This window comes from Nannobrachium achirus, assembly GCF_963921795.1.
Source record: "Nannobrachium achirus genome assembly, chromosome: 5".
NCBI classification, from domain to species: domain Eukaryota; kingdom Metazoa; phylum Chordata; class Actinopteri; order Myctophiformes; family Myctophidae; genus Nannobrachium; species Nannobrachium achirus.
The window spans coordinates 20,665,534-20,737,622 of record NC_137814.1 but is presented as its reverse complement, the minus strand read 5'-3'; the positions used below and the strand labels follow the sequence as shown (position 1 = coordinate 20,737,622).

General features: G+C 41.1%; 3 protein-coding genes across 4 annotated transcripts in view; 1 reads left to right on the top strand and 2 right to left on the bottom strand.

The window, feature by feature from the left end:
* Positions 1-9,504, bottom strand: part of hhatla (hedgehog acyltransferase like, a) — a gene marked incomplete at both ends in the record, with an annotated part of 9,812 nt that extends 308 nt beyond the window's left edge. The window contains 11 exons of the mRNA XM_080727184.1: positions 957-1,098; positions 1,637-1,838; positions 1,984-2,019; positions 2,649-2,793; positions 3,780-3,951; positions 4,734-4,943; positions 5,630-5,824; positions 6,084-6,104; positions 7,201-7,314; positions 7,430-7,500; positions 9,402-9,504. Of these exons, the coding sequence (XP_080583310.1) occupies positions 957-1,098; positions 1,637-1,838; positions 1,984-2,019; positions 2,649-2,793; positions 3,780-3,951; positions 4,734-4,943; positions 5,630-5,824; positions 6,084-6,104; positions 7,201-7,314; positions 7,430-7,500; positions 9,402-9,504 (1,411 nt within the window). The remainder of the gene's footprint in view (positions 1-956; positions 1,099-1,636; positions 1,839-1,983; positions 2,020-2,648; positions 2,794-3,779; positions 3,952-4,733; positions 4,944-5,629; positions 5,825-6,083; positions 6,105-7,200; positions 7,315-7,429; positions 7,501-9,401) is intronic.
* An 8,846-nt stretch (positions 9,505-18,350) lies between these two features.
* Positions 18,351-48,102, top strand: LOC308286225 (CTD small phosphatase-like protein). 2 transcript variants are annotated; one of them, XM_080727191.1, is made up of 8 exons: positions 18,351-18,814; positions 35,958-36,115; positions 36,499-36,531; positions 37,803-37,904; positions 40,540-40,596; positions 42,272-42,364; positions 42,940-43,125; positions 44,291-48,102. In XM_080727191.1, the coding sequence occupies exons 1-8, from the start codon at positions 18,739-18,741 to the stop codon at positions 44,414-44,416; spliced, it is 831 nt and encodes a 276-aa protein (XP_080583317.1). In that variant the 5' UTR covers positions 18,351-18,738; the 3' UTR covers positions 44,417-48,102. The 2 variants fall into 2 exon arrangements, with proteins under 2 accessions (XP_080583317.1, XP_080583318.1); XM_080727192.1 differs by lacking the exon at positions 36,499-36,531.
* Positions 48,103-52,555: 4,453 nt separating this feature from the next.
* LOC308286211 (1-phosphatidylinositol 4,5-bisphosphate phosphodiesterase delta-1-like) lies at positions 52,556-69,862 on the bottom strand (the record flags this gene model as incomplete). The annotated part of the gene is made up of 15 exons (XM_080727173.1): positions 69,742-69,862; positions 66,653-66,811; positions 65,661-65,889; positions 64,914-65,043; positions 64,087-64,315; positions 63,160-63,361; positions 61,767-61,911; positions 60,205-60,357; positions 58,896-59,051; positions 58,289-58,448; positions 57,267-57,383; positions 56,605-56,783; positions 55,619-55,751; positions 52,916-53,065; positions 52,556-52,647 (listed from the first exon to the last, which is right to left on the bottom strand). The coding sequence occupies exons 1-15, from the start codon at positions 69,839-69,841 to the stop codon at positions 52,556-52,558; spliced, it is 2,334 nt and encodes a 777-aa protein (XP_080583299.1). The 5' UTR covers positions 69,842-69,862.
* Positions 69,863-72,089: the final 2,227 nt, after the last annotated feature.

Genomic DNA, 72,089 nt, shown 5'->3' with positions numbered 1-72,089 from the left:
TGCACTGGGATCCAATTCACCTTTTATTTGCCGAGCTGCATATCTGGTACAATTTAAACCCTCTATAATTGGTCAAACGGACCTTGAAATTACTTGATAGTCTTTTGTTTACTCTCCACCAAATCTCTTTGCCAAAAGATTGCGACGCGTTGTGAGCTTGTAGATCGGCTATGTGTTGGCATATGTTCCGCCCCAGGATAATGGATGTTGGGGATATTTTGATTATCACAATAATGGCGTACATTTTTTGGTCACAATAATCGTGATGAGAAATGTTCATATCGTCCCATCACTAAATGCAGAGGTGTCATTTCAGGACTTTCACTACTTGGGCTTTTGTGCGCACCGCAGACTAATTGAGAACACACGCCCCTGGCTCTGGCGACTGATACTGTCCTTCTAATGCAAGAGGAGACCGTCATCTCTTGATTAGTTATTTCATTATGTTAATATTTTCTGTCATGTAATGTTGCATGTAGTCAAAAATCAAACCATCAGTTCAAAGTGGAGCGGTGCATTTGAGCAGCTATACCGTGTGTGTGTGTGTGTGTGCGTGCGTGCGTGCGTGCGTGCGTGCGTGCGTGCGTGCGTGCGTGCGTGCGTGCGTACGTGCGTGCCTGCGTAGGCTGTGCAACAGTGCCACTTCTGGTCACCCAGCGGCATTGTTCCAAAAATTATGGAATTGTCCTCATGTATTACAAGGACAATATCAATCAATCAATCAATCAATCAATCAATCAATCAATCAATCACCAGAACTAGGAAGGTATGTGTCTAATGAGTCTAACATGGTTAATGTGGAATTTGAAGTTGTATGAGATTATATAGGAGGGGCTGTGTCTGATCAAATCAATCAAGCAACTTAAATACCCAGGTTTAAACTTTCATTGACTGGACCCAAAGGAGAACTCTAAATAGAAATTGTGTCCCTGTTCACTAACCAACCAGTTTCTCACCTTGGAAAATAATCCTCCTTGCCACTAATTTTGCAAACTCCAGACTGTTGAGAGACAGAACGTTGAACAGGATAATTAGCCAGAAATTTCCAGCATTGAACAGACCCCTGATTCTGCGTGACATGGATTCACCCATCAGACCCTGAAGAAAGATGAGACAGGAGGAGGTTGTTGTGATTTGAATACATTGTATTGAACACACTGATTTGTTACATGACAAGGGTTATGTATCTTGATGACAGACATCTATGACATATTGTTGACGTATTGATATTGCCCCAAATCTAAGCAAGGTTACAGCCTGATCAGAGCCCCACTGACGTCCACTCTCCATTATAAATGTAATTTTACATATTTCAAAAAGCATTTGTACAAAAGTATGAGAAGAACTTTGGACTGATCAGTCCAGCAGATTGTAAGATTAGCTCCAGACTCACACAGACACAGACACACACACACACACACACGCACGCACGCACGCACGCACGCACGCACGCACACGCACACACACACACACGCACGCACGCACGCACGCACGCACGCACGCACGCACACGCACACACACACACACACACACACACTCACACACACACACACACACACACACACACACACACACCAATGAAAAATACTTCTGAAAATCATTCACGTGTGTTAGAATGTTTTGTCACATTGCTCACCTCAATAGTGGAGAATGGAGGAAAGGAGAAAAGCTTGGCCACCCACAGCTCAAAGTTGAGACCAAAGCAGTTGAAGAAGGACCAAAGGTACACCACATCACATGGTCCAAGCCACAAGGTGGTGACAAAAAATGTTGAGATAGTTGCCAGCAGCTCCTTGAAGATCTGGTCATGATTACAGCCGATGTAATCGTAGACATATCTGTTGAGCAAAACAACAAGGGAACATACTCAACCAAACTGCGAGGAATCAATTTAATGAAGAACCATGTGTAGACACATCTATTCGGTTTCAATGTCAGTTTGAGAATGTAATATCTGATCAGTTCAATCAAACAAACACTCACTTGCACAGCCAGTCGTTGATGCCCCTGTCAAAGTGCCTATAAGAGGAATACATAATGTTGTAAATTTCAGTGTTCTGGATTGACAACAAATCACGCATTACATCACATACCATTACCATGTAATCACTTTTTGTGGAATCTTTGAAGATCTTTTAAACCTTTTTAACATTATTGCCTATAATGACATAACGGAACGGAACGGGTACACTATATTGTGTATCATTATTTTATGCTTAAACTATTGAAAAATAGCAGATATACAAGCTCACAGCGCGGCACCGAGTGCCGCGCTGCGAGCTTGTAGATCTGCTATTTTTGAAAAATCGTGAAAATTTGAATTTTGACCCGATTCTATAAGTGTCTTTTGAATCCTTCTAAGGTTGTTTGAAAAACCTATGTTTCTATGTCAGCAATCTGGCCAGCCATCGTAGTTCCAGGGACCACCCAGAAGCAGAATTTGAGTTACAAACGTTCACTTTAAAAATACATATATTCAAAGATTTGCACACATTTTCACGACTTTTTCAAAAATAGCAGATCTACAAGCTTGCAGCGCGGCACCAAGCTTGTATATCTGCTATTTTTCACTGGTTAAAGCATTAAATAATTCTAGGCCTAAATGGGTACGTACTAATCTCTTTGGTTCTCTCGTCCTGGACACTTACGTTTCAGCGAAGACATAGAGCATGGTGATACACTTGGGAGGCTGAGGAGGGTCCAGGTGGTCCAGTCTAGACACAGTGTTAATGATGCCAAACATGACCGCTGCCTTCACCCAGTCATACACCAGGTTGGAGTAGGCCAGACCAGCTGCGATAATAAGGCAAAGACAAAATTATATTGTTGGTTTTTAACTGGTTCATAACTTCTTTTGTACTTTTATTTTTTATTTTTTTTTACGAATCTAAATAATTTATTCATGTAATTTTCTCTGTGGCACCTAGATAGGAGTTAATGAAGGAAGGTACAGTGGCACTCTTTATACTACCATTCACCTTTTGCGACCGTCAGATCGCAAGTTACTATGAAAATCTCAGTCAGTCCCTCCCTCCATCTGTCACGTCACACTTTTGGCCCTACTCTTATCTTCGGCACTGTTGCCCCTATCCATGCCAAACTTTGCACACACACTCCTTGGCTGGCAAACCACAACCTCCGCCCCTGATTTCTCACATGCCCATCTTCTAGCGCCAATTTGTGTATACATGCGACCTGACGGTCGTTTATCTCCCGATTAGGGACACTATCATGGCTGTAAAATTCTGTGCTTGATAAAGCTTTGCCAGATAATGCGCTTGACTTACAGTAATATCATATCATGATTTTGATGTGCAGTGATCCAACACTTTCATCTCTTTTTCTGCCTTTCTCTGTGTTCCTACAAGTCTCATGATTCATTTGGTAGGCAAGCAACGGCCCGGGAATGGCTCAGTCAAGAAAATCAAGCCTAATGAGTACTTTTAATACTTTAAGTAGATTTTGATACCAATACTTTTGTACTTTTACTCAAGTACATATTGAATTCCAGACTTTTACTTGTACCAGAGTATTTCAACATTGCATTGCAGTATTGATACTTTTACTTAAGAAAAACATTTGAGTTTTTTTCCCACCACTGCTTAAAAGAGTTTATATGAGATACTTTAATGGTTTCCTGTGGAAATAAGCTTAGTCTTTTCATGGATCTCCTTTTAGTAGACCTTGTACCAGTGAACTGTACCATCATGAAACTGTACCTTTTCCTATGCAAACTTCTAATAAAGTCTTCAATCAATCAATCAATCAAAGACACTGACCCAGGGACCAATCAGACAGTTGTTTGACCAGCTTCATGTCACTGGGGATGGTGAGGATGTAGAGGTAGTGGAAGAAGACGGCCACCACCAGAATGACTCCCAGATGCAACACGGCCGAGGAGGTGATGTTCCACAGCTCCTTGTCCTTACGAGCCAGCTTGGGGATGTTAGTCTGCGGGAAAATAGACATTGATCTAATTATTATGTTATTTGTATGGTTATTTGTGTTCTGATATACATAATACAAGACTTGCATGAAACAATCAATAGAAATCTACTCAACGTAAACATAATGTAGAGAATTAGAGAGAGAGAGAGAGAGAGTGAGAGTGAGAGTGAGAGAGAGAGAGAGAGAGAGAGAGAGAGAGGGTGCCAGTGGCTCAGCGATAGAAAAAACGGCATTAGAACACAGAGGGTTCCCGAAAGGTTCCCAGTTCGATCCCGAGCTCCCCCAGAGTTAGTGTCAAAGAGTCCTTGAGCAACTCTGAACCCCTAGTTACTCTCGGTGAGCAGGTTGGTGCCTTGCATGGTTTCCTCTACCATCGGTGTATGAATGTGTGGGTGAATGTAATGCTCAATCTATGTATTACGTTTAAGTAAAGTGCCTTGAATAAAGGCGCTATAAAAATGCATCATACAGAGAGAGAGAGAGAGAGAACATGGAAGCCAACCAGGACTATTGCATTAAACCAAGATAAATTTGACTTTTAACTTTTAAGGATCGGTCCTCTGACTCCATTTGCACTTTATAGGAGCAGAGAATGTGACAGAATCTTAAGTGTGTCAGCCTTCACCACGTTATAAATACTGCATTGGCCAGCTGCTTTCAAATGACCACGCATGCAGCTAAAACACAAGGCCACCTAAGCAAGGATTACACAGTGTGGAGTGTTATGGTGTGAGGAAAAGTGACAGCAGTTCCAATTTCATGCAGCATAATCCTTGAAAACTCACCTGAGCATGGAACCGGTCGAAGGTCATGATAGGTCCAAAGAAGAAGAAAGGGAGGTAGAAGTTATACTTGAGCAGGTCACCCAGTGTGTAGTTGCCATCCTTCTTCTCGCAGTTCTCTAAAGCGAAGCTCATTCCGCGAAAGATGGAGAAACCAAGACCTCCGTAGAACAGGACATCTTGCAGGTCAAATGAACCGGTCACCAAGGCTTCCTAGAGATGGACCCAGACATCAAGCATGTTCAACGTCTATATACAGACACTAGTCTAGAATTCAGCATCATTCACTGCCACCCAGGTGTGGATCCTTGACTACCTCCCTTAAAACATGTAGCTCGCTGGCATCCTTCAAAACTGCCCTGAAAACTCACCTTTCAGGAGGCCAGAGAAGGAGGTAGTTATCACTATAGACAGGTGAGAAGTGAGCACCCACCCCCCTTACCTTAGCCCCACCCCCTTGTTTCCCCTATCCTGTGCAGATAGTGTTTTTATAACTGTGATATTATTGAACGTTTTCTTTGCTTGCTATTTATTATGTCCATGAATTAAATACAGAGGGCTTCCAACGTAAAAAAAAAATACCATAAAAGGTCTTATTTGGGATGTTCCTTTTAGGCAGGGTGTTTACTGTACTTGTAAGGTTCCCCATTTTTGTCTAATAAAATAAACAATCAATCAATCAATCAATAAATCAATCAATCAATCAACCAATCAATCAATCAATCAATCAATCAACCAATCAATCAATCCACATCAAGCTGACAGATGCTATTATAAGGCTACAGCTAGCAGCTTAATTTGCTGCTTCGGTCTTCCACTCTTGAATTTCGATATGCAATGATAGCAATAGTATAGTGTATGCTTACTGGTTTGGGTTTCCATCACAAGGAACAACCTACCTGCCAGGCGTTATAGGGTTCTAGCTTGATAGAAGCCAACGTGGCCAGGCCTGCAGCGAAGCACATCCACTTCATCTTCAGCAGGGCAACGCTGTAGAGTATGATGCAGTGAGACAGTACCATGGCGAGATACGTCCAGCCCATTGTGACCAGGACAGCCAGAGTGCCGTACAAACCAAAGATCAAGGGTCTGTGCTGTGGGTGAGAAGGAGCCAACATCAATGTAGTGTTTGAACATCATCGTTGTACCATCCGATATCCATACTGTACGCAAGTACAAACAGTGAGTGATGTTAGTACTACAACTACTGTGTTGACACGGTCCAGGATGAACAGCAGATTAGAGTGTGTGAACGAGCAATGTTACAAATTAATATACCTTCCACGTATCAATGCTTTAGATGACATGTATGACATGGGTTACAGAAATGCATATTACGTTTATTAATGTTACCTTACATCCATCAATACCAATCTTCATTGCAATCATGAAACAAGACAGAAAACATGTTTAAAACATTTTGAACTGTTTTAAATATGTACAAGTATTTATTGAAAAATCACTGGCACATTCAGCAATATATCATCCAAATCATTAACTTGTTATTTAACTCATGCGTGTTATAGAAACATTATATTTTCTACATACGTTTTCTACTAATTTCTTGAAGAAGACAAGTACTTTTTCTGTAATAGTTTCTCTCTGTAGCCCTCCTAAGAACTCCCTTTCTACCATCTCCCACATGCCTTTTTCTACCTCCCCAAACAAGTATGTCCATAGATACACTCTGCCTCAGGGTTATCTTAACTTCTAATCACTAATCAGCAGTTCAGATCTGGTCATCTCTATATACGCTTTGAGAGCGCAGAGTGGAAGACCGGTCAGAACAGGGAGTGAAATCAGTGAATATTCTCCACCCTAGAGAGAAGTAATCTAAATAATAACAGCCAATAAACACAGTAGCGCCTGCTTTGTAGCCGGACTAGATGGCAAAACATACCAATTTACACATTTTGCATATACATTTCTATGACATGCGTCAAGTCAAAAGGTGTTAGGGCAAGGATGGCACAATAATTCTTTTTTATTATTATTCAACCAAACATTGTTAATACAAAATAATTGTGGATATGGATACTGCTTATTTATTATAATTATGTTGTTTGCATAATTTGTATCTCTTATAAGGCCAGCAATATGCAGTAACTGATTACCCTGTTGAGTTTTTTTAAATACTCAACAAAAAATATGTCCTGAATGAACGACTGCAGTATACAAAATACTCTTTTCATGATTTATTGTGCACTCCTTGGCCTAATGTTGACTAAAGTGCTTATAAACTATTAATTTCCTACTACTTCACAATGTATGCAACATGCTACACATCAAACAGAACCTGTGTTATAACTTTCATTGGAGAAATGTACAAACATAAAGATAGATAGATACATATCATATATTATTGTGTATATTTATTTATACACATAAACACTGAGCATTACAATACAGTCATATGCTTGTATAATACATGCAGAATATCACACACTCATACACAGTTACACACACATACCTTGGTAGAAAGCAGGCTGAAAATCTTGGCAAAGATCACATGACCAGCGAGAGCGAAAAGGATATGATTGCGGAATGTAGAGAACCACATCGCCCATTCGAAGTCTGACACATCCTGCATGTGGAAGGTATACATTGCATAATATATGTGACAATAGAAGCAAAAGATACTTAGAAATTAATTGCAATATACAATGAGAAACACAAACACGGTAAAAAAAACGACTTGCCATTTTTCTGCCAAAATAATGCCATCCTGGTTTCACGTGCTCTTTGAAGACCTTCTTGTTTATAAGGGCATCTGTAAGGAGAAAGATTTTAAAGAATATCCAACAAATTACACACGCACGCACGCACACACGCACGCACGCACGCACGCACGCACGCACGCACACACACACACACACACACACACACACACACACACACACACACACACACACACACACACACATATATATATATATATATCAAGCATACAGTCAATAAACTTGTATCATGTGTTAACTTATAGAAGTATGATCTATTGGTGATGGTAAGGCTTCTCTGAGTTGGTAGTTTCCTTGCCCATGTTTGGCAGCTCTCTTGTGTGGTACAAGTTGCACAGTAAAACAAAATTATGATAATGTTTCCATTTGTAACTCAGAGACTGTAATGGGGCCATTTGGTTACATTTGTACTCTCAGTGTTAGATTAATGCTGAAGGATTATCTATCACAAACAGGTTTAATGTAATTATTAGAAAGTGCATTTAATATGCGAAAATTGCAGAGCTAAATATTGTGTAATATGCTTAGCACATATTTTCACAATCACCATCTTTCCTACAATCACAAACAATTTAGGAGATTATGTTACATCATAGACTCAGTGAAATGATTGAACTGTAAGCTACTGGAGGCAGCAATTAGAGAGACCATATAAAAATAAACATCTAGACAGTTTTATGACTGTACAACCCTCCCACAGACAAGTGGGAGAGCTGAATTACACTATAATAGCCATATAAAAGGATATCAAAATGTAAGAGTTGGAAAGAGAAAGCCTCTATTTCAGAGGGAAACCTGACTGTATACAGACTTGTGTACAGTAAATGTATTCAGCAACCACAAATTACTATTCAGACTGCTGCCTGATTCCATAATATAAATGCACCAATTCGCAGAGCTTCTATGTCTGACTTTGTGTGATTTCTTTTTTTATAGTATGGCATGAACAGCTGCAACTGATTGCAACACAAAGCTGCAACTAATTACACTAATTTAAGTGAGACAACACCAGCATGTCTGATCTTTAATAAGCCGTACTTGCAACACATGGGCTTACTTCACTCTGGGTGTTAACATTTGTATTTACCTAACCCAGTCACTGGGAACCAAAATAATACATCTACAAAACCACTTTTGCGGAATTGTAAAGTTCCTGGTGTGATGTGATCCCTGGCTGTGTTAGTGTCGGATTGTGGTTGAGCAAGGCACACTTATAGCCTAAGTGCAAAGAGCAGGTTGAGCAGGTTGATGCAGGTTGAGCAGGTTGATTGCCCTGGTGAATAGGTGTGTGAATAGGTGAATATAATGCACACTTTAAGTGCTTGGGATAAAGGCGCTATATAAATGCACAATTTACAGTTATATTTATTTACATTTTTTTACACACAAGGTTTCCACCTGACAGCAATGACATAATAGTAAAATGCAATTTGATCCTCCCTGCAGTGCTGTAACCGTCCCTGTCAGCACTCTGTCTGTGGCAACCAGATCCACCTACTGGATTACATAATTCATCTTTTGGTCTATGTAAATCAGTGCTTGAAGAGGCTGGAGGATCTTTAACTGTCAGAATATGCAAAATATGGGCAAAATCCACAACTGCTGGGTGGAGTATACAATAATATGATTAATTGCCTGCATGGTAAAGTGTTTGCGATCTGCAGCCCAGGAACACATTCTCTTAAACTATTCTCAAGCTATATTTTTATTCTCATTATAGCACAATAATAAGCCACTAATTGGACCAGTTATTATCATTAGCTTTCATAATAATGCTTTTAGGCTTTGGTTTGAGTGGGGTATTCGTTTCAATCTAGATGGTGAAAGTTCTAAGTTGTACTATAGACCCTAACAGGTCTTTGATTACAATATTACATATATACACATGGGATTCTGTTGTACAGTATGTCATCATGGGTCATCCACTCACCACTTGAGGCTTCAAATATCCAACTCCCTGCCCATATCAAGGCCCCGGAGAGCACAGCCATGTAGAGATACAGCTCATATTTGGGGAGAGCAGCCTTGATCCCCATTTTGACTCTGGAGCTCTATTCAGGATCCCTATAGAGATGGAGGGCAAATATTAGGTCTGGCTGAATACACATACAGTAGGCCTATGGCACACAGGATACACTAGATAGACACAGGAACCTGTTGTACAATGTTATGAGATGACTAGTAAAGTAGGCCTATGTTTAACATTACTGCATTAAATGTAATTAGATATAATATCATTGTTTAAGCAGAAGCCTTTTGATGACTTTCTATGGGTAGTTTCAGACATTCTGTGTCCATTCTCAACAATACTGGTTTGAATATATTGTTTGGATCAAGGCATTATACTTTCTAACCTGCATCCCTTTGATTAATGACACTGGCAAGCAATATCAACAATAATATTAGCCTATTTGACATTGTGTTTCCCTGCCTTAATTGCTTTGCTTTAGTTACAATGATGCACCATGGGGCTGCTTGGGGAAACATAGGTCTATATTTTAATAAATGTAATTTAAAAAATAATAAACTCCCCAAAACAATACTTTAGTCCACGTGACATGTTTCTTATCTTCGTAGGCCTACTTGATTTCAATGTCTCCAGTCCATTTGATGAACAATGTTGGTCTTGCAGTTAGACCAACTGGCCCAAAACGCTTTAATTGAGTGACATTTCTAAGCGACAGAGCGGCCATGCATGTGACTTAAATAGGATTGCAACGCTCCGTCTCTTCGGAATCGGCACCGTCAGCTGCGCAACCCAACCTCCTCTTCCTATTATAGCCCTTGCAGTTGGTTGGTCTTACAGCAGGGCAGCTGCAGTGCTATGTGATCTACTAGAAACACTAGGGACCCACTTCAGGGCATAATTAGCACTGCCTAGAACGACCAAGAATGGTGCATCATCGGTATATATTAAAAAAAAAACAGGTTGACTTTTATTCTTATGTTTTATCATAGGCTATGGCAGTTTACTTTAGTCTACTCTGGATGCAGATATAACTTCAGATTCATTCATTCCGTGTGGAAATGTTTGCCGTAGGTTTGTCGCAGTATAGGCTATAAATTGAAGTTATGGGAGTTGGAAAAACAAGCCTGGTGCATGGTCGCCCATGCCAAGAAGTTCAAGCCCAAAGCAGGAGACCAACAACACCAGAAGTGTCTTGCATACAAATTAAGTTCTAGATGTTGGGCCATTGTTCATGCGAAGAATACTTACTAAAACAAATAAAATAAGATAAAACAGAAAAAACGAGCCTTTGATGTGTGTTTGCTTACTCAAACCATTCAAATTGTTTAAATAAGAAAGCACTTGCTTTTACTAACCTTGAATCCGTTTCACTCTGTCAAGATGAGGGACATAAGAGTTTTCAGCCTCCTCACTCCTCAAAATGCAAAATGAAAAGAGAAGGATTTGTAAGGTAAGCAGGTTTCTAATTCATCCGTGTTGCCTGTTACAGTGACAGTACAGTGGGACTTGCCGCCGCTGCTGCAGCCAGTGGGAACCCAGGAGGAGGAGGGGGGAAGCCCACGAGATATATTTATCTGTAAAGACCTCATCCGCATTGAGGGGTGGTCCCGGTCCAGTGTGTGTCCATCAAACAGTGACGAACGTTCTGTTCCGCACAAAAAAATAATAATACACTTTGTATAGGCACGGACACAGACTACTTAATTGTATATGGCATGTAAACGGTTAAAATGGATATATGGAGCCAAGCTCTTATATAAATCAATAGGCCTACCTATAGCTTCTACCCTCTGCAGTGCACCAATATACAAGTGCTACTGTTCATCTCACATTTCAGGCAGACTCGCCATTCTCGTTCGCAATCCATCCATACTGATCATACTGTTCAGACTGGTTAGGTAAGGTTGGTGACAGGTGTTAATTAGGATATGAAACCTGTTTTAATAAAGTGTGCTACATTTGTTTAATGGAAGGCTATACGACGTGCTTACTAAATATAAAGATTGATGTCTGTAGAAAAATGGTAATGTCAATGTGTAATAAACCTGTCATTAGTGTATAACTTCACATTCCCGCGCGCGTGCGCGCGCGCGCACACACACACACACACACACACACACACACACACACACACACACACACACACACACACACACACAGGCTCCTTATCCTTATGTAATAAAAACACATGAATATATATAAAACACAATGGAAAAAAATAGGCCTATATCAAATTAAGGTGATAGGAAGGATACTGTGTGTTACATCACAGTCTCAGAGAACCCCCAATTACAGTAGGCTACGCCTTTTTTATTCCCCCCATTTGGCTGTCAAAAAAAGTTAACTGAGTCATTTGATTTATGGAATTAAATGTATTCGATTAAAAATGTGAACACAATTAACACATGCATGCACAGAAAGATCCGCCCCTTACAATTCTCTGTTGGCTGCTAGATCCAAACAAGATTGAAAGAGAACTTGGGGAAGTTTTTTCTATTGATTAGCCTACTCATGCCATGGAGACAACATATTTTTGTATTTGCCGCATTCCTAAGACAAAAAAAAGAATAATACATAAATCGATTATAGTAAATTTACCCCCATTGATTCCGGATGGGGACCCCGCCCGGAATCAATGGGGGTACATTTATTGTAATCAAATTATTGGCTTATAGGAATGCGATAAATACAAAAAAACATATAACTTATTGGTAACACTTTACTATAAGGTACAAAGTAATACACTTAGTTAATGCTTAACTAACACTTTATTCCTGATTAACTAATACATCAGTTAATCATGAATTCATCATGACAAATCATCAAGTAATGTTGGAATAGCTATTACTTAACTAACTTAATCTATCAGTAGTTAAGACTATGTTACTTAATAGTTAGTTAACATCAACCATATTATGGATGGTTTGTAGATCTGTTTTTTCTGGTCAATTATATGCCCAGTATGAGTGCTTCATAAGCGGGTAGGATTAGTGCGTTGACCCGGTGATACTGGTTGGTCTAAAACTTCCAGGGGTCTCCAATATTGGACTGGATCCAGTCCAATATAAGATCTACAAACCATCCATAATATGGTTGATGTTAACTAACTATTAACTAACATAGTCTTAACTACTGATAGATTAAGTTAGTTAAGTAATAGCTATTCCAACATTACTTGATGATTTGTCATGATGAATTCATGATTAACTGATGTATTAGTTAATCAGAAATAAAGTGTTAGTTAAGCATTAACTAAGTGTATTACTTTGTACCTTATAGTAAAGTGTTACCAAATTATTGAACTCAAGATCAACAGAAAAATATGTTACGTTAATACGTTATTTTGGGGTGAACTACTCCTTTTACCTTCCATCTCGGGCTTACCGCTAATCACTTTTTAAGTGTGGGGTGGCTCACGGTATAGCTGAGTAGCCTACAGCATCTTTCAATGGGCCTGCATCCAACTACCCCATAGATAGTAGATACCATACCAATTACCCATGTACCTGAGTGACAAAATACTTCAAAAAAGGATGTTCACAATTACAACACATATCATGTCCAAGTTCCAACCCAGATTTGGCTCAAACAATGGGCTAAAATCAATCTATGCTGCAAAAATGTGGAACTCCCTACCGAAGGCCTTAAAGGAGTGTAAATCCCTATCCTCCTTTAAAACCGCCCTGAAACAAGCCTGGAGGCTTTCTTGCGGTTTTTCCTTTTAGTTGACCTTGGCTTGTACCAGTGAACTTCACTGTCATGAAACTGTACCTTTTCCTATGAAAACATTCTAATAAAGTCCTCAATCAATCAATCAATCAATCAATCAATCAATCAATCAATCAATCAATCAATGCTTACTTAATATTTGAATTCTTACTCTCAGTCCCTGCCCCTTGGACACATGAGGCACGAAGGCATGACATCCACACTTCTACCACTAGATGGCGTCCACAATCTTTCCCTCAAAGTGTTTGTAATTATTATTCCCATTTGCCATTTACCACAAATGTCGTGCATGTTTTAATTAAAACATGTTGATTTTTAATAGAATAAAGCACAATAGGGAATGTACCCAAAATGTAAATATGAGTGAGAGTAACCAAGAGAAATGGCTGGCAAAATAAATAATAATAATAATAATAATAATAATGATGATAAAACTGGGTTGTAAGCTTGTAGATCAGTCATTTTGGCCAGCGACACCTCCCACTTGTGTGTGTGTGTGTGTCTGTGTGTGTGTGTGTGTGTGTGTGTGTGTGCGCGGTGCGTGCGTGCGCGCGTGCGTGCGTGCGTGCCCCCGCTTCTTTTCATGCGTGTCCAAATACATAAAGCCTCCATGTTGCACAGCAGGGCATCGGCGGGGACCCCCAGGATAATAAGCCATGATTGTGAACAATTATTTGGCTGTCTGCATGGGAATCATAATAATATTATAAATACATAATAATAACATAATAATCAAGACGTCTCGTGCAGGCTTGTATACAAAAAAAAAACTGCCATTTAATCATTTTCGTTTTATTTTAGTTTTTTCGGGGTTGGGGACTGTAGGGAACCTCCGTTGCTGTTTCTTCATGCGCGGCGGCGCGGCGGGCTCAGTGGCGTCAGTTCAGAAAAAGCTACGGTATGGCAACATGACTGGTGTCTTGCACGCGCGCGAATGTTGCCATACCTTATAGTCCAGTTCTATTTGTCCAAAAATGAAGGTTCGTTCAAATTTTCTGGAGATTAGGAAAACTATACATTTTTGGAAACTTCAGAGTGTAACAAATCAGAAAATCCATGATTCCATTTGCGCTGAAGCCAATATGGTGGTCATCTTGGACTTTGAAAAATGGCAACCTTTGAATATTCGTTTTTCAATATCTCGACTTCTAGATTATGTAGGATCATGATTCTAGTGGCTAAATCAACATTTTTAGGGTCAGGAAATCCAATGGTGCTAATTAGAAATATTCACAAATGATCAATGGCATAGATGTGGGTCCTCATCCTTAATTTTGGGGGCAAAAGGTAACATTTTAATATTAGTTTTTCCACTGTTTTGAACTACAGTATAGGATCATGATTCCAGTGGTTAATCTAACATTTTTAGGAAATCAACAATATATTATCTGAAGAGGCAGAGACAGATGATTTCTCTCAATGACACAAAATTGTGTAATTTATTTACACCCAACAGTAAATTGAATTGATTAAGTAAACTATCAAGTAAAAACTGGTAGGCTATATTGTTGCTGTCGGGTGGAAACCTTGAATGAACAAAGCAGTTACTTCTCAGAAAATGGAAACAATGGACCCAATGAAGATATTTTTATGCTCTTGTCTATACTTTTTGTTCTTTCATTATTCATAAACCCCACATACAGACAATTTCAGTGATAAGTTCTTCCGCAAATAGCAAAAACTGTCACCAAACAGATATAGGACCCAATAGCAGGCAAAGAGGCAGGTACAAAGTTCAATGGATTTAATTAAACAAAAGCTGGAGGGGAGAAGGCAAAGGGACCAGGTGGAGAGAGTCAAAGGGGCAGCATAGTTCATAGTTCTTAGTGGGCAATCTGAGTGGCGCCTGGTCCAAGAGGGATAAGGCTAATCGTAGTCTGTGGGTCCGGTCCTGGTCCAAACACTGGGGATCTGTCCAAACATGCTGGAATACAAGGGCGTTAGGCAAGGGTCAAATCCAGATACAGGCAGGTGTCAAAAACGGGCATAAATACAGGTTATAGCAAGCAAGAATAGGTCAGCGGGCAGAGAATAGTGGCATAAGTGAGGCAATAAATACACTAAGTGGAAACAGTCATGCTTACCTGTAGCAATATAGCAAGAACACGGTTGTCTATACATCATCTTCAATGCTATAATTGCTGTCACTAGCCTATTTATGTTGACAGCCTTCATCGTTTTGGAAGTCAGTACTACACTGACATAATTCCATAGAGGGTAGCTCACTGATCTGCAAGAACATCTATGTGACAGTTTGCTTTTTGCAGTGACATCTGAGCATCTCAATGATTGCTGGGAGAGACTCATTTGTTTCAGCTGGCCATCCTCGTCCTTGTAATATCCATTGTTGAGTGGGTTAAGGAACTCCTGCTGAGCTATGTGTGCCTGACTCCTCACTCTGGCCTCGATATGGACTTTTAGGACATGCTGCTTAAGAGCACCAAGTGTGAGTGGAAGCTTGACCCCTTCTGCCAAGTGTTTGCAGAATAGATGCCTTCTCAGCTTACCTTCGGTAAGTGCAGTGCATACAAACTTAGCTACTGTAGTTAATAGATCCTCTGTTACATCATGTTTACATGGTTTGAGAAAGCATCTTCAGTGCCTTGAAGACTTCATCACCAGCTTTGAGGTAGCTGTTCCACCATGTAGATTTGCCTATCGAAAATCTCAGTGTTCCCAGTGTTGTCTGCTCCTGTAAAGGCATGAAGTCCTGGCAACGCTTTCTCACGACCAAACAAATGCTGATCTGATCTGACATCAAAGACCATTGAATACAGCAAAGACTCCCCCATGCTTGTCATTGGGTCCGCTATTAGGACACACAAAGATTAACAGTGAACTGCACTTTAAAGCCAACAACTATGAAGAAGCAGACACCTTGTTGATCCACCTTACAGTTCTGGCTTCATATAGCAAACTCTTTGATGCACAGCTAATGTTCTTCTCCCCAGACACAGATGTGTTGTCCTCAAGGCTCTGAAGATGCTTTCTTAAACCATGTAACAGGATCTTCAAACTAAAATCTCCACTGTAGGGCCGACCCAGAACTAGAACCAGAACTTATGCTTTTGTTTCCATAAAACTAGAACTAACCGGGGTCCGAGCAGCAGCGCTGCTGGCCCCGCCCATAGGTTCCCAGAACTCAAGTTTAGTTCTACTTCAGGAGCAGAACCAAAAAAAGGTTCCAGTAACCTTGTCTGGAACCAGGCTGTGTGCAATGGAAACAACACCAGAACCAAAAAAATAGGTTCAGGTTCTGGAAAGTTCTGGTTCCACCTTGCAGTGGAAAGGGGGCTAAAGTTTGTATGCACTGCATACTTACCAAAGGGGAAACACCCCTGAACTGAGATGGCATCTATTCTGCAAACACATGGCAGAAGGGGACAAGCTTCCACCCACACTTGGTGCTCTTACGCAGCATAGAGTCCATATCGAGGCCAGAGTGTGGAGTCAGGCACACGTAGCTCAGTAGGAGTTCCTTGACCCACTCAACAATGGCTATTTCAAGGATGAGGATGGCCAGCTGAAATCAGTTACAACTGAGTCCCTCCCAGTACTAGAGGCAATCATTGAGATGGTCAATGTCACTGTCTTAGCATTTATTGATGTCACAATGAAGACTGTCAAGATACATTGACAGTGACAGCAATGATTGATAATGAGGATGATGTATAGATTACTGTGTTCTTGCTATTTCTACAGTTAAGCTTGCCTGTTTCCACTGAGTAGCCAGAGCATTTATTGCCTCACTTATTCCACTATTTTCTGCCTGCTGATTTATTCTAGCTTACTATAACCTGTATTTGTGCCAGTTTTTGACCCCTGGGTTAGCCTGTTTAGACAGGACAGGACCCACAGACTATGACTAGCCTTACCCTCTAGAACCAGGCGCCACGCAGATTGCCCACTCAGAACTCTGACCCATGCTGCCCCTTTGACTCCGTCAATCTCCACCTGGTCCCTTTGCTTCCCCCTCACTGAAAGTGTTTTTCTGTGGGTTTATGAATATTGAAAGAACAAAAAGTATTAACAAAAGCATATGACTAAATAATATCTTCAATGGATCCATTGGAACAGGTTATTGTTTCCATTTTCTGAGAAGTAACTGCTTTGTTCATACAAGGTTTCCACCCCGACAGCAGAAATATACCAGTTTGTACTTGATAGTTTGAAACCTAATCGATTCAGTTTTATGTTGGGTGTAAATAAATGACACGATTTTGTGTCAATGAGAGAACTTATCTGTCTCTGTCTCCTCAGATAATATATTGATTTCCTTAACATTTTAGATTAACCACTGGAATCATGATCCTATGTACTGTAGTTCAAAATAGTGGAAAAACGAATATTAAAATGTTACCTTTTGCCCCCAAAATTAAGGATGATGACCCAAATCTGTGCCATTGATCATTTGTGAATATTTCTAATTAGCACCATTGGATTTCCTAACCCTAAAAATGTTGATTTAGCCACTAGAATCATGATCCTACATAATCTAGAAGTCGAGATATTGAAAAACGAATATTCAAAGGTCGCCATTTTTCAAAGTCCAAGATGACCACCATATTGACTTCAGCGCAAATGGAATCATGGATTTTCTGATTTGTTACACTCTGAAGTTTCCAAAAATATATAGTTTTCCTAATCTCCAGAAAATTTTAACGAAAATACAAATAGAACTGGACTATTAGCAACAGGCACGATACATTCATTTTAAGAAGTACCTTGTTAAAGTGACCATTTTGTAACATTTTGCATAGTTATTTTACTGTAATTTAACAACGTAATAACCAACAGATAGACAAAGAGACATTCATGGATGGATTTATTTAAAAGTAGAATATCTGTGGCAAATATCTGTGGTAGATATTTTTTTTTATCTGTATCTACCATCCACTTTGAATGGAAAAATATCTGGAGAAAGAGATTTTTTATCTGTTATCTGGCCCAGTGGGAATGGGCCTTTACTTTTATTTCCTCCCCTGGACCCAGGGTATATGGCAGCTGCATACCCCTGCCATATCCAATTGACGCCCCTGGGCGGGCTCCTCCTCCTCATCAGTGTTTTCGGCACGAGCGGGCGTCACATACTCACATTTTTTTGTGTGGTAAAAAAAAACCCAAGCTGCTGCCTGCTAGTGGCTAGTAGTAGCTAGCGGCTAACTGGCTAACTTGTGAATCGTTTTTGCTGGTGGTTGGGATTTGTTTTTTTGTTTTGTTTTTTCCCCCTTCTTTTTGGTTTTGTTTTTACGCACACATTATATGTTTTATCCTTGGATTAATTCATCTGCAGATATCGCGATAAAGAAGAAGCGATAGCATTGTTTTTGCCTTTCCCCCCTACCTACCCTCCTACTAAAGCCCTAAATGCCAACCCTCAACGGGCTCCCTACTGCTGCTCCTCGGACGTTAGCCGTTGTTAGCTCTGTGGGCTAATAGTAGTAACCTGAACGTTTTTTAAAAAACTCGCCAACGAAGCAAGCGAGCTTCGCTTGGCAAGGAAGGGAGGAATAAAAACAACTCGGGGGGGAAACTCAAGGGAAAAAAAGAGAGGAATAACCCATCTGTCTAAATGGACCACACGTCCATAATAACGCAAGTTTCCAATCCCAAAGAGGAGGAAATTCTGTCTTTTAACCAGGAGAAAGGTAAGTTAAAATGGTAAACAGAAGTCCGAAAGCGTAGTTGTACTTTCTTTAAATGTTTTCTTTTTCTCTTTCTCGCGGGAGCTTTTAGCTTTCTTGCATACACACACACACACACACACACACACACACACACACACATGACGGGTTTTCTACAACAGTGACATCATTTTAAATAGAAAACATTGTCGTTACGATGCTCACGTCGACAGTTCTTTCAGCACAATACGTATTTTTTGGTTGTTTGGTGTCTCGGGGTCGCTCGACTATAAAGTATAATTAAACTAGCATTAGCCTTGCGCTAGCTAGTTGGCTAGTAACTAAACAGACTGTTTGCAGGTCTGTATGTTGGTCGCAGTACTGTTATAGAGGGCCTTAAAACAACAATAAAACAGATAAAGATTAGTCAGTCTCCAACTAGTTATTGGTGATGGAGGCCTCTGCCTTCTGTCAGCCTGGTGCTGGCTTTTGAGTTGTGTTGTGGTCAAACAGTGTTTAGGAATAACGTGTTGCTCATTGTCAGTACTGACATCCTTAACATAACTTATATGCTTTATACACAGATGGTAAGAATTTAAAGGATTTAGAGGATTCTGGTTGTGAATTATTAAGAGGATTTAAGAAATGCAAGTTATTTTATTATTATTTTCAACAAGGGTGTGTGGGCGGCTGTATTGAAGTTCTGGAGGAGTGCTTGTCTGGACCATCATGTTATTAGGAAAACTGCGTGTGTGAAGCTGCATGCAAAATGTACAGCTGACTTGTAGTTGCATTCTATTTTTAGACGTGAGCCTTTTGTATTGGCTGTGTATCATGCCTGTGACCATTACTCAGGTTCCTTTATTTATATGTCATGCACCGTTTGACCATTGTAGTATTTGTTCAGTTAAGTAAATGACAACACTGATTTGCTTGGTGCATTAAAATGTGAACCCCATTAGCACAGTTTATCTTATCATTGAAGTATCTAGACTCTGCAGATAATGGCAAACCCATGCTGTGTTTTGGAAAGTACAAGGCAACGAATTAACAGCCAGACTTGTGCTTGAAGTTGAAGCCAGGTAGGGGTTTGTCAAATCTGAGTACAGAGTCAGAGAGAGTTCTATATACCTGTATGCACTTGACTCAGATTCATTCTCTGTCACACCTGTATGATCTCTCTTCTTTTACTATCTTGCATGATACATTTGAGTTCAAACCTCATCTGCAAGTCCATGGCTAATATATTGTCCATTCTTCCCTCCTGCGTTGTGGCCGCTGTGGCTGGCTTTCGGGTCATCCAGACCCACGGGTAGTGTATCAATATCACGTCTCAAGCTACACTCCACAAACCATTAGTAATGTGAGAACTTAAGTCTCTCATCCTGAACAATGACTTTTCCTCTGAAAGGAGCAAGGGATCCCTCCTCTGCAACCATCGTGGATTCTCTGTGGCACTGTTTCCCAAACAGTGGGTCGGGACCCATATGAGGGTCACAGACTCATTTTTATGGGCCACGACTCTAGTAAAAATCCCATTTTCTTTTCCTACATAAAGAAAAATATTTCAAAAAATGTCCCCCTCCCCTTTTTGGAGAATTAAGTACATTTTAAACAAACAAACAAATCTAATAAATAAAAATAAATCCATGATTTAAAAATAATATTGAAGAAGTAGTGAAAATAGCCGATCTACAAGCTCGCAACATGGCATCATGTGTGAGCTTGTAGGTCTGCTATTTTTGCTAGTTTGTAGGCAAACTCTTTTGGGTTTCAAAGTTTGGGAACCACTGCTCTATGGTATGGAGTATGGACATATCTAGGTGTTATGGGAGAAGTCATTCTTTTTAAAATGTCAACATTGATTTTTAATAAAAACAAACTTCATCTGTGATTTTTATCTGATGATGGGTTTAGTGGGCCACAGCAAGTAAGCAAGTCTTGTTGATACTTGTCAAGGAAGACTAACCTGTAATATGAAAGATGACAAAAAGAGGAGCACTTTTTAAGTGAGCTTGATCTCACTGTTTTGTGCTTGTGGCTGTGTATGCATTGTGGCTTCATGAGTAAGTGTCCTGAAAAACGGTATTCCGTAAACCACACTAATCTCTTCCATTCACTGTGCATCACAGATAGAGTTCATCATGGCACAAGTACAGCTGATGCACAGATCATGAAATATCATTATGGTACATAGGGTCACTTGTCAGTCCTGTAATAGTCATTAATTATTTTGAAGGTATGAAAAAATACAAAAGGGAGACAACCTTTTCAGGCTGTGACCCCCAAAATAATCATGTATTACTTTTGATGCAGTAATGGTCTTTTTCTTTTAGGGCTGGAGCGGTATGGATTTTTAGTTATTGCCTTAATAAGTCACTGTTTACCTACGGTATGGTGGTATCTATAATCTCCATAAAAAAGTTGTTTTGAAGGTATGTGAAAAAATACAAAAAGGAGACAACCTTTTCAGGCTGTGACCCCCAAAATAATCATGTTTGAACTTGGGGACCCCCCCACCCTGACAAGCACTTGGAATTGAAGGAGTTGAGGCATTACATTTAGTTTGACTCAGTTCCACATACATATTGTGGCCAAGTATTATGATTGTTATTTTGATTATTATTATTTTATTTTATTAAAAAAAGAAAGTGTACAGAAAGTGTTCCAGGCGGGTGGTAACCCAGATGTAGTTGCTGGATGGTGAAAAGGGGGGGAGGGGGATGAATTTATGATGTCATTATATCGGTGTATTTCAATTGACTCGTAGGCTTTCTGCTTTAAGGAAGTAAACAAAAATACATGGGGAAGACATATTTGAATATTATAACCACAGCTGGGGGTCTATTAGAGTAATGTTAACTCCATAGACACATACAAAACAAAAAAAGTACAAAACTATGGCACCACCTCTTTAATGTCATTGTGCACACAAGTACAGCTGATGCACAGATCATGAAATATCATTATGGTACATAGGGTCACTTGTCAGTCCTGTAATAGTCATTAATTATTTTGAAGGTATGAAAAAATACAAAAGGGAGACAACCTTTTCAGGCTGTGACCCCCAAAATAATCATGTATTACTTTTGATGCAGTAATGGTCTTTTTCTTTTAGGGCTGGAGCGGTATGGATTTTTAGTTATTGCCTTAATAAGTCACTGTTTACCTACGGTATGGTGGTATCTATAATCTCCATAAAAAAGTTGTTTTGAAGGTATGTGAAAAAATACAAAAAGGAGACAACCTTTTCAGGCTGTGACCCCCAAAATAATCATGTTTGAACTTGGGGACCCCCCCACCCTGACAAGCACTTGGAATTGAAGGAGTTGAGGCATTACATTTAGTTTGACTCAGTTCCACATACATATTGTGGCCAAGTATTATGATTGTTATTTTGATTATTATTATTTTATTTTATTAAAAAAAGAAAGTGTACAGAAAGTGTTCCAGGCGGGTGGTAACCCAGATGTAGTTGCTGGATGGTGAAAAGGGGGGGAGGGGGATGAATTTATGATGTCATTATATCGGTGTATTTCAATTGACTCGTAGGCTTTCTGCTTTAAGGAAGTAAACAAAAATACATGGGGAAGACATATTTGAATATTATAACCACAGCTGGGGGTCTATTAGAGTAATGTTAACTCCATAGACACATACAAAACAAAAAAAGTACAAAACTATGGCACCACCTCTTTAATGTCATTGTGCACACCTAGCATAGGATAACAACGGTCTAATGACTGTCATTTACCCATGTGTTATTAAAACAGTTAAGTAAGCCTGAAAGTGAACACATGAGAGGTGCACTGACAGCTACTTCTGTGGGAATTGCTCTTGGTGTTAATGTTACTGTTGGCCCGATACCTCTTATGATGAGAGATGTGTGGCAAGACACACACACACACACACACACACACACACACACACACACACACACACACACACACACACACACACACACACACACACACACACACACACACACACAATTTGAGATTTCCTGAAAACGGCAGATGTGCGCCTCTGGATTCCCCCCCCTCCCCCCCCCCTAATATGTAGTTTTGTGTAGTGGCATTGAAGCTGCTGCTGTTTTGTTTCTGAACCATTTTCTCTTCCAGTCTCCTTCACATGAGTCAGAGTTTTGACCCCAGGGCCAATGTAAACACATGATTACAAGAATGGTACGGCAGTGCTTGCAGCCTTTCCCTGCCATTCGACTATAGGTGTTTTGGTAGAAGAAAAGAAGTTGGACTGTGAGGGACATTCTCATGGGAGATGTAGTTTGATTTAACCTTTTTTGGCGAGATCCCCAGAAGCGTATTTGCCAAGACTGGCTGTTGTGAAGAGCCCTGCTAGTTGCCATTACACTGGCAACTAATTTAGCAGGTCAGGTGGCAGGATGCTATCTTCAATGCAGTGTAAAAATCATTGACTTGGCCAACATCCTAATTTCTAAATGCACCCCATACCAACAGCCTCCCCTCAAAAATGTATCCAGACAAACTACACAAAACAAATCATATTTCCTAATAAATACATAATATTTATAGTATTTATTTATTTTTTGTGAGCTTGTAGATTTGTTATTTGTTGTTTTACAACAACGTATATAGGTAGTGGTTAACAAGTAGGCTCCTATTGCTTGAACTGGCTCCAAATTGTCTGGTCAGGAATTGACCACCTTTGCCCTCAGTGTACCTCTGCTGGCTGTCCTCCAACATGTCTGCTTTTCACACTGTTTGAGCTGCCAGGCAGGCAGCAGCCTAAATATAGCCGCACTGCCCTGCTGGCCACAGCTCTGTTGACCTCATGGCCCAGGATAACTACTTGCAAAGTTGACAGTTGCCATCTTCTTTATTTTAGTACTCCAACTAATGTAGAGTTTTGGTGGAGTGGGGGCGAGGGGTTCTCATGACCTTCAGTTGAGAAATTGCTAGTCTAGTTAGTGGATTGCTGGTTTTCCACTGAGTGGTATCGACAACTCGCTTCTTGCTTGATTTCGTTTTCCACTATATATTGTACCCCTTGTAGGCTATCCACCTGTTTCCGCAAGACTTTACTGTAGCATTATCTGCGGGACACTTCCGGTTAACAGCAGACATACAAGATCACGTCGCGTCGCAGATGCAACCGTTGTGAGCTTGTAGATCACACTCGGCTGCGACGCCGGAAATGCCGCTCGCCTTCTGCGCAATGCACGATGGGATGTTGGAAAGTTGTGGATATACTATGGCTTTCAACAGAGCTCAGAAATATTTGAATTTATTGAATATATTCAGTTATTGTTAATACTTTGCATGGGAAATAAATGCATAAAGGTTAAATAATTGTTCACTATGCAAAAATGTATTGTTTGCTGTCTGTCACTTAAACTCTCCGATAGTTTGTAGTTGTGGTGAGTTAAAAGTGCAATAGTTTATATCTGTTTATTTTTATTTTTTCTTTTGCAGTTTTTCAGGTGCATTAAACACCAGATGGATAAAATATTATTGACTCGCTTTATCTGCAGCAAATGCGATTTTTGTCTACTTAAGAAGGACAAGAGACTGAGCAGAGTCAGACTACGTATGACCAACAGGGGCTCCACAGCAGTGCATCAAAGACTGCCAGGCCAGCACGTGCTTTTTTGGCCAATAATTACATTTAATTTTAATTATTGAGTGGTAGCTGCTAATTTAGTTTTTCTATGATTGCAACATGGATTTGTTGTTCGCAATGAAGCATTATCAGGGTAAAAATAGGTTGCATCCCTTGAACACTTCGATCAATAGTGATTCTGCTCTGTCCTTTTGGATTGTATTGCATCAGAGCTGTACATTCCAATAAAGTTTCTGATAACATTTTGGTCCCATCCTCTTTTACAGTACACTTTAAGACATAATAAGACATAATAAGACAGAATAAAGCCATAATAAGAAATAATGTGTTGGTAATTAGAGCTAATATATTTTATTAGACAGAAACAAAGACAGAATAGTAGAAAGAGCGAATTCATTCTCTGGCACCGTCACCTGCCGCGGAACTGCAGCGGCAGACACTGCCGCACGACCGCTAGTTCGACCAGCAGTCGGCGGCGATAGGACCAGCAGTCCCGCCAGTAGGACCGGCGGCCGCCGCACGGACCGGCAGGTCCCGTAGCGGTAAACTGCCCGTCCGTGCGGTGGTGGCTGCCGCGGCAGTTACCAGCGATGCCGGTGCCAGATAATGTATTCGCTTTCTGCTATTCTGTCTCAGCCACCACTGCACGGACGGGCAGTTTACCGCTACGGGACCTGCCGGTCCGTGCGACGGCCGCCGGTCCTACTGGTGGGACTGCTGGTCCTATCGCCGGCGATGCAGTGCGACTGCTGGTCGAACTAGCGGTCGTGCGGCAGTGTCTGCCGCTGCAGTTCCGCGGCAGGTGACGGTGCCAGAGAATGTATTCGCTCTTTCTACTATTCTGTCTTTGTTTCTGTCTAATAAAATATATTAGCTATATATAAACATTATTTCTTATTATGGCTTTATTCTGTCTTATTATGTCTTATTATGTCTTAAAGTGTACTGTAAAAGAGGATGGGACCAACATTTTTGGAGAGAAATAGGTTGTTCAATGGCAAATGTAATAGTGTAGCAGTGTTCAGTAGCTTTCATGGAGTTTTATGGAGTCTGTCATAACGCAGTGATGTTGATGACGATTCTGTGACTAAATAGTAGTCGGCAGTATTTTCATGTTACTGTACATTTTGATATAGCCTCAGCTCGCTTGTAACCATGACTGAGGTGTCACCTAAAAATACATGGTACCTTTGCCTAATGAAAAACCCCAAAAGTCGAGATGTGCTGGTTCCATGCTTTTGAAAATGGCAATGGGTGTTGCCTAGGGTGTGGCTAGTTTGATTGACAAGCTCCCAACCAATAGCATTTATTAACCCACCCCTCGCTCTGTCCCAACCAATAGAATTCTGGTTTCATTTCAGGACAGGAAGTCAAAAGATGATGGAATACATACTGTACGTTTGCCAAATAGCCTTCATTTACGCTCTGTAGAAACCAATGGGTGACATCACAGTTGACGCTATCCCTTTTTTTAACAGTCTATGTTCAGGAGAGGCTAGTGTCTTTACTCTTTAGCATGGTTCTTGGATGATTTTATATTCTTTGGTTGGGCACTTGAAGAGACACCTCCAGATGAAAGGGGATTTCAGTTATTTAAAGCAGCTACTCTACTCGGGGTGGGCTGGGTAGGGCCTTGATTTAGACACTGAGATGAATGGGCTCCTCTTACATGGTCCTTTTACCCTCTGACGGTGACTCCTGCTCTGTAGTGGAGCCTCAGAAAAATGTTTTATGGGAGTGGTGTGTGTGATGACTACTTTTGTGGTGGTTAGGCTTCTTGACTTTATTTCAACCAGACAGCTTTTGCTTCTCATTAGGGTTGCTGCGGTGTCCACTGTAGTGTTCCCGTTCTCACACAGTGTGCGTTTACTTGCCCACTGATGCACGCTGTGTTATTACATATTTATTTCTTCTTCAGTGATGTTGCTAGGTTTTCAATGTAATTAGTCCTGGGACCCACAGGTGGTCATTCAAATGGGTCCCAGAAAAATTGTATGGGTCCCCAATAAAATGTTTTTGAGCGTTGTGACAACTTGTGAGCTTGATTGGCTATTTACAAAATGTTTGCTTCTTTCTTATATTAATTTACAATTTGGCTAATGTTTGAACAGTTTTTTTATATTATAGTTGATAGTTGACTACTTTTGAGGCAGTAATGGTATATTTTATTTTCTTTCTTGAGGTATTATTGAGGATTATTACTCTTTTGATTCTATCATGTTTCTAAGACGATTTCTGCTTGGATTTTATTGTATTGTTTATAACTTAGGATAAAGTAGCATACAGCCATGAACAATGGTGGTGTCCGTGGATTCTTTAACCGTGAATTATTTTTAACATGGAATCTGTTGGCAATTTGGCAACTGCGTCCAATGGACCCAGCAATGCTGACATAAATGCGTCCTGTCACAATAAAGTGCGTCGCTGACACAGGCCACCCAGCATCTCTGCTTCTTTATAGTAAAACACATTTAGTTAATTTTTGTATGGCACCCACGTTCTTGCAACATATTAAGTATTTTATCAATACTTATTTGGACAAATGTGACTGCTCCTCTTCCTATGAGTCCATCTGCAGATTCTGCACCTACAGACACAGCCCAGAGTGGACTATTTCACTTTCGACGTAACGTCATGAGAGAGAGTAGTGGGAGAAAGAAGAATAAAGTTTCTTGACAACAGCTTAAGTTAATTGAACTGTGTACGAGCTTTTAACTTCATGAGCAATAGTACTTTATTTTCTTCAATCTGTAGATAATTTGTTCTCAACCAGTCTTCCTGCTTATTTCCCCTTTTGTATCTGGCTGCTTAATCCTACTCTGATGTACTATATGTGTGTCTACTTGTATAGACCACAGCTATTGAGAGAGAGTTGCAACACTTTCGGTTTAGGACACACCAAGGAAACCCTACTTCTTTAAATGCCCTTTGGTAAAATTATTCTTTTATATTTATATTTATTTAATTATTGAAATTATGAAATGTATGCACTCCAGTTCTTTTTTTGTGTTAACCTTGGCCAAACTATGACGTCTAATTAAGGAAAGAATTGAAGTGGTAGAATCAGGTCTTGAAATTACATTTTCTTGTGTTGAATTCTCCCTTTAAATAGGGGGATTTTATGTATACACTTTGTGGTTGGGAGGGGGGGGGGGGGGGTTATTTCTAAACTTAGCTTAACTACATTAAAGGTCTTCCATCGTCTGTCTCAGGGTGCATTTAGTCACTGCTCCAATTTAAGGGATTCCCTGAACTATGCTGTAGGAGGCTTTCTCTTTATGCTCTGTGTCCTTGAGTCGTTGGTGGCTCACTCTTGTCCCCATAGTCTATTCTTGTGTTAAAAAGTGAAAGAGAACATAAGAAATAAGTTGCTCACTGTTATTTGGGTCTGTGTATTCGTCCAGTATTAAGGAAAACACAGGAGTTTTTAAGCAAAGCTTTGTGTGTTTTGAATTGAACACATTCACTGCCAGGTGTTAATAATGAATTAATCTACCTCTGCCAGGGTCTTTCGCAGTTTTTACCTTATTTCTTCGACCCACGGAATGCACCATGAGACCAGGATGTAAACAAAAGACGATCTGCCTTTCTTTAACTCTGAAAATATAATTTGTATTCGCTATCACCCGTTATTTAGTTGGGGTCTGTAGAAAAAAAGAAACATTTTGGCATGTATTCCCCTTCTGTCCTGGGGTCGCTTGTGGTTTGCAGCAGAGAGCCCTCTATCGGAATCACTGAAAACACAGACATGACATAGATCTCTGTCAATAGTTCTGGGGATGAGGACAGTCTTCCCTCATTTACATAGCAGATTATATCAATGTCGGCTTAAATGTTTTTAAACAATATTTCATGGGCTTTTCTGTGTTTATTTTGATAGTACAGTGGAGAGAACAGGAAACGGGTAGAGAATCTGGAAGTCAGACGCTGCAGGCAAAGGTCGTCTGGCTCGGGAATCAAACCTGCGACTAGCTGTCAGGCTGAATTAGAGCCTATGTGATATCCTCCTTAACAACTACTTACTGGTGCCCGTGTCACAGTAATTGTGTGCGGTAATCTCTTGCCTTGTAAATGCTAAATTTGCAGAAATCAATTAACTCAGTGAATGCCACCCTTTATTCAAAATCTACAAAACTGGTGCCAGCCATTTTGCTTAATTTTGCCTTTTTATGGGGGCCAAAATCATATTTTGTACTTAAATTACATATATAAATCTATGCTTCTATCGAAAGCCACACTACCCCTCTTACAAAGGAAAACATGTATATTTATATATATATATCCTATCATTAGATTTGGGCTTCAATAGAACATGTGTAAGATGTCTTGATCATCATCATATGTGTGTGCTGTGATGGGCCCTATGTGCAATCTGGAGTGCAATACCATTTGAAAACCACCAGAGGGTGGTCTCCTACTATCTGATCAACTAACAGAAGAAGGAAGAAGACGTCCATCTTTTTTTTGGTTTGGGCCTGTTGTTTACATTTTGGCCAGGCCTTTTAGCTAGCATGCTAACACACTTCGGAACCCTGGCGATCGCGATCAAGGATAGGTAGAGAAGAATGGATGGCACCGCTGGAATCCTGAGAATTTTCTGCGTTTTTTGAGTACTTATAGTTCGTCAGGGATGCACGGGAAAGTGTATAAACGAACGTTTTAGATAACATTTAAACGGCCGGAACCAATCTTCGGCTATACCGATTTTCCGCCGGACTGTGTTACACTGGTGCTACAGTCAAATCGGCCGTATCGCTCAGGTCACGGAGGCATATGGCCAACTTCTAGAGCGATTTTTTTGAAATTACAATTATGAAAAAATGATAAAACTTTTGATTAATTAAAAAGACGTAAAAGACGTTTATGGCACCGAGGTCCAAAGACGTATAAGACGTTTATGGCGTTCAGTGAGTTAAATGATGCACAATATACGTAATCCTGTGCTGAATTTATTTGACCTGCATGTCTGAAATGAAGATTATCAAATAAAATTCAGGCCCGTTAATCAAGTTATATATATCCCTTGCTAAGTTACAAACGGAAATGACAGCATTATCTTTTGTGCGTTCCTGTGTTCACACTGTTGCTACTGGTGCTGCAATTAAACTATTACCGGTAACCTATTCAAAACAACTCTGGACTTTTGGGGGGATGCCACTGCCATCTCTTAGCTGCTCGAAATCTACCATGCTGTTCACCTTGGAAACACTTGCACTGCTCAGTGCATATAAGCATAACCAAGAGAGTGTAGGAGCGATGAGGCTTCCTACTGTGCTGAAGTCACAGTCAAGCCAAAAACCATACAAGACCAGCTTGTGTGGATGAGGAGGAGTGCATCCCAAATCTTACACAAGCACACAATTATACGATGTGTCAACAGCCACAAACCCACCCACGAGTCTGGGCCGCAGCACACAATCCTGTGCCAGGGAGGGAGGCTGGTGAGCCTCTGGAATAACACATTTTTCCTGGTTAGACCCATGCTGTAGTTGTTGTCACACCTACTCCCTAATGATTTATCAGTGTGCATGTGTGTTGACAGCCTGAAGCTGTGTGAAGTACAAGTTGACAGACTTGCACCCAATACAATAAGGGGGGCCGGGGATATTTTTGCAATATCAAATCATTAGCTAAAGAGGTACCATAATTTGTCAAGTATTGGCTAGTGAGAAAAATCTTGACCTACAACGTTGTTCTACAGCATTAGCATGGATGGACCTAATTATCCATATATTGTAGCCATTAACCGCAGGTTTGTGCTATGTTAACGTCGTCGTCTGAAAAGGCTGTGCTGGTCAACGTGCGTAATTTTATTTTGAAGGTTCTGAAGTCTGTATGTGTCTGAAGTCTGAACCAATCACAAGTTAGATTTAGGGGCCCGTCCCTTCAGGCGAAGGAAACATCCCTCCAGGCGATGGCAATGCACGGTAAATCCCACTCAAGTGGCGTACAGTGTTATTGTTTGGGGGCTACAAGCGTTGGCTGGCAAAGGAGGAGAGACTCTGTTTCAAAATCTTTGTTCCCAAGTTGCTAATCTCCGCTAACCGAAATCCGATCATTCGACCATCCATTGATGGTGGCAAGTTGGTAGCATTCGGAACTGCTTTGTGAGCACACGTGTGCGTGTGTAAATAATGGTGTAGCCTAGATCAGTGGTTCTCAAAGTGGGGTCCGGGACCCTCAGGGGGTTTTCAGGGGGTTTCCATGTCCCCAGCTAAATAATAGTTTGAAACCTAATGGACCCTTATGGGTATGTGTAACTCGTACAAATGGAATCAAATGGACACTAATGGGTCCATTTGGTTCCTTTTGTACGCTCTCATAGTTAAATTAACACTGATTACGATATAAATTGGGGTTTCAGAGATAGAAATACCATTAAATGGTGATGTAATGCATGTCAAACTGGGGGTCCTTGAAATAAATGGTTGAGAGTCCCTGCTAGAATGGTAAAACATCTTCTCTTATGGGGGGTTTAACTCAGTTAGAATCGCGCAAAGATATCCGACCCAACCTTCCCCCCCCCAAAAAAAAAGTGTTGTCACCCTTTTCACCTCTGGCCTGTTTGCATGCCTGATCTTTGTGCCCACTAAAAAATATGACCGACCTTTGTTGGATACAGTACCGTTTTAAAATGTTCTTCTAAACTGGTGTTAATCAAAGAGCTCACACTGCAAACTCTTTAATTTTGTCCATGCAATGCCCGCTGTTGCTGGCTTCTGTCAAGTTAGGTGTTTTCCAATGGATTGGATCAGATGGTGGTCTTTTTTATACTGCGGAAACGTTTGGCAGCGTCAGGAATGTCCTACACTTCCTGTTTTATTCCCCTTCTCTGTTTGCACTTGTAGCATGCTGCCTCTTTTTGTTTTGAACACTAGAAGTAGGCACATGTTGACCGCAAGTGTTTGCCATGAGTATACACTAACCTCAACAACCTTGTTAGTTGAGGTTAGCTTGTAGGTTGTTACATTTAGTTTTTTTTTTAATATATATAAATAACGTGCTCAACTTGTTTTATGTTCATCTGCCTTTGGCATATTGTTTCATGTTTTCAGCACTTTGCTTCTACGTCTTATTTTTGTGAAATTGTTCTAAAATCTAAACTCTAGAATCTAGACTCTTCTAGAATCTAGGGTGCTTGGTACTGTAGTTCATCACAGTATCTCAGTTGGTCTCAAACAGAGTATATTAGATTGTACTTTGATCAGATAGATCAGTGATTCTCAACCTGTGGGTTGGGGTCCCCAAATTAACAGAATGTACAACATTGTTTTCATTCTCAACAGTAAACAAACCGACAGAACGTTTAAGTGAATAGAGGGTTTATGCACATTTCTAAAGTGACAATTTAAGGACTTTTTAATACCTCTAAAATGACAAATTAAACATTGGCCAAATTGTCAGATATTAGAGAGAAAATAGCCGATCTACATGCTCACAACGCCTTGAGTTGCAAGTAGGCGTTGTGAGCATGTAGGTCTGCTATTTTCACAATAGAACCGTGTTATTCAAAATGTTAGGCTTCAACTCTTAGGCTGGACTCACACATATGCGTGAAACATCTTCTCCGTATCATCTGAGAATGGCCACTGGGGGCGCCGTACTAATGCATTGTCAATGGAAGGTTGTTTTTTTTTTTTTTTGTTGCCGTGTCTCAAGCTCAACCGCAGCCTGTCTTTTGGCCAAGAGACACGACAACGACAAAACACCAAACAACCTTCCATTGACAATGCATTAGTACGGCGCTCCCAGTGGCCATTCTCAGACGATACGGAGAAGATGTTTCACGCAAATGTCTGTACAGCGCCTTAGTGCTCGTCAGGGTGGGCGGGGGAGGGGTCCCCAGTTAAAATATGATTATTTTGTGGGTCGCTGCCTGAAGAGGTTGAGAACCACTGAGATAGATATCCAGTGGGACACGCCCCTGCTAGAGTCAGTAATTAGTTTGACAGGAAGTGATGGGGAGGAGAGAGCTTTTCATGCAGCCAGGACTAGGGCTGTCATGGTTATGTCACTCAAATAATTGCGATTAACGATTTAATTGTGTTTTTGTCATTGAAAATTACATTTCTGTTTGGCTTTTAGGCTTTGAAGTTGCACATGGTAGATATGGCACATAACCTAAATATACAAAGAAGTTATTGACATATTCGACAACTTTATACTTAAAGAAGAACATTGATAGTGGAAATAGCAGATCTACAAGCTCACAACGCGCCGCATCGCAACATGTTGTGAGCTTGTAGATCGTCATATTTTTTTTACTTTAAAAAAAAAGATATATGAAAATGTTTCAACATGGACACGATTATGACGATTTATGAAAAATAATCGCGATTATGTCAAATAATTGCGATTAGACGATTATGTAATAATTGTGACAGCCCTAGCCAGGACATCCCACCTTTCCCTCACAGTGTCTGATGGCAGATTGGCAGTCTGGTCCTCGCTCCATCTCTAGAAATATACCTTTCTAGCTGATCCTACAGCCTGAAAATAGTGAGGTATTTTTAGCTTCTAGATCACTTGTCAAACCTGGGTTAGAAGTTGTAGTAATGCTCAATGCTCAATGTGCATGAGATCGTTATTATTTTGGTTGTTTGTTTTCTTACTGACACTGGTGTAACTTTTATTTCTATTTATTGTTTTGTGGAAGCATCATTTCACACAGTGCCTTTTGTCGAGGGGTCAGAAATCCAGAATAGTAACGTCAACCTAATAAGCCGGGTGCATAAAAGATTATGCTAAGAGATTGTATTCTCTTGTGTTTTTCATGAAGGTCTGGTTTTGTGTTCTGAGGGGGTAAAGTGAGCTTGGGTGGGTGATGTCTTTTGCTGCAGGGGAGTGAGAGGAATGCGGCCTTGTATAGGCTGAGAGGGGGGTCTGAATGCCTCCAGACCAGGGGTGTCGCACCAAATTCTGGGCTCTGGGTAGACTACTTGTCTTTAACTATTGAAAAATAGCAGATATACAACCTCACAGCCGCGCTGCGAGCTTGTAGATCTGCTATTTTTTTTAAATCGTGATTTGTGTGAATGTGTGCAAGTCTTTGAATGTTTCAAATCCTTCGAAGGGTTTTTGAAAAACCTAAGTTTCTATGTCAGTGGTGCTCAAACTGTTTCATGTGAAGGATCCCCAAAATGATATGTATTTATTTGGCCACGGACCCCCATCTCAAAATATGTAGTTCCAGGGACCCGCCAGATGCAAAATTTGAGTTACAAATGTTCGCTTAAAAAAATACATATTTTCAAAGATTTGCGCACATTTTCACGACTTTTCAAAAATAGCAGATCTACAAGCGCCGCATTGTGAGCTTATATATCTGCTATTTTTCAATAGCTTAAGTATAAAATAATTCCAGGCCCCTCCGTCTTGGGCCCTAGTAACTCAGTCCCCCCCCTTGTGACGCCCCTGCTCCAGACTCTCCTCCCTTTGCCTTGTGTGCATGTCCAGGCTGCTTCACTCGCTCACCTGCCAGCCGGAACACAGCAGAGAAGAGACGTAGGCCGGCCTTTGAAGGGGAGACAGGGAGACGTTGAACCAATCAAATGACAAGAGTCAAGGCGGGGGCGGATGAGAGGAGGAGCTATCAACTTGTCACTATTAATAAAAAGCCCAGTGTCTGATTTAGGCCCTGCACTATGATCCTGGAATGTAAGGGGGGGGGGGGGTATAATCGGGACAGGGTGCTCTGTGAACTATGGCTATGTGTGATCGGTGATGTCACTTGGTCGGCCAAAGTTATTTCCTGATTGGTTACTTTGGCAGGCCCCAGGTCAGCAACGCCAACGATGTCACGTGAATGAGTTGTTGTCTCCACCAGCCGAAGGCTGAGGGAGAGTATGTTTTCCCCTCCGTCCGTGCGTGCGTCCGTCCGTCCGTCCGTCCGTCCGTGCGTCCTCGCAGTTTGTGAGCAGCTAATCTCAGTCACCGTTGGCCCGATCGCTGCCAAACTGAGCACACACACTCCCTGGATGCCAATCTAGAACCTCTGCCCCACATTTTTCAAATCAGCCGCATGGTGGCGCTATAACAGGCCGATTTGTGTGGCCTGGTTGTTACCAGCTAATCTCCGGCGCCGTTGGCCCGATCGCTGCCAAACTGAGCACACACACTCCCTGGATGCTAATTCAGAACCTCTGCCCCACATTTTTTAAATCAGCCTCATGGTGGCGCTATAACAGGCTGATTTGTGTGGCCTGGTGGAGACCTGTGCTCGGAAGAGCACTGCTTCTAGTTTTTAATCTATTGCAGGGATATATATATATATAGACAGCTATCTTCTGATATGTCACAGGAATGATCAGTTAAAGGGCCACTTCACCTCTGGGACAACCCGATCTTATTTTATTGTTGTTTGGGACATGATCAACACAATCCTGAGTTATCTTTTGTGTTCAATCTGTTTTTTGAGATATTTTAGTATTTCAGCACGTACTAGTGATGCGTTTTGCATCATATGATGCAAAACGCATCACTGATGATGCAAAATGCATTACTAGTCTAGATTGTGTTGATCATGTCCCAAACAACAATAAAATAAGATCGGGTTGTCCCAGAGGTGAAGTGGCCCTTTAACAAGGGACATGACAGTGGTTTAGTCTTGTTGAGCGGTGGTCACACCGTCTCCATAGCGTGGCCGTGTGTGTATCCGTGCGTGTGTGTGTGTGTGTGTGTCTGTCTGTGTGTCTGTAGCCTCTGGTGTATGTAGCCTGAGTACCCTGGGTGATCAGAGAGGTGCTGTTGAGTCTAGCCTGGCCTGTGCATCAACTGCAACACACACACACACACACACACACACACAAGCGCACCCCCCCCCCCCCCCCACCGCTCAGTTCACACAAGTGTGATTTTTTTATTTTATTTGGACTGTTGAGTGCACACACAGGTATCAGCCACAGTACAGTATGCAAAAACTACGGCCCGAAATAGAAGCCGTTTGAAGTTCCCCAGCTTCAGCCTGCTCATTCCTACAATGAAGAGTGCAGTTCTGAATATCGTCGTTGTCGGGTGGAAACCTTGTATCTCCATATTTCATCTTTTTCTGTTTCTTCATAAACTACTTCGTCGAACAAGGGTGTTGTGCAAAAGTAGCGTAAATAGCCGCCTTACAAGCCTTTGAAAGTGAAAGTGGTAAATTGTACAAGTGTGTTTTATACTGAACCAACGAAAAGCATTAAGGTATGGGATAGTTCATCCAAAATATTAGTTTGTCAATTACTACTCAGTCCATGGAGACTTAAATTCATGGATATTTTTGTTTTGTTTTTGTCTCGTTAGTAAGCCAATAATTTGACAAGCAGTGGTTCCCTATGAAGACACAAAGTCTCCTAAAAAAATGGCTTAGGAATGTGACAAAAACCAAGAGAAATCCATGAATTGAGTAATCGATAGAAAAAGTCAGGCTTTTGACAAAATAACTACATTGGATATTTTTGGAACACAGGCTCTTTTTTTCCCTTTTCTTGAAAAGTGAAAAACAGTTTTGGACATTCCACCCGACAGCGAGAATAATTCACTATACACTGCCCCCCCCCCCCCCCCCCCCCTCTTGTCTCGTCAGTGTCACAGTCCAAGAGCAGTCTAAAGAAGAAGAGGAGTCGGAGCATCTTCAGCTCGTTGTTCTGCTGCTTCCGCAACTACAATGTGGAACCACCGGCTTCCAACAGCACCACCAGCTCCCTGCCTCCGCCTGTGGAGGAGAATGGAACACCTCCCAAGGTGAGCACCCACCCCTGCGCACGCACGCACGCGCGCGCACACACCCCTTGAACGTACCCATTTGAAAGTGAAGTGAAGCTCTGACTTTTCACAGTGACACCAGGCAAGATAATTGCATGTTACAAAATTTGCCAGTAACTCGGCTTAACACAAATCATCTGTCATTAAATTTTTTTTTTTAAAAGAACAATCCAGGATTATTATCCTATGTTGACTTTTGACCATATTTTTCATCCGTTGTAAATTGTCCATGAGTGTGAATAGTGTTTTCACTATAGTGTGTACACACCTTTTCTTTTCACCCTTTTTGGACACGTTAGTGTTTTGTTCTCCCTCCTGACCCTTTGTCTTTACGTATGTCTCTTATCTCTCTCGTGTTGTAGTGTGACCAGGTCGAGGTCATCCCTGTCCCTTGTGTATGTATCCACTTGTTTTTTCCTCTGCATGCAGGCCGACTGGGCTCACATCCTGCCTGATGGGGGCTTCTCCACTCTGGAGCATCTTAACTCCATTGCTATGCTTCAGCAAATTTTCAGCTGAGAGTAAATATGCAATTAGCCATATGGGAGTTGTTTGTTGCCCCAATGTCGCACCTGCATGACTCCTAATGACTCACGTTGGGTTTTAACAGCAGGAGACGGTCGGACGGCAACTACTGGCGATGGCAGGCGATAGTGGAAAACGTCGCCCAAAAACATGAAAATGTTTTATCTTTTGGACGACATCGCCCACAGTCACCAGCTGTTGCCCGCTGTTGAAACGTAGGCTCAGTCTATTGGATGTTTGTAGAAAACTCTTTGACACTAACGGAGTAAACCATGCCCAAATGGTATCAATGAAGTTTTACGCTTGCAAATGAGAAGCGAAACCCAGTCTTAGCACAGCTGAAATAAATAATTTTGATGTGGTCTCTGTTCAGTTAAGAATGAGCAAAAACTAAGACGGTTTAGACTGTTTTGGTTTCCGATTTTAGTATAGCTGACACCAACTTTGACATTAGTTCTGCTCCCTTAAGAAGATTGGACTAATTGATCTTATTATTCAAGTAAGGAATTGAAAGTGAGCTCGTTATCTAATGAAGCCCCAGTCGTCAACCCAGTAATCACAGTAATCACATCAAACATTAAGATAAAGACTCCCTGATGTCATTGAGCTTAAAATATGATACTGTTCCTACTTCTTAGCTCAAAGGGGTTATCTAATAACTGGGTTGTAAATTGTCATGTTCTGCCAGTTATTGCTAAATTCAGGGGGAATCTCCACAAGGCCAGTTTTGCAGTAGCTGCTAACTGTTGCATGGCGCCTGTCTGTGAGAATGTGTGACAATGGTTTATTTAATCCCTGCAGATTAGACAAAGAAATGATAATCTGAGGGATTAAAGATGGCATTACAGTTAGTGGGTTGTGTGTGGTAGCCGAAGGGGCTTTTCCTGTTGACAGTTGAGATCTAATAGACCCCTCACAAAATTAACATGGTGCTTGCTTATCTGCTCAGCCTTTCACATTAACTTATACGATCAATTAATTTATTGCGCTCTCCTACTCATGGTCTCTCCCACTCTTTCTTTCAGATGCTCTCACCCTATCACTCTCTCTTTGCTCTCCCTCTCACACTTCTTTCTCTCTCAGTACATCTCCCTCTCTTCCCTTGCCCTCTCTGACATGATGTGCTCTGTCTGCCCTGCAGCCTCCAGCCAAATACCTCCTACCAGAGATGAACATATCCGACTATGGCAAGAAGTGTGTTGTGATCGACTTGGATGAGACCCTCGTCCATAGCTCGTTCAAGGTAAAAAGGAACGGCTAATGCTGTTGCCCCAGCAACCCAAAGCTGATCTAAAGGCGCATTCACACTGGACACAATCAGAATTATCACATTGCTTGAATCATGGGGAATGTGTCCCTCTGTCGCATTGACACCAAACCTTTTCACTTGAAGCCTTGCTCCAACCCCCACACGCACGCTGGCTGTCACTCTCTTTGACTTGAGTTGAACATCCAATTGTTTGTTGCATCTTTACATTATCTTAACTAGACCTTACCCGTTCGAAGATATGTGCTCCAAAATATGTGCAGAGTGTGGGTTGTGGGGAAAGTTACTGTAGCTGGTGCGTGCGTGAGAATATGTGGGAGCATCATAATGTAAGAAGCAGCTCATGGAGGAGTGTATATTTATGATGGATACAAATAATTTAAAATCATTTTTAGGTGAATAGAAGTATGAATGCGCTTGCTCCACATAGTTTTTTCATACCCGTTGGAAGATGAGACACACATCAAACGCACCTGGTAAAAGCGAGAGAGAGAGAGAGAGAGAGAATGCACATTCCTAACTGTGAGAGAGAGGGGTGTGTATGTGGGGCTACAGATCCCATGGCCTGGAGGAACGGACCGTAACCCTGACAACAGGCTAAGAAAACGCTAATAAACAGCTTTAATTTGGGAGAAATGAAATTCGGGCTCCGTCACCGTTGGTATAATGCTAATGGCCAATACCATGTGAACTTTGGGATCAGTTGCTGAAGCGAGTGAATAGATAAACGTAGATAAGCGTGAGCGTTAGAGCGTGAGTGTGTGAGTGAGTGAGTGAGTTTGGTGGTTTATCTGATAGATATTGAATAGCGTACTGCTCAATCGCAACACGTCCAGTGTAAACGCTTAAGTCTAGTCCAGAGGTCTTCAAGCTTTTCAGGCCAGGGACACCTTAGTTTAGAAAGATGAAGCGGGGACCCCCACAACCTGTTTCCATATAGTTTCATCTTTAGACAGCACAATCATCAGTGTATTTTGGAATCATGTCAATTTGTGTTTTCAGATATTTAACCACTAGCTTGAACCGTCAATACAAAAAAAGGCCTTTCACTCTGTACTTAGTCTGCTCTTTTTCCCCTCTACACCAGACCTCTTTTGGCTAAAGTTCTCATTCTCAATTATAAGCAGTTATAATTTCAAGATATGAGAGTTTGAATTGGCCAGACTAGCATAGAATACAACAGAACTTCAGAAGATACTTGTATAAAATGAAGCATGGATTGGCACACACACATTCAGTGGCAGGCAGGCAGTTCAGGGAAACACCCCAAATATTGGTGTGCGCTGCAAAATCACATTTTGGGACATGGCCTGAAAATACATTTCAGTCTTGGGATTTTTTTTGGCTTTAAGCCCTGCATCCAAATAAGCCTTCTTTAACTTTGTTTTACCCACCAATAATGCAAACCACAAGTGTGTTTATTGAACTACATACAAACCTTTTAGTGGGGAGAGAGAATCCATGAAATCATTGTGTAAACAAAGCCAGTTTAGTAAATATGGAAATTATGTCTCAGAACATTAATTAGAAAAATATGGTTAGAGAAGAGACCATCTTAATGTAACAACAGTCTTTGATCTTGATGAGGTCATCGACAAGCACCAACTAATGTTGGTGTTTTCCCCCTGGTTTCGTTTTATTACATTACCCATTCAGAACAGGTACACTATATTGTGTATCATTATTTTATGCTTTAACTATTGAAAAATAGCAGATATACAAGCTCACAGCGCGGCACCGAGTGCCGCGCTGTGAGCTTGTAGATCTGCTATTTTTGAAAAATCGTGAAAATTATAATTTTGACCCGATTCTATAAGTGTCTTGACCCGATTCTATAAGATTTTTTGAAAAACCTATGTTTCTATGTCAGCAATCTCATCTGGCTATAGCCATAGTCAAAGAAAAGGTCCTTTTCACTTAACTGGAGCTCAGTTAGTCTGTTCTTGAGAGACTACTGTGTCAGTGGTTCTCAAACCTTTTCATGTGAAGGACCCCCAAAATTATATTTATTTGGCCACGGACCCCCATCTCAAAATATTTAGTTCCAGGGACCCCACAGAAGCAAAATTTGAGTTACAAACGTTCGCTTTGAAAATACATATATTCAAAGATTTGCACACATTTTCACGACTTTTTCAAAAATAGCAGATCTACAAGCTCGCAGCCGCGCTGTGAGCTTATATATCTGCTATTTTTCACTGGTTAAAGCATTCAATAATTCTAGGCCTAAATGGGTTCATGTGAAAGCTCTCTGAATGGCTGGGTGTCGCAATTTTGAGAGTAAACGTAGTGCTCCCTCGGCCACTTTTTCTCTCCTCCTCTTTTCTGCTCCACCTCCCGTCCAGTTTCTTCTCTCTGAGGGCTGCCATCTTGTTGTCGAGTCTGTTGGATTACTAGAAAGGTTGAGTAAGTAAAAAGGACAGGGAGGAGGGGTTTGTTTTGGTGGGAAAAGAGACAGATTATTTTCTTTTCCCTGTGAGATTGACAAGGCATGGCTGTTTGCTGGGGAAACACGTGTGCGCCCTCTGCTGTTTAGCTGCAGCATTGCACCGTCTGTGAGTGTGTGTGTGTGAGAGAGAGACACTGATGGTGGTGTTTTTGTGCCTTACAGCCCATCAGCAATGCTGACTTCATAGTTCCTGTGGAGATCGATGGTACTGTTCATCAGGTATGGGACATGAATTGTATTTTGAATAAATTGACTGTGGGGTTATTATTATTATTTCTTTAACAGGAATGAGAGTGACACCTTTGTCTCACTTGCAGTGAGATGATGTCTATAAGAGGAGGGTTGTGACCCTGTTCAAGTAATCCAGGATAGGCTGTGTGTATACCCTGTTGGCCTATTCATGATTACTTGCACTGGGTGGCAGCCATGGACTTCAGAGGAAGAAGACAGTGGTTGGGGTCTCTATTGTATAAATGCACGTCCATAATGTTGGGCATTTCTGATGAAAAGAAGACCAACCTCAAATCATACACACAGACTGTAGAGAGCCTGTCGGTGATGATCCTAGAGAGTACTCAATATAGGCTACAATCTCAACGCTACAGTGATGCTATAGCTATAGTATCTTATTACTTGTCTGTATTTAGCTAATGCAGTGGTTCTCAACCTTTTCAGGCCGCGACCCTCAAAGGAATCATATTTTAACTGGGAACCCCTCCCACCGCACGAGTTGAGGCATTACATTTTGTACAACACGGTTCTATTGTGAAAATAGCAGATCTACATGCTCACAACGCCTTGCGTTGCGAGGCGTTGTGAGCATGTAGAACGCCTATTTCACGCCAAGTACACAATGCTTCACTGATTCTACACACACACCATGGGCTTGTAGATTAGTCTGGCACAAATCAGCTGCCTCAGACACTCACAGTAACCAGACTCGCTCGGTACTAGGAAGCACACCCTTTTACTCTCACAACGTCAAGCTGAAACGGGTGATTCATTTGGTAGTGAAGGCAGGCAGTTTATGCCTACGGGACTCAACCGAAAAAGCGACGGTTAAACTCCCTCCTTGTCAGATTTCTCTTGTAGCCTACTTTAATTTGATTCAAACCAAAAACAAATGGATTGTTTTGATTACAATTTTCCATTTCATGTCGAGGTTAAAGATTCCATCACAGTATACAATGAGCACATCCTTGAAGCGATGTATCTCTGTTCTCCAGATAAGTCCGGGCTTGTATCTAAACCATTACAGATTTATTAAAATGAGGAGGCAAATAAAAATAAATATAATTATTCATTTGATCTCACAAGCCACAAGTATCTCAAAGAAATAGAAGAAAGAAAGAGACTTCTACTGTGTTTGAGTTACGTTTTACTGTATACAATATTTCCTAATATACCAGTAAGATGCCTAAGGGCGAAAAGCAACCTTGCCCATCTGTCTTGGTCATCTGTCTTGGCCATATATGGATTCTGTTGTCTATCATACATACAATCCCTTTTATGCCCATATATGGAGATCCCTGCTCTGAAAATCTGACATAACTGTGATGTCACGTGATGTCACAGTGATGTGTCAGGGGAACCACAGTGTCAGGTGTTATAGACAGAGATACGGTCAAGCTGTGACCGTTCGTATACTAAACTGCGACCTACGGTCGCAACAATGGATCGAATCCACGTGGTGTTGATGGTTGATATTCAAAAGTCATTTTTGGCCAGTTCTGACAGCTCCAGCGTGAATGTGTGGGGGGTTTTGGCTTTATCTGATTTAAGAAGGGGGGGGGGCAAGGAGAAAAGGTTGGGAACTGCTGGTCTAACGTTCATTTCTATGCTGATGCTTCCTGAACTCTTAATACCCACACTAAAACCTGTTGCGTTGCTCCAGGTGTATGTGTTAAAGAGACCCTACGTGGATGAGTTTCTTCAGAAGATGGGAGAGCTGTTTGAATGTGTGCTCTTCACGGCTAGCCTTGCCAAGGTTTGTTAAAGTCTTTCGCCTTTATCTTCTGGAATTCAACACGCTACTGGTCACCATAGCAGCCACAAGTAGCATTTTGTTTATGGTTTGTTGTCTGGTGGTCTTGCTAACCTAACCTGTCACAACTTCCTTCTGTTCTGGCGCACACCTTTGTCTTTTTCATAGTAACCCCTGATAACATGGGTAAGTCGGAGAGAAGAGAGAACAGAACAGTAGTCATGTTAAATCCCCCAATATTTGAAGACGCCATGAGTTAGAGGCTAGCTGTAAGTGATGTCCTGTAGTTGTTAGCTCCCAAGGCATTTTTGCTTCTAGGTCAATATTGCAATGAAGAATGGACTGCGCCCTCCCTTCTGTGTAGTTTTTAGTTTGTGTGCATGTTGTTTTGATAGCTACCTAGCTGTCAATCTAGGCAGTGTTAAAAAATGTAGCGTTTGTTATACCTGATATCATGTGCCACGATAAATCTCTAATATATTGTTTATAGTGGACATATGACATAAGAGTATTACATGGGAATTCACGTAGTATCAAGTATTTGTCTACATATCAGTCTAACATGTGGATCCAAACAGTATGCTGACCCTGTGGCCGACCTGCTAGACCAGTGGGGGGTATTCCGTGCCCGGCTCTTCAGAGAATCCTGCGTTTTCCACAGAGGGAACTACGTCAAAGACCTCAGTCGGCTGGGTCGAGAACTCAACAACGTCATCATCCTTGACAACTCACCTGCCTCGTATATTTTCCACCCTGAAAATGCTGTAAGTTCACTCAGCAGAGTCTTAGAAAATCCATAACATTTTGTAGACATCAGGTCAGATGAATTATTTGTGTCCCAGTCCCTTTATATTAGGGACTTTAAGCAAGTACGGCTACGGCAGTCCGCTCTGGTAACCGGAAATGTATCAGTGCTCAATAGATAAACCTGCTTGACGTCTCAGCCCTTCCTACTATGGCAGAAACTACCTTTTCACGTAGCGCCTACAACGTCTGCAGCATGGGAACCAAAGAGTTCAGTAAAAGGGGTGGGAAGTGAAAACCCGTCACCGACTAATTTTTTCTACTTATATTGATCCAAAAAGACTGTCCATGGGGTCTATTAGGCAGAAATGCCCCTGTTGTCCAGTTTCCCCTGAAGAACGCAGCAGCTCTCATAGCTTAGAGTGGAGCCTATAAGCCTATCACTTTCACACTATTTGTTGTGTTCAAAAGGGATTTTATTTTTCATGAATGTGTTACTAGTTGTCATTACAAACACATCCATGTCTTGATTGTCCCACACAAGCCACCACAATCTCATAAATAATGTTTTGGGGTGAGCATTCTGCACAAGTGCCAATCAAAGTGACTGTACTGGCCAATCACAGGGCATCTCTCCCGGGATTTGGCAAAACACATAAAAGCATAACATCTATTTAGCAGAGTGTGATGGCTTGTGTGGGACAACGATGACATGGATGGGTTTGTAATGACAACTAGTACTACATTCATGAAAAATAAAAACACTTTTGCCCACAATAAAAAAATAAACAATAAAAGCGATAGGCTTATAGGCTCCACTCTATGCTATGAGAGCTGCTAGGTTCTGCTGGGGAAACTGGACAACAGGGGCATTTCTGCCTAATAGACCCCATGGACAGTCTTTTTGGATCAATATAAGTAGGAAAATGAGCCTAGAAGTGATTTAGGGCGGAGTTGTCCTTTAACGATTTTGACTGCTACAGTGATTGCGTCATAACAGCTGTACTTTGCGGAGCCTTCCTGAAAACCGTCCTTGCTTAAACTCCCTATTGTCTGTTTTAGGCTGTAACAATTATTACTCAATGACTCATTTTGCCACACTTGAACATGGTGCCAATGCTGGTGAGGAAGTCTTACAGAAGCGGCTACTTAACGGTAGATCATTGACATCTTCCCCATGACTAGGTCCCCGTGCAGTCCTGGTTTGATGACATGAATGACACTGAGCTCCTGGACCTGCTGCCTTTCTTTGAGGGACTGAGCAAGGAGGACGAGGTCTATGGTGTCCTGCAGAACCTTAGAGGCAGGTAGCAGTGAACGCAGCAGCAGCAGCACCACCACTGCTAATCCGTGGCCTAAGTTCTCTACACATCGCTCTCTGCTGCACCTCCCCCTCTTACGACCACATGACATCTCTCGGACTCAGGCAGAAGCTCCCTCAAATGCCCTTCCCTCTTGCCTCTGCCACAAGGGGGGGACGTCTTGGAGTTTCACTGTGGAAACGTCCCTCCAAGTATCATCCTCCACACACACACACGCACGCGCGCACCAATCGCCCAGTGACTGGCTGCCTTCGGACCACAGTCAGGGAGTGGAGAGGAGGGAAAAGAAGGCACTCCATATCCCAGGAGCACTGTGTTTCACACACAAAAAAAAAGAAATTGTCCCACACCGGACAGAAATAATGTACAGAGAGTTGCAATATTTTGGGGGACTATATGCAAAGAGGAACGAGCTCTAGTCTTTATTTTCCAAAAAAAAAAAAAAAACAAGCAAACAAACAAAAAAACAAAAACAGTTTTACTATTTGGAGAAGTGCTTATTTTAAAACCAAAAAAGAAATGATATATAAACCCAACCTTTCTTTTCCCGTCTGAAATTTCTTTTGTGATTTTAAACACGAAAGAGATTTAGTTCTTCGTATTGTTGCTATGCAGGCATTTTTCTGGTAGTGAGAGGACTGTGACTCTTCTGTTTGTTCTCATGCTGAATGAAGTGCCTTGTGTGAATGTCGTTTTTAAACGGGGAGATATTTTGTACATGGCATATTTCTGGACTACTTCAAACTTTGATGATATGCTTTAAAGTGAACACACACATGGGGATATCTTTATCGACAGGCTGTTTAATTTTAGATCGATCTTTTATTTTTTATTTTTTTTTATTTTTTGGATCATCAAACGCTGGGTACACATCTCTATTGTATTATGTTATTCTTTTTTTTCCAGTTTTGCTTGTGCCATTTATATAGAAGTGATTTTTCTTTTTTTCTTTAGCCATAATTCATTATACATAGAATAGTGTCTAATTTGTTTTAAGCAAAGGAATATGTTTGCAATTGTGTAAGTTTGGCCCCAGTAGCAAGTAAGTGTAAGTTCTTCACACTGACAAATTGTGCCATTTGTTTTGTTCCCCCACGTTATTATATGCCAAATAAGATCTTTCAGTTTATGTAGTCCTAATATTATTTATGGTAATTCAGCCCCCCAAAGTCTTCATTAGAAAACAAATCTGTCATTGGAGTTATAACATAATAGACATTTATGAGATCGATGATTTTAGATGTTGAATTAAGCCTTAGTTTTAATGTGAACAGGTCCTACTTTTTGATCCTTGTTGTCCTTTTAGACAGGTATGCAAAGCATTTTCTTGGCACTTTTACAAGTGTTGCAGTTGTAGTCATCTCACCTGTAGGGGGAGACCTCCCTCCAAATGTCACTCGTTCATTGTACACAGTTGCAAAGGTATTCCTTTTCGTTGATTCAAATGGTCTGGAATCTTACAGCTAAAATGGTTAGAGTGCCATGTTTTTGTTTTTAATTATAATTGATTTTAGTCTTTAGAATAGGATAGTAATGGACTGAGTTTAGACAGTGTTCAAACCACATTGTCCTTCCTGATTTTACACACAGCGGTGACCTGGCCTTGGTCAATCTAGTGTAAAACCAGTGTAAAACACACTAGTCTCCTATCTGCTCTTCACCTCAGTGCCTAAAGCCCGATTTATAATTCGTTGTACAGTATGTCAGCGTCGCATGCCGAAAATAGCCCATCTACGAGCTCATGGCATGTCTTGGATGAGATGTGCAGTGAGCTTGTATATCTGCCATTTTCGTCGCGCGACACCGTCATACGATGGAGCATAAATTGGGCATACTTGGAGAAGATCCACGCACATCAGAGTGCTGCAACATACGTTACCATGGCAATAACCTTTTTCCATCCCAGCGTTTAGTTTTTCGTTTTAGGAGTCTGGAGCACTTCATAAAGGCTAGCTATACAGGTTTGGTCCAAACTAGGGCTGGCCCCTATTCAGCCATTCATTGGTGGTGTTCATGAATGAATCTTCAAGCATTCATTTTAAAATAGGCACAAAAAAAAAGAATACAACAGTCAATACAAGCTGTTTTAGTTGATTGGTTATTTTTTAGACAAATTGGTAACCATTAACTGATATGGTATGTAGTACACATCCACTCTCCTGAGAATTATATTCTTCTGAATTAGTTTACCAATCTCAAATTGGATTTGCTTCTGGGGGGATGGGGTTGGAAATGGTGTGGGCCAGCCCCGGTTGACACACTGCCTGGGCACGCACGCGTACGGAACGAATATCACCTCATCACGGCAATGATGCCTTACTGCCTGTGGCAAGATCCTATTGTTACCACCGTATAGGATCTAGTGCAGAACACTATAATCCTGAAGCGTTCATTTAACTGTTGGCGTACAAATGTACATTTCACTCAGAGCTGCATATCCATAATGTCCCATTTGTACACTCAGTTAAATTGACGAGGGTTTTGCTGTGTGCTTTATCAAGCAATGAAACAAAGTCTGCTTGGCTCCAGTCCTTAGGAAGGTGTCCAACAAACATTTTTTGCTTTTATTGTTTTGATTATTCTCGAGAAGCTAAAAAAAAAAAAACAAAAAAAAAAAGAGGCCCAATAATGGCCAATATTGCTTCATGGAAGAATGCTTCCAAGGATTCTCTTTCAGTCATAATGTTGCTGCTCCTTCATTCATAATTATTTTGTGTCTTTGGCATAAATACACGTTTAAAAATGTTTTTGGGTGAGTGTTAAACTCATGGTGACGGAATCGATGCAATGTCATTTTATAAGAAGTGTTTGGCCTACTCTTCTCAACCTCTCTGACAACCTTTCTCTGAAGACATTGTTTGTATCATTGTGATATTTTTCTAGTTACCTTTGTCAGTATTTGGTTTTGAAAAGTTGCATATTACCCATTGTATCGACTGGTGTTTTTCTTTCTTTCAGCTCAGTAATGTCCCTCTCACTGCCTTTTTGATATAAAAAAAAAGAAAAAAAGAAAAAACACAATTCTCATTCAGGTCTCGTCTTCCCTGTCAGATGTGTCTGTGTGTGCTCATGCATTTGGATGTGTGTCTGTTTCCCCTTACAGGATCACACTGGGTGTTTTTTTTTAAACCCCCACTCATAATCAGAGTACCCTTTTTATAGTGACTTTAACACCAAAGTGTTTGAGTCATCATTCATATTTCAGTTTATTCTCCATAGTTGCTTTTATTCTTTTCTTTTACACGTTGGTTCTCTTTTACTGTAAATGCAAACTTCAGGTTTCATCCCAGACACCCCAGTTTCACTTTCCTCCTCTGCTCTCTTTCAACTATAATAAAAGGGTTAATTGAAACCATGCTTTGTACTGTACATGCATGTGGTGAATCCTTTTTTGAAGTTGTCTTGTGGCCAAAGGATCGTCACTAGGCGAGTGTGATTAACCCCGGTGTCCCTATTTTTGGGCAAATCTCAAAAAGAAAATCATTTTGTTTCTTTAGAAATGGCCAATCTACAAGCTCAGAATGCATCACAATGTGACTGGCCCTGAGCTTGTAATCGGCTACAGATTGTTCTGTTCATTGTACCATGGCTTAAGTCAGTGGTTCTCAAAGTGGATTCCAGGGACTCTGTGGGTTCCTTTAGGGGGGTCTAAATGGACCCATACAATTCTGTAACTCTGACATTATACGAATGGAACCAAATGGACCCGTTAGGGGTCCAAACGGGTCCATTTGGTTCCATTCGTACACTGTCAGAGTTAAGGGGAGACTTGAAATGTAAAAGTTTGAGAAACACTGGCTTAAGTGGTTAAGAGTTCCATGAATCCTCCTGTGTGTACCTGCTAAGGACTATAAATGACATGAGAGGGATGTTACTGTGCCCTGGTTGCAGTTTCTCTTTACAGAGTTATCCATGATTTTGCTGCATATTTCCTTCCAGACATGTCACAATAAAAGCACCTTTTTATGAAGAGATGCTGTATTTCTCATCCCTTTTTGTTGTGATTCTTGAACCACTAGAAAATGTCTTAACAGAAAGGACATGCATAATGATAGCCCATTCTGTACTCTAGTGAGTCTAGTAGTACAATCTTTAACAAATACAAATCTGTTAGTTAAGTAAAAGTAGCAATACCACAATATAGAAAAATACAAAAGTATTACAAAATATAATTAAAGTACTCATTATGCAAGCTTACTAAACATTGTAACGCGTTGTGAGCTTGTAGATGAGCAATTTCCAAATAGCCAAACTATAGGCCTATATACAGTTGTCCTATTTTCTGAAATGGGTTGATTAGAGCAAATACTACTTTGGCACACAAAAAAAAGTTTATTTTATTTTTATGAATTTATTATCGGTTTTCTGATGTAAAACATATTTGACTGTGGACACTAACACCTGTGTTCTTGCAGCTTCTTTTTGCAGACCTGCTTTTTGGTGGTTCTAGGTTTACACTTGATCATCCTGACAACTTTTCTCTCAGCAGTAGGTGATAGCTTGCATCCATCCATCCATATTAAAACCGCTTATCCGGAGTCGGGTCGCAGGGGCAGCAGTCGGTATCAGTAAAAGTACAAAAAGTATTTATAGTAGCCTACCAAAAGTAAAACTACTCAGTATCCAAAATGTTGTTTGCGTTCCACTTCCAAAATGTTGTGTTCATGGTACCTTCTAATGTCAAAATGTTAAATTACACTTTCAAAATGTGACGTTACATTCCAAAGTTACTTACCACCACTGATATTTACAGTATCCACAAGATAAAATGAAGATAAAAGTACAGTCTATTGAAGAATAATGGGAATGTTATTGAGTGCATTCAACTAAGGTAATCTCACACCATTACTATTACTTTAAAGGAATTTACAAAACACCCAACTATATTTCCTGTGTCCTTCACGAGTTGTGCCCTTGAGTCCTTTACTCCTTAACCACTAATTTCTTCCTACCTAAAGGGCCTACAATGTGTGCAAGCCAGCTCTGTATGTGACATTAGATGGAGCATAATGTGTGTCTAAGGTGTGTACTATCCAAAGTTCACAAGCTGTTGATTTTATTTATTTAGTATGGTAAACCTTATTACGGTATCCTAGATAGGAAAAATCTGGGTGGTCAAGGTTCAGAATTACACAAAACAGTCATGAAACATAGAAATATGAATGCACAATATGCAGTTCCCAGTTTCTCCCCTTACTAATATACCACAGACTTACACCCGCATATGTACACACTCGCACAGCATTTCCAGGCACTCTCGCTCTAGCATAGGTTTTTGTCTCCTCAGAGGCCAGCAGTCTAGAAGAAGGTCTGTATCCGGAGCTAATCTTGCACCATCAGTGCAATCACAAAATTCTTTTTCACATAGATTTTACACTCACTGGAACATTTAACTTAAACTTTATAATGAAAGTCTGTCATTAAGTCTGAGATCTATAGTAGAGCAACACCGTTCCCATTATGTGGATCTTTGGTGAGCAGTCTGGATTTCCTATGTTGTGTTCACTATCGTTTTAAGTGTTAAATACTATTTAACACTTAAAACGTAATTGTGGGATAAAAAAAAAAAGGAATATGTCATCATTGCATCGTATTGCCATGAATCAGGGGTGCCCACACTTTTTTGACTTGAGAGCTACTTTTAAAATGACCAGCTCAACATGATCTACCCACCCCAAAAAAAGGACCCGAACGGGCTTTGGAATAGTGGCAATGTCATAACATGGCCTACCGGTAATACAAGCTCACGCTTTGTCTTGAAATGAGAAATAGTGGGAGGAAAAGACTTCATTCCATTCTGTATGGAAGTGGTTCTTTGTAATGCTACAGACTCTTGAACAAAGCATTGCATTGGAGGGGATGCCTAGACGCCATGAAGGACAGGCCCTTCTTGATGTCAATCAATCAAGTCACCTCTTTATGTCATGTGATCTACCTGCACACCCTTGGTGATCTACTGGTAGATCACGATCTACCTTTTGGGCACCCCTGAATTAACCAATATCATCCATGTATATTGTATCATCAACCATGTATCATATCGCTTATACATTTTTAGTTACACCCCTATTAAATAGCTCTTTAATATTCTTAACTGTACTCAGTGTTTGTTCAGTAACAGGAGTCTCCATCTCTCTCTAGTGCTTTATTACAGAGAAAATGCATTTTTGGGATACCAATTTTATCCAAACAGGATAGAGAACTCTGATAGGATACAAATTAAACAAGTGAAATTGGAATGAGCAGACAAAATTGTAACTGGGACACTATAAAAATGTACTCTCTTGATTGGCAACCCACCTGAAAATGTATTTTGTTTATTAAAAGAGCTGGAGAGACGGAGACTCCTGTTACTGAACCAGTAAGACTCCCTAATCGGGAGGTAAGCGACCGTCAGGTCACATGTACTGCTTTGCGTGATTTTAGGGCATTAGGAGCAGTGTCGAAAAATGTGTTTGAAAATATCGGCCTGATGGTGGCGCTAAATGGGACAGATCCATGTTGATGACATGACTCTAGACACACTGTGTACCGCTTTGCATGATTTTATGGCAAAATCTGTAGGAGCAGTGTCCAAAAATGTGTTTTGCAAGAATCGGCCTCATGGTGGCGCTAGTAGAGGGCAATGTGAGAAATGAGAGGTGGAGGTTGTGGTTTGGCAGCCAAGGAGTGTGTGTGCAAAGTTTGGCATGGATAGGGGCAACAGTGGCGGAGATATGAGTAGGAGAAAAGTGTGGCATGACGTGACCAACAGACAGCCAGCCGGTGGAGGTTTTGATAGTAACTGCGAACTGACGGTCGCAACAAACACTTGCAATGATCACCACCAGAATATAGTGCTTTAACCTTTTAACAAAAGAAAATCACTTACCCTACCTTTAATGTTTTACAAGTGGTGCACAGAGGATCAAGCAAAAAGAATAGCATAAAAGTAGCATAACCTTGTCTATAACCTCATGTATATATTCTTCGTTCCCCATCTTTGATGTACCTCGCTCTTTACTGTACACTGTTAATATTTATTCTTTTCATACTTCTCTGTAACTTTGTAAATATCCTTACACTGCTGTGCTGCCTCCGGGCGACTGATTTTTCCCCTTGGGATAATTAAGCCATCTACAATAAAATAAAATAAAAATCTAGTAAACTAAAAATAAAGGGAATTACTAAAACTGGTCCACTGATTTGTAAACAGTGCCCGGCTTGGCCTAGCCCTAGAGTATGCTGTGTGGGAGTATTTCCTCCGTGTTTCAGGATGGCTCAAATAAAAGAAACAAAACTGAAATGCCATTGTCAGTATTTAACTCTATGGTACCATACAGGTTTGCCATACCCTACTACAACATCAAATTTCAAGGAATTTAAATGTTAAACAAAACAATAGAGGTATTCAGAGGTTTCAACATGTTTTATCATTATCGTTTTACAAAACGTTAATATCAAGAAGTACAATCAGAAGATCTCATTAAATGTGAATCATTGCTGATGAACACAGCTAAAAACTGAGCACGTACATACGTCTTTGATTGATAGTATGCTGACTTATGTTTGTACATACTATTCATTAAATGGCAACTTAAGTAACAATATTTAAACAGACAGATAATACAATACCGACTAGAAATGCAGGACAAGCAGCTTAAAAAAAGCATTACAACCTGACTAGAAATGCAGGACAAGCAGCTTAAAAAAAGCATTACAACCTGAAGATATTTCAATACCAATGCAGCTAATTATAAACCAATTAGAACATACAGTACGTGTGTACAATGCAGTCCCTGTAATGTCATTCAATATGCTTAATATCATGCAGCACCATAGTGTAGGAAATAGTGTGTGCATCTGCTCCCACCCCAAAAAACAAAAACAAACTCCAATTGCAGTTAAGAAGACTTCGGTTGTCAGCAACTGTCATTGTCATAGCTTGAGGATAGTGATTTTCTGCCTCTCTGAATTAAGCTAATAAATTAACTATCAATTATTTTCATAAAAAAATAAAATAAAAGTAAAGTATACATTAACAATATCCTTAGTAAAATCTGCTGAATACAGTACCAGGTTTCTTGTGTACTGGTGGTGGTGGTAGTGATAGTGTCTTTGTCAAACAGAGGGACAGCGAACTGAAATCTTATTCAGCATCCATGACCATGATATGTACAAAGAGTCCAGCTGAGGGAAGAATGTCTCCATTTTTGTTGAGCAGAGGCACTTGTCTGTATCCTGTTTTGACGAAGAAGGAACAACGAACGAGTTTGAGTCACATAGTGGATCACTAGTTTCAGACAAAAACTGGGCATGAAGGACTCTTTGTACAGTGTGAATATAGTGGCCCTGTATGTTCAAAACCGATGCCAGATTTGGGGTCTGATGCCAATCCTGATTTGAAGATACTAATGTGTCACAAACATTTTGTAAAGAAATGCAAAATCTTGAGATTAAAGTTTCTATTCGATAAAATACCATATATAAAGCCGATTCCTGAACTCACCCATTTGTAAGCTGGTGAAGGGTAATGTGTATTGACCGACAAACTCATTATCAGATGCAGAATCATGGTCCTGAATGACAAAACGCACCAGGGCCAACTCTGGCACGTGCACATCGAACTGGAAGTTTTCATTCCATTGTGGATTGAAACCTAGAAAGACCAGAATAAGGAAGACAGACATGAATGAATGTCATTGTAAAAAAAGGGAACATACGCTGTACACCGTAGCATACAACTAGTAAGACACCCAAGGGTGGAATGCGACCTCAGGGTGACATGCAACCTCGCCCTAAAGGGCGAGGTCGCGCCAATTCTTGACAATCTGGCCAACCACAGCGTTTCTCTGACGATTCTAGTTGTTGTCATTCTGGGGGGAGTTTGTTCATGTTTTTGTGAGGGTATCAACCCTAGGAGCTCAGCACACTCACAGAATCATGGCACACTCACAGAATCAATGTTATGCCCATACATGGAGTTCCCTGACTATGTTATGTCAAAACATGCCCATATGTGGACATTACCAAATATGGGCATTTCCAGATATGTCCTTAATATTGATAACATTGGGACAGGGATCTCCATATATGGGCATGAAACATATGTTAATTAGTAAAGCCAAGCTTAGGTTTGATGCCTTGGGATTTCTATATTTGGACATAAGTGTGTACCCAATAGGTCATCATCTGGAAAGGTAGGGTGTAAATCAGAGTAAAGCAGGCTTTTGAGCTAGTTAGGGTCAGAGATTGATGACATCAGAAATCCCCATATATGGGCATAAAGGGATTTTGCTTTTGGGAATGCCCATCTATGGCATTTTTATTTTATTTTATCCTTTATTAATAAAAATACATGTATGTATCCATATACATATGGAGTTCAATATTGATGTTTTTGGAGAAGGTATGTTGTAAATGTATGCTACTTAGTAAGGGGCCTCGGGTTAGATACTCTTTGTATGGCCTCTGGAGGTCCTTGGCGTCGGTTAGTAGTATGCCCAGCACATAAGATGTGGGACGTCACAAAGCCTGCGGCCATGTATCATTTTCCATCAGGCCTGTTGGTTTTCACGCTCCAGTGCGGCGTTCATGCGCTGCAAGTCAATGGCAGACTTGGCAGTCAGACAGACAGCCATTGACTCCGGCCTAACAATGGCTACTTTCTATGACGGTAGTCCCATATGACATGATGGACTGGACTATCTCCATATATAGTGTTATCCACATTTCGTGTAGCTGCCCTGTACAGGAAGTGATGTCACAACTCGCTGACATCACACTGACATCACAGAGGCTTCGGAAGGACGGTCACGAGGCTTCGGACACTCAAGCGACACGATTCTTCAGAGTATATGCGACCTTCGGTCGCAATTACAGTTTGTTAGGTGATATTTTTGGTTAAAAGGATTTTTTTTTGTTAAAGGGATATTTCACTTTCAACACATTCAAGTAATTTTTACGTCTAACCCAGACAGTTTTTAAGTTGCTTGATTCAGTATTTCGATATTTGATATTCATTTTAAAAGACACATCCCCTTCCTACACGCAAGCTCCATTTTAACCATGTTAGATTAATTGAAAACACCCGTCTTTGGTTATGGTGACTGATATTGTTCTTCTAATGCATGACGAGATGTTTTTTCAATACATTTTTCATTTATTATTTTCCTTTAAAGTGCTATTGCACAACTACAGTACGAGAGGGAAAGGTGTTGGAAAATAATGAACTTGAATAGTAGAAGAAAGGAGCCTCCACTCTAGCGGCTATCACGTGTGTGTGTGTGTGTGTGTGTGTGTGTGTGTGTGTGTGTGTGTGTGTGTGGTAAAAGTCTGCGCATGCGCAGATGCCGCCGTGCTGACCAACACAATTTGGACACGGTAAAAGTCCGCGCATGCGCAGATACCGCCGTGCTGACCAACACAATTTGGACACACAAAGCCACACAAAGGGAGCTGTGCTAGCACACCGCTCCAAAAACTCCTCACGCATTAGAAGGACAATATCAGTCACTAGATCCAAGGATGGGTGTTTACAATGAATCCAACATGGTTAAAATGGGGGGGACTGCCCATAAGTCAGAAATCTCATTAGACCGAATTTAGTTAGGGTTAGGTTTAGGCATAGTTTTACTGAGGTTAGGGTTAGGTTTAGGCATAGTTTTACTGAGGTTAGCGTTAGGTTTAGGCATAGTATTTTTCACCAGGTTAACATCACCAGATTCTGACAAATGGAATGTAGGAACAATGAGATTTCGGACCAATGCCATGGCACCTAAAATGGGTTTGTATAGAAAGGGGTCTGTTAAAATGAATATCTGGGGTGTTCACAAAAGCCATAATAGATGTTAAAATGACCCCAAACAAGTTAAAGTCTAACAGTTCTGTTTGATCAGTACTCCCTGTTGCTCCATCTTTTAGTACAAAGGAGAGAGAACCCATTAATCGGATGAATTTGATTGCGTTTGTTGTTTTTGTTTATTCTCGAAAGTTTATTCTGTAATTGTTTTTATCCTTGTGGTTGTCCTGTATGAGTTCACTCTCCCGATTGGATGGAATCGGTATCCCGATCTGAAAATGTATTTTCTGTTCCCCAAAGAACGGGTGAGAGACCCTGCAAGTTGCAACACTTTAACAAATTAAAACCGGGGAAGAATCTATGTATTTTGTATTTGACAGGTGACAGAGAAGGGTTGTGAGGTTAAGGTACCGTTGTTGTCAATGTGATCTGTCTCTTTTACAGCCACGTCGTCAGGGACGCCAAAGACCTCCACTTTAACAAGAGGATCCACAATGGATGTTTTCTTCATGTTGACTTTGGGCAACTGCTGGGCCGATATAATCTGGCAAAAGAGAGACACATCATAGTTCTGATAAAGTAGTGCTTCTCAAACATTTTCATGGCAAGGAGCACATGATTACAGGTGTAAAAGTGGAATTATTTTTGTGCAGGCTCTCAACTTAGAATAGGGAACAGAGGAGAAAAGAACACAGAAGTCAAAAGGAGGAAGGCACAGTCGAATCAAATTCCATACACATACAGTAAGTGTATAATTAAAACTCATTCATAATAGTGGAGTCAGTACTGCTGTCTGTGGCTGAGGACAGTACAAAAGGAAGCCCTGGATGGAGCCTACACAAGAATGCTACGAATGTCACTAGGTGTTCTCCATCCTGATTGGATAACATTGGTATCCATTGGAGAGAAATGGAGACTACTGTTACTATAGCAAGGAATACAATCAGAATAAAGAGAATTTAACACTTATTGTAACCAAAGAAAATCCTATACTTCACCTTTAAGTATTTATAAAGATGTACAGTATGAAGACAAACCATCGCCGCAGCCACTCTAGTCGACATTCCCACAAGCAGCTTCATCAATGAACAACTTTCTGATTTGTGTGGCTTCAAACTCCACACAGAGAAACTTACTATTGTAAGAACGAACCACAAAAATGTTATCCAATCTTTTACTTCTCCCCATGCTTGGAAAAAAACGTCTCTCTCTCCGTCTACTGTTGTATGGTTACTTTTTTTTAAATTATTATTATTATTCTATTTCATAATTAAGCAAGGTTCTTAAAAAATAAATAGACAACTGGCTGTTGTTTTGAAAAGTGCTATCTAATTAAAGTGTTATCATTACTATTACTGCTGTAAAGCAAATCCCAGTCCTCGAGATTACCATCTCACCATGACATGGAGGGTCTTTTGCTTCAGCCATGGTCCTCGGATCAGGGTGATGGGGTCAAATTCAGATGTTGGATCCCTGAGGTAGGATGGCTTGAGGACATAGCCACTTTTCCCATTAACCAGGAATCTGCCCTGATTCAGGTCCACGTCTGTGCACGAGGTCTGGAAGTTCAACGCCACTAGAAATAGAAGAAAAGGACAATGGGTGAGTGTTCTGGTCATCATTTGGTCATTCCGTTCGTAGTATTTGTAAAGAGATGCATGTAGGGCTGTCACGATTATGACATTTTACATGACGATTATTTGTCACTCAAATGAATGCGATTAACGATTTAATTGTGTTTTTGTCGTTGACAATTACATTTCTGTTTGGCTTTTTGGTTTTTAAGTCTACAGTACATGGTAGATATGACACATAACCTAATATATACAAAGATATACAAAGAAATTACAGACATATTTGACAACTTTATACTTAAAAAAGAACATTGATAGTGGAAATAGCCGATCTACACGATTTTTGACTTTTTTTTTTTAAATATATGAAAATTTTTCAATATGTAATGATTATGACGATTATGAAAGATAATCACGATTATTAAAAAAAAAAAATCACGATTAGACGATTACGTAATAATCGTGACAGCCCTAGATGCATGTACCAATTTGACAGCCGGCGTTCCACAGGGGCACTGGGTTGTAGTTGGAGGAGTCAGTCCTGGAGCCTGCAGGGTAGATTCGGCTCAACTTGTCCACATTATGATGGATGTAGCCGTTAGCTGGAGAAAATGCACAAGAGAAGGATTCAATGTCTTCCAGTTTGTCAAAGCTTCTACTTCTTTATGAGGAACCTCATAAAGAAGCATCCTTTAAAATCGCCCTGAAAAACCACTTGCAGGCAGCAGCCGTTCGCAACTGGTAAAAACAAACCTAGCCCAGCCCAGACCTACCCCCCTGCCCCTTCTTTGTATATACTTTCTGTTTGTATAAACTTACTGTTTTTTTGTTCTTTCATTTTTTTTATTTTTTTTACTGACTATATCTACTGCATAGTACTGTGTTCTATTCGTCTGTCATTCAATGTTATATGAGATACTTAAATGGTCTCCTGTGGAAAAAATCTTAGTCTTTTTTCTAGGATCTCCTTTTAGTAGACCTTGTACCAGTGAACTGTACCGTCATGAAACTGTACCTTTTTCTATGCAAACTTCTAATAAAGTCTTCAATCAATCAATCAGAACCCATTCACAAAGACCTTCCAGCACTCTAGAAACAGTCAACATGAAGGTGACTAATCTGATCCAAGATACAGTAAATGTTGTCAAACATTTGACTTTTAGTTCGCTTCTGAGGGCGTGTGTGTAGTTCTAAACGAGCAGAGTTCACATCTACACACTTTCCCAGGCGTGTGCGTCATTTGTGCATAAGCCCGTTTAGTCCAGACGTGATTTAAGGTTTAAGCAAAAACAGTGTTGTCTGAGTATTGGGTGTCAGAACAAAGCTACACACCCCTTTTAGACTTTTTTGTTGTAAGTTTATCTATTTATTATATCTAAGTTCATGTATTGATACATTTAAAGCAATGGGACTACTGTAAGTTCAGTGAAGCCGAGGTGAAATACAGTCCAATTAAATGGAGCAAAACATTCTTGTCAAGACCAGTGACGTCACAGATTATCCTCACCTGACTCCTCTGCCAGTTCCATGGCTTTTCCCTCTTTGAATGAAGACATCTCATAGAAACCCAGGTTGTCTTTGGCATCCTCGAAGCCGTGGAAGTGGACACTCTTGCAGTAGACCACCATGTCAGAGAGCTCTTTCGCTAGTTTGAGCTTTTTTGCCTTCTGCAGGTACAATGGAATGGAAGATTAAAGCCTAATTGAAGCTTTGTTGCCAGGCTTAATTGAAAGACAGTTATTTCTTAGCAATCAATACCATTGTGTGACTGTGATGAAGCATTAATTCGGCCAGTGGTTCTCAACTGGTGGTCCCTGAGGGGGTTCCAGGTGGTACCCAGCTAAATGGAGCGTTGACCAATTTATTTACCTGTTGTCTCTCAGAACACATCAATATAGCATGGAATTGTGGACAAAATCTTATCCAATGTCAATAAAATATTCAACATGTTGGGTCTGAGAGGCAAATTCTCATCTAGTGGTGGTCCGTGGCTCAAACGCAGAATAAATAATGGGCCTTGATATGAAAAGGGTTGAAAACCACTCAATTAGGCTAAAGAAAATAATACTAATAATCATACAAATGTATTTCACTGGCCTCTGATGTCAGCCTACCTTCTTTTTCTGTTCCTCTTTGTGTTCTTCTGCTTCATCATTAGATTCTTCCTCTTCTGTCACATCAGCCTCCTCTTCGAGTGGGGCTGCAGGAGCAAAGCTCGCTTCCAGTTTAGCCAACCTCTTCCCTTTGATCAGGAATCTGCCTTTCAGATCCTGGGGGGCGCGCACGCACGCACGCACGCACACACGCACACAGTTGCAGCCACAATAAACCACACATTACAAACCAATCATACCGGTAGCAATATAATAGCTAGTTAAAAAAGAGTTTCCCACCAGTTCCATTGCAAAGGCAATAGATGATGGCCAAGTAAAGTGCAGAAACAAGAAGTCCAAGTCCACGCTAAATTAATCTCCACGTGTGTGCGAGCAGTAGCACACGCAAGCACAAAATCACAGTATTTCACGTGCACCATTTGGGGAAGTAAAAGGAGCACACACATTCCTCTTACTAAAGTCATTTATTTGAACATTACGGTTGTGATTGTATTCATATGTAAGAGATAACACTGCAGTAGTGTGAATCTTAATGGTTCTCAAATAAGGGGGCGGCAGTGGCTCAGGAGGTAGAGCGGCCGCTTGGGAACCAGAAGCGTCTGGCTGATACGCAAGCTTGTCCAAGTTCTGGTCCCCGCCGAGCCCCCTGTGATTGGCTGAACCGGAGGTAGGGAGCGCTCCATTGTAGTCACTTGGACCGCGCAGAGGAGGTGAATAGAATGCGTTAGGAGGTTATCGTGGCGTTTATCGTGGGCTTGCCCAGGCCTTACGGCCTGGGCATAAATATAACGATTGCATTCACCACAGCTTCGTAACTCGCGCGGTGCTCCGCCGGCCGCGCGGCCCTGGCCCGCTCTTCGCGGGCGCGAAGAGCAGGACCAAGGAACGCTGGCCTTCGCGCCGCTTGCAATGTCGTGGACAATAACTGAGCGTCGTGGACAATAACTGTGACATCTAACCATAAAACGAGCGCTCCCTTCATAGACACGCTTGGACATAGACTAGACGCGAACCAGAATGTTCCCAGTTCAATTCCCCAGAGTTACTGTCCAAGTGTCCTTGAGCAAGACCACTGAACTTGCATGGTTTCCTCCTCCATCGGTGTATGTACTGTATGTGTGTGAATGGGTGAATGTAATGCACAATCATTGTAAAGCGCCTTGGATAAAGGTGTTATATAAATGCACCATTTATATAAATGCACCATTTAATAACATCTTGAGGAAACATTCTCTGCAATAATATTGTAAACATTATCATAAATTATCTTTTTTCAAAAACAAGAACATCTGTCAACATAGATCCATACCTCAGGAGATGGGAAGCCAGTGGGCATAGTGTCACCCAGGGGTTGGGTTAACAGAGCGACACCCAGGATGGAGCTCATGTGGTGGGCCATGACTTTCTGCTGCTTCACGCTACAGTGGTTCTCCAGGGAAATTATCACTGGGTAATCAGACGTCTAGGGGACATTTGAAGATAATACAAGTAAACCCAGAGCAAACAGGCGGTCCTCCCACCTTCACAGGACTGCTACAGTACATTTGATCTATAATTTACCAGTAAGACTCCCTAATCGGGAGATAAGCGACCGTTGGTCGCTTATCTCCACAAATAGGCCAAAAGTTTGTTTTACCAATTATCAAGACATACGGGCAGTTGACAGTTTGCCATGGTTACTCATTGAAGTTGAATCTCCATATATGGAGATAACCTACGCATCACACTAAGTCTGACCTCACCAGCCCATATTTGGGCATGAGCAACTTATGTCTCCATATATGGAGATATGATGACATCACACAGTCCTCAGCCGATGATGTGGCGTGATGTCATACAATACACAAACGAGCCCTACAGTATATAGGGGCAATTCTTGCCAGGAAAGAAGCATTTCTTCGACTCAGACCTTATCGCCAGGGTTGGCTTATAGCAGCTGTCGGTAGGACCATATATGGATTCTGTTAGTGTGGATCTCCTAACAGGGCATCATCTGGGATACAATCCCTTTTATGCCCATATATGGAGATCCCTAACAGAATCCCTTTCATGCCCATATATGGAGATCCCTAACAGAATCCCTTTTATGCCCATATATGGAGATCCCTAACAGCATCCCTTTTATGCCCATATATGGAGATCACTAACAGCTAACAGAATCCCTTTTATGCCCATATATGGAGATCCCTAACAGAATCCCTTTTATGCCCATATATGGAGATCCCTAACAGAATCCCTTTTATGCCCATATATGGAGATCCCTAACAGAATCCCTTTTATGCCCATATATGGAGATCCCTAACAGAATCCCTTTTATGCCCATATATGGAGATCCCTAACAGAATCCCTTGTATGCCCATATATGGAGATCCCTAACAGAATCCATTTTATGCCCATATATGGAGATCCCTAACAGAATCCCTTTTATGCCCATATATTATGGAGAAATCCCTGCTCTGAGTATCTGACATCAGTGTGATGTCACCTGTTTATGCCCATATATGGAGATCCCTGCTCTGCGTATCTGGTTGCTATGGTAAACAGTTTGTTTGCTAGGGTAAAAAAATATGGTTGCTATGGTAAACAGTTGGTTGCTAGGGTAAACAGTTGGTTGCTAGGGTAAACAGTTGGTTGCTAGGGTAAAACCATGGTTGCTAAGGTGGTTGCTAACGTACACTAACAGACCAGCAACAACAGACTGTTGCCACAGCAACATACACAAAGGTTTGTGTACACATGTGGTGTGATGTCATACTGATGCGGAGATATGAGCAGGGCAAAGGTGTGACGTGTGACCGACGGACGGACGGACGGACGGCCGGTGGAGGTTTTCATAGTAAACTGCTCCCTGACGGTCGCAACAACACACACCTCGAAGGCGTAGTCCTTGATGGCCTTGATGGCGTCTCTGAAGAGGATTTTGGAGGTTAAGGTGTATCCATGGTAAATCACTGGCTCATCGTCTGATCCATCCCAACAGTCCAGCTCCACACAGCGACAGCCCTTGAGGAGTGCCCTGCAAGGACACATGTCACGATTGAGTGAGTCACACCGGTAATTGAACTGGAGACTCATCGGCATCATGTCAGTGTTTGGGATACTACAACAGCCTTAAAGCTGCAATCTGGATCTTTTTTAACAATCTGTATGGCAGAGTATGTAAATTCATTATAACTAGCACACCTGCCATGGCTGGAGGAGGTCTCCCTATTGTTCCTTTGAGAGAGTTCAACCCTTACCTTGTGTCAGGTAAGGCACCTACTGGTTGACTTGACAAGTAGCCCTGCCTGAAGCTCGTAATCCCAATATCTGCCGTGGCCAAGCAGGGATCCACTCTTGAACGATAGATGTTTTGTCTCCCGTGCGGGAGACCGGGATTCAAATTGTACGTCTTACAGTTGCAATTACCTTACAGATTACAGCTTTATCTGATTCAAGACCTTAGATCACGAGTGTGTAACACACATCTAAAACAAAAGCAGAACAACAGATCACCCATAAAATAAGGGATCATATGTTAAGGCAGCTCTTAACCGCGGCGACGGAAGAAGGCGGAAAGCGTCTGATGCCGACAGGGAGCCATCGGGAGCTTGTCGGCAAGAGACGCTTGCAGTCGATAAAGCCACCCGGGCCCATTGATGAAGAACTAGACATGTTCAGTCTTTTGCCGTCTTTTTCTAGGAGTCGGTAGAATTGAGGGGGTTTTAGATTGGACCTTTAGTTTGCTACTGCTGCAGAACCAAGCCTAAATAAGCCAGAGACATTTTCCTGTCACACATTTGAACTAAATACCATATTATCAATCTAAACTCTCAATTCATATGCCAATCGATCAGCTCCAAAGCAAAGCTAGCGCTAAATGCTGAAGGTGTGTTGCCACATATGACAGATTCTGTGAGTGAAACAAGCAAACTGGTCTATGAAAACAAGCCCAAAAGAAGCGTCCATTTTCATCACTTGAAAGCTTCTTTTTTTTTTATATAATCTTGAAAGCATGACCAAAATAACTACAATATACAAACTACAAAATAAACATAAACAAAAGCAAGCCGCAACTATGAATATTTACAGGCGACTTTACAGGAAGACCTAAATCGGCTGTAATGAGCAGACCTGGCAAAACACTGGCAGACAGAGATCAATGCAAAAACAATGTTCTTTCTGCCGACTAGAGTTTGTGCATTAGTTTGTGCCAACTACTGCCAGTCTAAAGAAGCTCAAAAGAGTTTCTTGTAGGTGTGGAGTCACCTTTAAAAGTGTTTACCTGACATAGGCCTCTGTGCTGCTGGGTCCTTTGTACTGATCCTCCAGGAGGTAGGTGTTGTGTGAGGAGGAGATAAAGTAGTGGTTGAGGGGCTGACTCATGTCCTGGTACACATGCTTGTGGTCTGGGTTTAGAATCATGCCCTCTGGCTGGTGCAGGTACATCAGGAATCCATCCTTGCTAAGCAGGTTCTTGACTTTGGCTGCGGATTGTGAAGAAATAAAACCAAATAAATAAAATGGGGATGGTGTGTCAACAAGCATAAACTCAGTCTCATTAGTCATTACATAGTGTTTACTTTAAATAGTAATCTGAAAGTCTTCCAGGTGTGGCAGGGGTTATGGTTCTTGACCACCAACGTGGACATAAGGGTTTCAATCCTCCACAGTGCCTCTGGTTTGGCCGGGCGTAACAATGAAAACAATTGGTTGTGTTTGCGGATGGGAGGCCATCAGGGGAGAATATTCTGTCACTGCACTAGCGACTCCTAAAGGTTTGTCAGGGTGACCCGTTCTATGGGGAGCAAACTGGGAAGCATAGTCGTGTTCCTCAAAGAAACTCCTCACTGTCAGGTGAAAAGAGGCAACTGGCAACTTCATATGTATCATAGGAGACGTGGTTGTCTGCAGACCAAACAGCAGGTGTCAGCACTAACATTGACTATAATCTGGGGGTGGAGAGTGAGCCGATCTATTGGCACAAAGACTAAATTGGGAGAAAACAAATTAAGAAAGGGAAAACAGTTGAAAAAAATTAATTGTCTATAGTCAAGGCAAGCATCTCCTGTATGTGTAATTATTAAAGTACCGGTACTTCAAACAAAGAAGTACCAAAAAACGACCAAAACAGGCATCTACTGTCATAAACAAGTAGGCCTACATGTCATTCACAAAAACAACCCATCACCTCAGATCAGTTTATCATCACCTTTTTCATCAAGCTCGCACTTCTCAATGACTTTGAGTGCGTCTGCCAGCGTGGCTTTCTCTCTCTGTTCCTTCATCAGGAACTCCAGCAGGTTCTCTGCGCTCATGAAGCCGGTGGTTTTAGCATACTCCTCATAGATCACGTCAATCTCCTCTCGGTGGGTCAGCAGCTCATAGAAATGTGAGATCTCCTCTCCAGCCAGGAGGCCAGATTTGGATGTGTCACATTTCTGTATGGTGGAATATGCAAATGTTTGGTTAACCTAGTATCTGCTGCTACAACACATTGTCATGGGGTGGGCGATATGGTGATAAATATCGTTGAGACGATACAATGTCTCCACGATATACCTTTTCAGAGATATTTTATATATCGTGATACAATGAGGGAGCCTTATAAAAAATGCTGTTGAATTGTTAACACAGAGATTCACAGCAGAATTCATTTAAACCTGCATTTTGGTCTAAATCCTTAGTTCTCAAACTTTAAAATGTCACTGTCTCCCCTTAACTCTGACAGTATACAAAATGAAACCAAATGAACCCGTAACGGTCCATTTGGTTTCATTTGTATACTTTCAGAGTTACTTGTAAGGGTCAATTTAGACCACCCTAAAGTAACAAAAATAACCATAAAACATAAAAAAGAATCATGATAAGATCGTGTATCGTGATAAAGCTTGGAAAAATATCATGATATTGTATTTTTCCATATCGCCCACCCCTACATTGTCACATGCTTTCTTACATTGGATTGTCAACAGCTGAGTGTCACTATTGATACAAACATTCACTGATGTCACCCGATCACTAATAAAGCGTCTTCACCTTGAAGAGCATTTCTGCATAGCCGTCATCCACCTCCACGTTAATTAGACGCAGCAGGTCTTTTATCTCTTTCTGACTCAGCTTGTCATCGCTGTTCTTGTCTGCTTTCCTCATGCAGTTGAAGATCCAGCTGAAGTATTGATAATGTAAGGAGGATATTCCCAATATTGTATAGGACCTAATATATGAAAAGTGCCACGTATACAAATAACGTTTTATTATTAAGTACATTAACTTTGGATACTATTCTTGTACTTTTACTGCAAGGCATTCCATTAAGGGGCATCCACTAAATGCCTAAAATGTCCAAAACGTCTACAAAAAACACATGCAAATGTTTTGTGTCTAGCATTATATCTCTGCTGTCGGGCCGAAACCTCCTAAAATGTTCATTTTCGGGAAAATGAGCTCAAGTGGTGTTAGGTTTTGACCAAAGGGCTTTTTACTACTTTTCATTGGTTCAATATTATTTTAACCAACACACAGACGTAAAGGGTGTTCAATAGCACATATTTATGAAATAAAGAGAGGGCCAATCGGGTGGAGTTGGCTGGTTTGGCAGAAAGTGTGGAGTTAGGAGGTTTTGTCCCAAGCACTTTTTACTAGTTTCCATTGGTCAATATTATTTTAACCAACACTCAGATGTAGCCCTGATTTATGACAAAAACATCTAAAACCTCAAAAATGGAGTTAAGAGGTCTTCGCCAGACAGTAATATTATTATAATCTCTATCATGGTGAGGATACTGTTCAGTCTTCTGCTGACTGCTGAGGTTACTCATGGTGGCAATGACTTTCTCCAGGCTGTTGATCCACTGTTTGGCCTCCTCTTCCGAGCTGGCGATCAGGTCCAGGTTCTTACGCCGGCTCTTGAAGACGATAGAGAAGCAGCGTCCTTCCACCTGCTCCTCTGTGTACTTCTTCAGCCCCTCTGTCTGACGGCCAGGTCGTACCGATGAGATGTCGTCGAGGGAGACTACGGAATGGAGAAAATTGGGTTGAATTGAGTCTGAAATAGAGTTTTGTGTAATACTAAGTAGTCATACTAAATGTGTGTGTCACCAAGTATTACATGTGAAGAAACACACTTTATGATGCATCAACAGACTTCAAGAATAGGGTCTGACACCTAGGCCTGACAAATACAAACAAAATCAATCAAGGTTACTTGTGAATGTCTCCTTTGTTGGTTGGTTCAGAAGCTAGTTGCTTAGATGTTTCCTCGCTCCTTATCCAAATCTTTTTATTTGACTTCAGTCTAACCACACCTAGATTAGCCAAGATTATCAGCAACAGCCCGGTTACACCCCGCCACTCCGACATGTCTCCTTTCCGACATGTCTCCATTCCGACACTAACCCCATCTCTAACCCTTACCCTAAACTTAACCTCTATGGAAGTGTCGCCACTCCGACAATAAGAAGTCAATTTCGGAGTGGCGACATGTCGGAATGGAGAGCGACACCCCAACAGCCCATGCCTGATGCAATATTATGAAATGAGAAGTGTTTTAAAACACTGTGATTACTAGGTTAATAAATGTTCTCAATCCCCAAACCAAATGTATCAGGTGTTGTTAATTAAAAGTTGTTGAATCATTGTGCTGATAGATCTTTATACTGTATACTTGTATAGAAAAGACCTGATCCACCACAACACCACTTAGCATTATTCGGCGGCGATTCGGTGGAGTTTCGACGGTCACACACATGAAGGTGGACTGCTGGGGCAGCACTCACAGGTCTGGTTCGACTTAAAGGTCTTTTTCGATTCGTGCCACATCGTTTTGCAGTCTTCTTGTAGTTTGTAGAAGCGGGTTTTCTTCCAGGATGGGGAGCGGACCTTGAGGAGGTCTCCCCCTGATAGAAGAAACTGGAGGTCTACATCTCCTTCCATGCCTGTCAGAAATCATGAATAGAAAGCAAAAGACAAGAGAATTACAGGTGTGAAACAGACAATAACAAGTCCGAATATGAGGCCTCCATAATAGCATATATTTTCATAAGCGTCAGAACACTAGCTTACCACACTTTGTCTAGACCGAGTATAACAGCAGGTGAAAGCTCTATTTGCCCACGACATCTGATAATACCATCCTGCTGAATCGTATGTGTATTAGGCTACGAGCCTACTATCACTTACCTAAAATCTTCACATTCATGTTCTGGATTCGTGCATGATATTGTAATTCCTCTGATCTGCTGTGCTCTGGTTCTCTATTTAAGCATTGCATAATGACTTATTCTACAACAACATGGGTAAAACACTACCAAGCCTATTTGTAATAAGTATGGACTAATCTCTGTATAGAAGGGCGTGTATAAGTCTACTCAAAGTCTCTCACATGCACTCCTTTCTTGGCAGCGAAGTTGAGAAAACAGCACATCCGTTTGCACATTGTGGTGAATGTGTGTGCACACTATTTAGACTTAGTTATCCCAACACATTTACATCCCAATATATCCCAATCAATTAAAGATTCTTGCTCAGCAGTTTCTATTTCTCTGTAGCCCTCACAATGTAGAGAACCATGCAAATGACATAAGATAAGATAACCTTTATTGATCCCCAGAGGGAAATTCAGGTGAATGGTGTTCGGTGCCAAGCCCTCATCAACACGGGAGCTTCTCTGTCTCTCGTCCACCTATAGCAGCGCTATTCAACCTGTGGCCCGCATGGACCGCATGCGGCCCCAGCAGCATGTCTATGTGGTCCGCCATGGTCATACCAATACAAATATATTTGTCTACTTTCAGTGTGGACAAATAATTTTGGATAATTTAAGCCCCTTTTCGACTGCAGCTTTAGCACCACACCACACCACGCCACACCGCACCACATAAAAATATCTACATTTTCCATTACACAAAAGTACCCCTATCGGTAAGAAACAAATTTACCCTTTTAACTGTGATTATAATACAACATAAATTTGTATTACAACTATCCTAAATGATAATACAATATAATGGATTATAACTGTGATTATAATCCACTATAAAGTATTAATGTATTACTATGATAATTATAATACACTATAATAGATTATGATAGTGTTATAACACAATAGAATCTATTATCATGTATTACAAGTTTACAACTATATCCTGGTGGTCTAAATGAAAAGTCAGTGAGTGATCAGTCATTATGAAGTGTTTGGCCCTGTGTGGCCTAGCTCAGACCTACTCTAGATTGGATACTTTTTAGTACCACGTTTAGTACCACTTTCATACCACTCTACCCAGGTCCTTGTAATGGAAAACCTGGCACAAGTGGGCGGTGTGGTGTGGAGTGGTGTGGTGTTGGGCCTGTGGAAAAGGGGCTTTTAAGCAATTTTTGTCTTGTTTTATACAAGACTTTTTTGCTTTTTTATTTGTTCCAAAATAAGAAACTTCATCATTTCATCATTAATCATTTCTTCTTTTTGTTCTTTGAGGTTTGGAAATGTGGCTGTTTTCTAGTGTGTTTCCTTATTTTTTTATACTACTCATGCAGTGTGTTACAAAATCATTGTCTAGACTAAATGTCCAAAATACAACCGTCATTTTTATCTTGCGGCCCTCTGACTTTTTGTATTTTGCTGAGTGGCCCCTGAGCCATTTTAAGTTGAGTAGCCCTGACCTATGGGGCTGTTAAGTATGACATCATTTTGTAGGCAGAGGAGAATTTCTGCCCCCAGTTTCCGTGAATCTTTTTACTATTTTTACTATTTAGGCCTACACATTTTTCTTCTCTTTGTTGTTGAAAGGAAAGTGTTAGAATTATACTTTAGTCGTTATTTTTGTCTCAGATCTGTTGAAATAGCGAGGGACAGAAAATGTTCTGGGGGCAGAGTTCTCCTCTGCCTACAAAATGATGTCACAGCTTAAACCCCTCTACACCCCAAAGTGACGGAATGGCGGTTTAATAACCAGAACATTTCGATGTCCCATTAGTCCGGCATGCGGTTACGGTTAGTATTGTGTTAGAGATAGTGTTAATGCATGGGGAAAGACAGGCGAACGCACACCCTGGCTAACCAGCTCACTGATCTATCCGACCCCTGGCAGAGGGACTGGGACCTCCACTTGCTCCTGATCCTGTGGACCGCAGTCAAGGGAACAATGCCTTGTACCCGAACTGCCACAGCCCTGATGACCGTGGAAACTGCAGACCCCAGTGGGTGGGAATGAATTGGGTCATGTATTGTGCTGGGAAAACTCACTAGAGTGCAGCTGGTGTGGGTATGGTAGTCTTCCTTCAGGACCTGCTAGCACCTTACCGTCCCCTCAACAAGGGGATACAGAGTGACCCCCCCCCTCACACCAGATGACCCTCCCACTGGGGCAGCAGAGCCTACCTCATCTGGGAAGCAAACTCCTCAGGGGTGGGTGTGTCATACAGTATGTGTACACAGTGAGACAGACACAACATAAAGGTTTTTTTGTTGTGATACTTAGTTTAGGAGACAGATTATAGTCTACGTTATTTATGGTTAATGGTCGTTTTGTGTAATTAATTTGGTACCATGGGTGACAGGGGACGTTGTGTTGGACAACGCTCCTATCTATGCAGATGGCATTTAAATATGACTGCAATTTAACAGATCGTTTCCTGTATCAAGAAGTGATTTCGCTTCCTGGGAATCTTCAACGCATCGTAGGCTAGTAGGCTACCGCCCGGCCATAATTTCGTAAACTAGGCTACTTGAACAAGTTGAACACATAATAGTATGGCAAGTTGGCAACTTATGGTAGTCTACAACACAACGTGTGAAGGCTTTATTTGCGCACATTTTCTTCTATCCCATTCAGATCCCGTTGTGGATAATTTGACCGTTATGACTTACCCAAACGCTTCACGTTCATACGTGTCTGGTGCTGACTTCTTGCACGATATTGCAATTCCTCCGATTTGCTGCGCTCTGGCTCTACTTTTAAGCATTGCATATTGTCTGATTGTAGGCTATTTGTTACAATAAACGTGGGTAAAAACACTATTAGCTAGACTACAGTCACTGTCACAATAACGTATAGTCTGGACCGATGTCTGGCTGTATGAGGGCGTGTACAAGTCAAGTCAAAGTTCAGTTACATGTAGGTCTACTCCTTGCTTGGCACTGAAGTTGAGAAAACAGCACATCTGTTTGCAGTTTGTGCACGGTGGTGACTGGATAGTTCTGGAGTTCTCCTTCTACGCCGTGGACCAGATCTGAGCTAGTGACTGGATACGCCTCTTGTTTAGCAGCCTATTTGGTGCACTGGCAAAATATTGACTTACATGCCTAAAATGCCAACAATAGACACTTGCTTAGACATTATTTCTCGCGATTCGTGAGCATGATAATAAATATAAACTAAATTCCGTTAGATTGCTGTGTAAATTGGCATAGGCTATATGCCTAGTTAAACTTTGGTCTAACGTCATGTAGGCCTAATTGTTTTTCATTAAATGCTCAATTAATTTACATTATTTTCTGTTAAACAAAACATCACATTCATTAACCTGCGCCAGGTGTGTGCTTTTCCTCCGTGGTGGAAGGTTAGGAGGTGTCTAGAAATGATTTGAGATGTAGAACAAGCCAAGGGTTCCATCTAGTGGTGATAAAATACACAATCCATAACAAAACTGATGTAGGCCTACTCAACAAATTACAAAATACAACTAAATTGTAGCCTACACATAGGCCTATCTATATAGACCTATAGGCTATACAAAAAGTTCAGAAATCTCGTATTACTTCTGTTAACTTCCTTTTTTAATGGTGCCCCATTTGGAACATGCATTTATGGAATGAGCAGTACAGCTGACTGAGTATGTGGAGTACTGTACACCAATGAAAAATGAGTGCTGTTGTTGTTGTGTTGAGCTTCTATAGGCCTACCCCATGGTAGCCTACCTCACAGAGCGCAGGAGGTCCTATAGGAGGCGATTCCCCTCAGCACTCTCTGAGAATAAACTCCACACAGAAACAGAAGGACTCACTCAGGCCAGCAGGTGTAAATGGGGAATGAAGGCCTGACTCTCTCAGATAATATTATGGGGGTATGTTTGAGTGGGTAGGTATGTAGCCTACCCCCAATGGTATACCTGAGGTAAGAAGCTCAAACAATATAGCAACAGAATAAGCTTCATGTTCATTGGCAGCAGGGCAGGAATTTCATGGAGGCCATGAAGGCCATGGCCGTCGTTGCCCCTCAGTTTGGCCTTGGCCAATGGCAAGCCAATGGCATGACCTGAGGCCACAGTGGCCTTAATGCCCCAGCTGACTGTACCATTTTCTCCTCTTTCTTGTCAATATGTAGACAGTAGACACCGTTGTTTGTCATGTAGACACCAGTGTCTTTTATTGAGATTCTGAAATCTTATCCCCTGAGTCACCATATTTTAACCAATCCAGTGACCTTGATTGGTGCAGAGCTGAGCATGGATCAGATTGTAAATACCATCATTTATCTATTTCACTGCAGAATAGGTTATCATCCTTAACCTTTAAATTCAACAAATTCTTTCAATGGACTATAATCTTGTTTTATTTGCCCTTCCTGCCCTGGCATTTGGCCTTTGCCCTAAAATAATGAACAACACCAAAGGCCAAGTGGCCTTGCCCCTAAAATGATGAAATTCCAGGCCTGATTGGCAGAGATATATGTGTCAAACGTTTCATGGGTGCAACCAACATATTCATCTGTGCTGCATGTTCCATGCCTATAGGCTTTGTAACAGTATAAAACGTATTGCCAAGAAGCATGGTTGCTCTGGTAATCTAGGCTACAGTAAAGCCTTAAGCGTAGCCTACCTTTTTTAGGCCTATAATCAACCCACTTAAACAAAAATGGCAACTTAAGGTTCAATTATTTTAAGCAATTGAACCTGAAGTGTTGTTTTCAATTGGGGCTATATAATTTGTTTCCTCAACTTAAGATGCAATGCAAATCCTTAGGCCTAGTTAACTTGTAACAATTTACTGAAAGTCGGATGACTTCTGTTAAGGTCATCTTTTCGTTTATTTCTTCAAACGGGTGGGTGGGATTATGAATCATGACACACTTAAATATAGCCTGGAAGAATGGGAAGCTATAGGGGCAAAAGGCCATAGTTGTAAATGCCTTCTACTGTATTATGTAGGCTAGCCTAAATTATTGTTGTTGCATGACACCAAAATCCCCTGGAGCACTAACTGTAACTGTAACCCTA

Bases quoted from the DNA above. Each gene is read 5' to 3' on its own strand.
- LOC308286225 (XM_080727191.1), top strand. From the start codon at position 18,739: ATGGACCACACGTCCATAATAACGCAAGTTTCCAATCCCAAAGAGGAG. The intron at 36,116-36,498 runs GTGAGCACCCAC...CTCGTGTTGTAG, and splicing joins AGAATGGAACACCTCCCAAG to TGTGACCAGGTCGAGGTCAT. The intron at 42,365-42,939 runs GTTTGTTAAAGT...GGATCCAAACAG, and splicing joins TCACGGCTAGCCTTGCCAAG to TATGCTGACCCTGTGGCCGA.